The 60,948-nt window shown below is 47.6% G+C and overlaps 2 protein-coding genes across 2 annotated transcripts; one reads left to right on the forward strand and one right to left on the reverse strand.

Moving 5' to 3' along the window:
* Window positions 1–31,569: 31,569 nt before the first annotated feature.
* LOC119934760 (tryptase-like) lies at window positions 31,570–40,453 on the reverse strand. Its single transcript, XM_038754303.1, has 10 exons — window positions 40,448–40,453; window positions 38,833–38,971; window positions 36,750–36,776; window positions 36,139–36,200; window positions 35,990–36,030; window positions 35,605–35,702; window positions 34,818–34,980; window positions 34,353–34,624; window positions 33,311–33,462; window positions 31,570–31,725 (listed from the first exon to the last, which is right to left on the reverse strand). Exons 1-10 carry the CDS (start codon window positions 40,451–40,453, stop codon window positions 31,570–31,572), a joined length of 1,116 nt encoding a protein of 371 aa, XP_038610231.1.
* Window positions 40,454–45,326: 4,873 nt separating this feature from the next.
* Window positions 45,327–52,691, forward strand: LOC119934433 (tryptase beta-2-like). Its single transcript, XM_038753928.1, has 5 exons — window positions 45,327–45,420; window positions 45,641–45,803; window positions 47,127–47,395; window positions 48,786–48,940; window positions 52,199–52,691. Exons 1-5 carry the CDS (start codon window positions 45,357–45,359, stop codon window positions 52,358–52,360), a joined length of 813 nt encoding a protein of 270 aa, XP_038609856.1. The 5' UTR covers window positions 45,327–45,356; the 3' UTR covers window positions 52,361–52,691.
* The last annotated feature ends 8,257 nt before the right edge of the window (window positions 52,692–60,948 follow it).

A 60,948-nucleotide genomic window follows, 5' to 3' on the forward strand; every position in this document is an offset into this window, starting at 1 on the left:
GAAGAGGACAGGGTTTGGGTGGGAAATCATGCACAGGCTCACTCACACAGACCCACACATGCTCAGACTCCCCCCAGTTTACCGATCTTCCTCCGCACACACACATGCACAGATTCACAACCACACAGACCCACACCTGCAGACATGCACAGACCTACACCCATACAACCCCTCCACCCAACCACTGCACAGACTCACACCCTCACAAGACCCCTCCTACACCCATGCACAAACCCACTCGTGCACAGATTCACACACACACAGACTCACTTCCTCACAAATCCCTCTTATACACATGCCCAGACACAGGCATCCCCAATATCCACCCCCAATACACAGGCACAGACCCATTCATGCACAGACTCACACCCACACAGATGTGCACACACACACAAACGTTCGCGCTCAGTTCTACACATACACAGGCCCACACAGGCGCGCGCGCGCGCGCACACACACACACACACACACACACACACACACACACACACACAGAGTGTGCAGGGAGGAAGCCACCCTGACAAGTGTTATGATGGTTCTGTTATAGCAATCAACAAAAGTAACTGCAGGATGTTTCCTTCAGGCTAGGGGCCGGGGTTGTGCTGTCAAACACGACCAAGTACAAAGAGGTTGTTCAGGTTGCAAACGGATCATAAAGGCCTAAAATAAATGATCCCACATTCTTTCCGGAAACTTCCGATCCCCACCCCACCCCCCATCGCAGCTCCTATTTCCCTCAGCACTTTCCAGACAGATGAAGGAGAAAAGGAAGGCCTGTCTCAGCTCTGCCCGCCTAAAGGTGGGGGTCTGTCTAGTGGCCAGAGACTGGTCAGGGATCCAGGCCATCTGGGCCCGATTCTGGTCCAGCCACTCACCCTGAAGCATCTTGAACACATCTGGCTGCTCCAACAGCCTCAAAGGAAATGCTTGTTTCAGCCCCAACAATCCAAACACTGGCTTCCTCTGGGAAATAACTGCTGGGGAGACAAACTTGACATTTTTCCTGGCAATCAAATGTTTTGTCTGGGAAGATGGTGAGTGGTGGGCGAGGGCATGGGGAAGATAGTGAGGGTGGGCGAGGGCATGGGGAAGAGGGGTCCTGAATGAGGTGCTCTCCCCTCGGAACTGGGGGAGCCCCCTGGAGCCCCTGGCTGGCGGAAGCTCTTGGAGAAATTTGGTGAAGAGGAGGTCACGGGTATTGGCTTTGCAAAGATTTGGGGACACCTGGTGGAATTCAGACAGTCCTGGGTCAGGAAAGGGACTTCCAGAGGTCATCTGCTCCAGACCCCAACCAAGTGAATGATCACCCCCTCCAGAGACAATAGAGTCCAGTTAAGCACTGGGACAGAGATACAAGATCATCAAGTTGGACACAGTCTATATTCTCCATGGGGCTCACAGACTTAATCCCCATTTTGATATGCGGTAACTGAGGCACAGAGAAGCAAAGTGACTTGCCCAAAGTCACCCAGCAGACTAATCCCGGCAGAGCCAGGATTAGAACCCAGGTCCTCTCCCTACCACACCCATGCTCTTTCCACTAAGCCGGGCTGCTTCTCTATTTCAACAGGGATAGAGTCTCCACCACATCCCTCCGTAACCTGGTCAAACACTTCATCCCCCTAATGGTCAAAAATGTATTTTTCTCATCCCAAAGGCCTCTCTGTGGCAGTTTGATTACACTTCCTCTCCTTCACAGATCTCTGAAAACATGGAGACCTGAAGATAACATTAAGGACACTGAGCTATCAAAGATAAAGTTAAATTCTCCTACCCTCTCTGTAAAATGAGGATTAAGACTGTGAGCCCCACATGGGACAACCTGATTACCTTGCATTTGCCGTGGAGCTTAGAACAGTGCTTGGCACATAGTAAGCTATTAACATAGTAAGCTATTATGCGTGGCTCAATGGAAAGAGCCCGGGCTTGGGAGTCAGAGGTCATGGGTTCAAATCCCCGCTCTGCCAATTGTCAGCTGTGTGACCTTGGGCAAGTCACTTAACTTCTCTGGGCCTCAGTTACCTCATCTGTAAAATGAGGATTAAGACTGTGAGCCCCTCGTGGGACAACCTGATCACCTTGTATCTACCCCAGTGCTTAGAACAGTGTTTTACACATGGTAAGCATTTAACAAATGCCATTAAAAAAACAAATACCATAATTATTTATTATTTCTGATGACTTCAACCCTTCCTTATAATTAGTTATTTATTAGGTATTTATTAAACACATGCTCTGGGTCGATCACTGTGCTAAGTACTGGGGTAGATGTAAGATGATAATAATAACGATAACCTTTGTTAAGCGCTCACTCTGTACCAACCACTGTACTAAGCACTGAGGTAAATACGAGGTAATCAGGTTCTTCATGGGGCTCACAGTCTTGAGTAGAAGGAAGCACAGGTACTAAATCCCCATTTTGCAGATGAGGGAACTGAGGTACAGAGAAGTGAATTGACTTGCCCAAGGTCACTTGGCAGGTAAATGGTCGAGCAGGGAATAGAGTTCAAGTCCTCCAACTCCCAGGCCCTGGGTGTCAGATAATCCTTTCAGGAAGCCCCTTTCCCCTAGGGAGTTCACACTCTAAGAAGTAGGGTGTGCTCTGAACACAATTAGCACTTCCTAAATACTAGTGCTACTATCATCTTCTATCCTTACGGCAATCTTAGCTATTTCCCTGGTTCTTCTCTAGACTGTAAGCTCCTTGAGAGCAGGGATCCTGTCTGCTTACTCATTCATTCAATCAATCGTATTTATTGAGCACCTACTGTGTGCAGAGCACTGTACTAAGCACTTGGAAAGTATAATTTAGCAGCAAATAGAGACAATCCCTGCCCTCGATTGGCTCACAGTCTAGTAGGGGGGAGACAGGCATCAAAACAAGTAAACAGGGCATCAGTAGCATCAATATAAATGAATAGAATTCTAGATATATACACATCATTAATATAAATAAATATAATTATAAATATGAATACATTCATTCATTCAATCGTATTTACTGAGCACTTACTGTGTGCAGAGCACTGTACTAAGTGCTTAGAAAGTACAAGTCGGTGACATATAGAGACGGTCCCTACCCAACAATGGGCTCACAGTCTAGAAGTGGGAGACAGACAACAAAACAAAACATGTGGACAGGTGTCAAGTCATCAGAATAAATAGAATTAAAGCTAAATGCACATCATTAACAAAAGAAATAGAATAGTATCTTTTGCACTCTTCCAAGCACTTACAACAATACCCTGCACAGAATAAGCATTAGTAATAATAATATCAATAATGACATGTATTCATTCATTCATTCATTCAATCGTATTTATTGAGCACTTACTGTGTGCAGAGCGCTACACTAAGAGCCCTTGGGAGAATTCAATACAACAATAAACAGACACATTGAACACTGACTATGTACTAAGAGATATACAAGATTATCAATCAGTCAAGCAATGGTACTTATTGAGCGCTAACTGTGTGCAGAGCACTGTACTATGCATTCAGGAGAGAACAATACAGCAGAGTTAGTAGACGTGTTCTCTGTCCACATTGAGACTGCAGTCTAGAGGGAGAGACAGAAATTAATAGAAGTAAATAATGTGTGGATATGTACACAAAAACTGGGGAGGTTGAGGGTGGGGTGAATGCTAGATAATAATAATAATAATAATAATAATAATGGTATTTGTTAAGCGCTTACTATGTACCAAGCACTGTTCTAAGCGCTGGGGTAGATACAAAGTAATCAGGTTGTCCCTTGTGGAGTTCACAGTCATAATCCCCATTTTACAGATGAAGTAACTGAGGCATAGAGGAGTTAAATGGCTTGCCCAAGGTCACACAGCAGACAAGTGGCGGAGCTGGGAGTAGAACCCACATCCTCTGTCTCCCGAGCCCTTGTTTTTTCCACTAAGCCACGATGTCTTCTCCTAAGGGCATGGATCTAGGCCCAAAGACAACACAGAAGGGATGGCAAGTGGGGGAAAAGAGGGCTTAATCAGGGAAGGCCTCTTGGAGGAGTTGGCCTTGTGAGGTCAGACACGCGCTCTGTCCTTCACGGGACACACAATCTCTTTCATTTCCATTTTGCAGAATGAAGAACTGAGGACCAGAGAGGCGACCCAAAATCCCCCAGCAGACCAGCAGCAGAAGTGGGATTAGAAGCCGGTCTGCTGCCTTACAGTCCATCTCTCTGAGCATTGGTGAGAAAACAGGAACCCATTTGGAGCAGTGTCAATGACTCTCCTTGACGAGCATTTTCATAAACATGGGAGCACCGGGAAAGGAAGATCGGGGCAGCCCCGCTGCTTGTGCCAACTCTTGATTAAACTTATTTTCACCTCCTCGTCTGCACCAGGGATGAGTTTGGTTAATTAAACGTGCCAGTCAGCTTATTATACATTCAATTAAAAAAAAACCCATCTCAATGGCTGATTTTATGCAGATTGCATACTGCAACAGTGACAGACTACTAAATCCGTGCTATAACGGTGCATACGTTTTTACTGGAAATGAAAAGGAGAATAAAGCCCGGCTTGAAAATCCCGTTAAGTGTGACATTTGTTAATTGGACGTTCTCTTCTTTGTGTTTCTCAAACTCTAATTAAAGATTCTATCCTATTAGTCATCAGACCTGAGCCACAGAAGATAGGAATTCTGGAGCAGGAGAGGGAACGACAAAGGAAATTAGACAAGTAACTGGGGATATGAGGGGGTGAATTACGGAAAGGCCTCAGGATCAGATTCGGTGGTTTCCAAGCAAGGAGGATCTTAGACTGTAAAGGAGAGGAAACTTGGATCTCACATCAGAGGTCTAATATCAACATTATCTCTTGGATGCTAACTGTGTACAGAGCACTGGACAGAACACCAACTGAAAGGAGAGCATTTACCACCTGCCACAGAACCACACTGAGTTCTTGGGGAATAAATAAAAATAAAAGACATAACCGCCGCTCAAAGGTGAAGCAGTGTGGCCTAGTGGAAAGACTGGTTCTAATCCTGGTTCTGCCACATGTCTTCTGTGTGACCTTGGGCAATGGATTTAACTTCTCTGTAAAGTGACTTAGAATGTGGGCCCTATGCGGGACAGGGACTGTGTCCAACCTGATTGGCTTGTATCTACCCCAGTGCTTAGTACAGCGCTTGGCACAAAGTATGCACTTAACATGTTTTGTTTTGTTGTCTGACTCCCCCTTCTAGACTGTGAGCCTGTTGTTTCATAGGGACCGTCTCTGCATGTTGCCAACTTGTACTTCCCAAGCACTTAGTACAGTGCTGTGCACACAGTAAGTGCTCAATAAATATGATTGAATGAATCAATCAATCAAAAAATTTTAAAAAGGAATTCACAGTCCGGTTGGACGTGAAGTACATTAAAATGAATACAAATAGATAATAGATGCAAGTAAATAAATGAATAACAAATGAATGAATAACCATGTGAGTGCAGAGATGGCTGATGGGAAGACATGATGGGGCGGGGTGGGGGGGGGGTTGAATCCTGGAATTGGGAACCGGAAAACCAGGAGGGCAGAGGATGTGACAAAACAAAGACTTAGATAATAATAATAATAATAATAATAATGCATTTATTAAGTGCTTACTATGTGCAAAGCACAGTTCTAAGTGCTGTGGAGGTTACAGAGTGATCAGGTTGTCCCACCAGGGGCTCACAGTCTTAATCCCCATTTTACAGATGAGGTAACTGGGGCACAGAGAAGTTGAGTGACTTGCCCAATGTCACACAGCTGACAACTGGCAGAGCTGGGATTTGAACCCATGACCTCTGACTCCAAAGCCCATGCTCTTTCCACTGAACCACGCTGCTTGCAGCATCCCAGCTGAAAACTGGAAGAGAACAGCTGAGAATTGGCAGGCATGGGCCACTGCAACAGCAAGAAAAGCAGCTGTTTTCTAGCAAAGACTTCATAAGAAACATGGGACAACAGGCAAGAGAGAAAGCACTGCACTGCAAATTTTAAATATAATGACACAACCAAGAACAGCCTTTTTTGTGTGCACAATGTAGCCTTTTCAGCCAAACGCTCGCTCCGTGAACTTCACTGTCTGTCATGGCTTCTTCCAATAGGAAAGACAGGTATCAATCAATCAATAATAATAATGGCATTTATTAAGCACTTACTATGTGCAAAGCACCGTTCTAAGCACTGGGGATGTTACACGGTGATCAGGTTGTCCCAAGGGGGGCTCACAGTCTTTATCCCCATTTTACAGATGAGGTCACTGAGGTACAGAGAAGTTAAATGACCTGCCCAAAGTCACACAGCTAACAACTGGTGGAGCTGGGATTTGAACCCATGACCTGTGACTCCAAAGCCCGTGCTCTTTTCACAGAGCCACGCTGCTTCTCGATCAATTATTGAGTGTTGACTATGTGCTTGGGTGAGCACAATGCAACAGAATTAGCAGAAATGTCCCCTGCCCACAAAGAGCTTAATATATATATATGAAAACCAACTAGATGCCAACTTCCTGTGGGCAGGGAGCATATCATTTCTTTCTTTGGGTCTTCCCAAATACCTGAAACAGTGCACTGCATCAAGCGAATGCTACTACTACTACTACTGCTACTATGATTAGATTGAAAGCTCCTTGAGGATAGTGATCGAATCTACTAACTCTATTGTAATTGGTGCTTGTTAAGTTTTCACTCTGTGCTAAGCACTGGGGAGGATACAATACAAGCATCCCCCCTCCTAGCTCCACAGCACATATATACATACCTGCAATTTATTTATTTATATTAATGTCTGTCTCCCCATCTAGACTGTAAGCTCACTGTGGGACGGGAATGTGGCTTCTATTGTTGTACTGTACTCTCCCATGCATTTAGTACAGTGCTCTGCACATAGTAAGCATTCAATAAATATTCATTCATTCAATCGTATTTATTGAGCACTTACAGTGTGCAGAGCACTGTACTGAGCATTTGGGAAGTACATTTCAGCAACAAATAGAAACAATCCATGCCCACTATGGGCTCACAGTCTAAAAGATAATTGAATGAATGAATGAATGGGACACAGTGCCTGCCCCACATGGGGAGGGAGAATGGAAATCAAATCCCCATTTTACAGATGAGGATTGTCCCTTCAATTTGGATCCCAAAGCAGCAATAGACCTCCATCACTGTGGTCTCTCCCGGGGTCACGAGGTTGGGCACACCAAGCACCTCCTATTCCACTTATTTTACTTGTACATGTTATTTATCTATTTATTTTATTTTGTTAATATGTTTTTTCTGTCATCTGTCTCCCCCTTCTAGACTGTGAGCCCGCTGTTGGGTAGGGACCGTCTCTATATGTTGCCAACTTGTACTTCCCAAGTGCTTAGTACAGTGCTCTGCACACAGTAAGCGCTCAATAAATGCGATTGAATGAATGAATGAATGAATGAATGAATGAATGGGCTTTGTGTGGTGAAAATCAGGGCATCAAGGCACCAACCCAGGTTTGCATGAAGAACATAGAGAAGGGGATGGAAATGAGATGCTGTCTGTCTTCCCCTCGCTGAGGGCAGGAAATATGTCTATTTATCTTTGTATAATATTCTCCCAAGTGCTTAGTACAGTGCTCTGCATACAGCACGCACTCAATAAATATAATTGACTCCCAAGATCATGGCTCCCAAAATGCTGATCATATTTAGGGCTTGATGGGAGCAGGCTCCAGCCTGAAGTATAGTTTGAGGACTTTTTTTAGGGCCTTTTATAAGTACTTACACAGTCCCTGTCCCACAGGGGCTCAAAGACTGATTCCCCATTTTACAGATGAGGTAACTGAGGCACAGAGAAGTTATTCTGAGCATGCTGAAGTCCAGATGGGACTGCCCAGCTATTTAAAATGACTATGATTCCCCAGGTCTAACCTATCTTGTTTCTACCCCAGGGCTTAGTATAATGCCTGGCACAAAGAAAGCACATTAAAGTATCACAATGGTTATTATTATAGTCACCCCCTGTTGGCATCCCCTGGGACAGTGTCTGGCACAGAGTAAACACCTAACAAATTTCACAATTATTATTAGCTATTATAATTACAGTCGCCTCTTCTAACGTTCCCTGGCACTGCCCAACCTGAGGCATGGAGGGAGTTTGTCAGCGAGAACCCAATCCCCAAACTGTATCCCTCAGTAGAGTTACAGTGGGGTGCAACTTTGGGGACCTGGGGTTCTGATGCCCTCCTGTGCCTGAAGCTAAGTTACTTCATCGCTCGGTGATAATAAGAATGACAGGATATGTAAAGTGCTTTAGACTGTGAGCCCGTTGTTGGGTATGGGCCGTCTCTATATGTTGCCAACTTGTACTTCCCAAGCACTTAGTACAGTGCTCTGCAAACAGTAAGCGCTCAATAAATACTATTGAATGATTGAATGAATGTACCAAATGCAGGGGAAGAAACAAGATAATCGGGTCAGACACAGTCCCTGTTCCACGCAAGCTCACAGCCTAAGTGGGAGGGAGAGCAGGCATTGGCTTCCCATTATATAGATGAGGAAACTGAGGTACAGAGAAGTGACTTGACCAAAGTCACAGAGTAGGCCAGTGGTGGAGATGGGATCAGAACCCAGGACCCAAGAGAAGCAGTGTAGCCTGGTGGATAGAGAACATGACTCTGGAAGGCAGAGGCACCTGCTCTGCCACTTCTCTGCTGATTGACCTTGGGCACATAATAATAATAATAATAATAATAATGGCATTTGTTAAGCACTTACTATGTGCAAAGCACTGTACTAAGCGCTGGAGAGGATATAAGGTGGTCAGGTTGTACCACATGGGGCTCACAATCTTAATCCCCATTTTACAGATGAGGTAACTGAGGCTCAGAGAAGTTAAGTGACTTGCCCAAGGTTACACAGCAGACATGTGGCGGAGCCAGGATTCGAACCCATGAACTCTGACTCCAAAGCCCGGGCTCTTTCCACTGAGCTTCACTTCTCTGTACCTCAGTTCCCTCATCTGTAAAATGAGGATTAAGACTGTGAGCTCCATGTGGGATAGGGACTATGTTCAACACGATTAACTTGTATCTACCCCAAGTGCTTTGAACAGTGCCTGACATATAGCAAGTGCTTAACAAATACTAGTATTATTATTATTGTTTTTATTATTACTAATGTTGTCCCATAGCCTGAGGTCTTGGAAACAAGAGCATTAGAGGGCTTCATTGCAGAAACAGAGACCCCCATCCCCCAGTCCACATCTTGCCAACTGTTCCAGCTATTTCTGCAATGTCCCCACTTCTGGCTCCTGACCTTATCTGCAGATTCTCGAGAGAGAAATGCGGAAAGGGCACCCTGAACGGCAATTCAGCACCTGACTCATCTTCCCCGTCGGGCCGCATGTGCTGGGCAGTTGGTTAGCCTCTGGCCGAGAGTAGACAACCGGGAGACCCGCTCAGGAAGCAGGAGGATGGGTCGGAGTCCGACCCGCTTGGCACCCTTCCAGCCGGAGCCTTGGGTGCTTCTCCCGTCGGTTCCGTATCTAGGAGCTGGATGAATGAGCACTGTGTCTGAGGGTTGCTAAGTCAATATCTGAGTGGTACACAAAGCCGACCCCCTCAGTCCACGGCTTTTCCCGGCCTGTTTTCCCGCAGAGCCCAGCTGGTGGGGCCTGCTTATTTAACTCGCTTAACCCAGCAGATCCCCCGGTCCCCCCAGTCCCGGATTCATTAATCTTGCAGCCGTGACACCCGCCGGGGGCGGGGAAGAGAGATTGCCCGGAATTTCAATGGCTTCCACCGGCCAGACGCATTCCATCCAGCCTGGCAACCGTAGCCAGCCCTCACGGGATCGTAGCCAGATGCCCTGGCTCGCCCCAGGGAATGGGGATGAGGAGAGGAGAGAACCGGGCAGGACAGGGTTGAGTGTCTAAGTGAAGTCAGGGCACTGAAGCATTGGCTACTGAGCTTCCCCGATCAATTGATCAATGGTAATTATTGATCACTGACTATAATAATAATTAATAATTATGGTATTTTTTAAGCGCTAACTATATGCCAGACACTGTTCTAAGCCCTGGAGTAGATACAAGCTAATCAGGTAGGATCAGTCTCCATCCCATATTAGGGCTCACAGTCTTAATCTCCATTTCGCAGGCGAGGGAACTAAGGCACAGCGAAGTTAAGTGACTCGCCCAAGGTCACACAGCAGACAAGTGGTGGAGCTGGGTTTAGAACCCATGATCTTCTGACTCCCAGGCCTGTGCTCTAACCTCTAGGCCATGCTGCTTCTCCTACTATGTGCAGAGCACTGTGCTAAACCCTTGGGAGAGTACCATATGGTTTGTAGACATGATCCCTCCCCAAAAGAAGGTTACAGTCTAGAGAGGGGCAGATATTAAAATAAATTACAGAGAAGGGGAACGACTGAGTATGTACAATAAGTGCTGTGGGGTTTGAAGTGGGGGTAGTATTCAGTGGTTAGGGAATGGGACTAAGTGCATGGGTGAGGCAGTAGAGGGAAAATAGAAAGGAGTTGGGGGGGAATAATAGTTTAGTCTTGGAAGACTTCCTGGCGGACACATGATTTCAGTATGACTTTGAAGATCGGAAGGGTGTTGGACCGTTGGATACTTAGGGAGCTGGAACACATTCTCTTTGGTGGAGAGGAGTGGGCAGGGCAATCCCCCTCCCCTCCCCTCTTAATGGCTGTTGTTGTTAGCGATACTTGTTAAGCACTTACTATGTGCTAAGCACTGTACAGAGCCCTGGAGTAGGTACAAGATACAAGATCAGATTTAGTACCTGTCCCCTATCGGGCGATCTGGGGCGGGGGTGTCTCACAGTCTAAGGGAGAGGGAGAATAGGCATTATATCCCCATTTCACCGATTATTCATTCAATCATATTTACTGAGCACTTACTGTGTGCAGAGCACTGTACTAAGTGCTTGGAAAGTACAGTTTGGCAACAGAGACAGTCCCTCCCCAACAATGGACTTGGCCAAGGTCAAACAGCAAATAATGGGAAGACCTGGGATTCGAACCCAGGTTTCCTGATTACTGTTGCTTTTCGTCGGGCCATGCTGTTTCTCTATTATATTCTATAACAGAATATTATCTATTCATTATCGCTATATTATCTTCTATGGCCAAGCCAACCATTAAGTTAACTCATACACAACTGCTCCCTTCACCCTCAAACCTTTGCTTATACTAATCCCTCACTTAAGTTGCACTTTTTCCACTGCTTCATCAAACTAGGTCTCTCCCCTCCTTCAAAACTAAAAACCACCTTCTCCTGAAAACCTTCCCAGATGTACCCAAAAGAATCCAGTCACACCAATCACAACATGGCCTAACATGAAGAGCCCAGAACTGGGAGTCAGGTGACTTGGAGTCCAAAGTCAGTTCCACCACTCTTTTGCTGTGCGGCCTCACCTAACTCTTCTGAGCTCAGTTTCCTCATCTGTAAAATGGGAATTAAATACTTATTTTCTCTCTTAAATTCTGAGCCTCAAGTGGGACATGGACTGTGTCTGATCTGATTGCCTTGCATCGACCCCAGTGCTTGGGAGAGAAGAAGCGCTTAGCAACTATTCCAGTTACTAGGGTAAACCCACTCAGCTCTCCAGTTTACCTCTTTAAGGGACAGATATCTGTGCATCTTGATAAGTGTCCTCTTTACACCTCTGTGTTTGTCAGATTCACCCCCTTCAGGACATTTGGTTCTTCCCTTACTGTCCCTGCCACGGGCACCTAATCTGATGCCCAACTTGGGTCTGGACCCCCAACAAAGCTGCGAGGACTGGGGGGAAAGGGTCACCCCATCTGGCCCAGAAACTCCATCTCCTGCCTCACTGAGCCTCTCTGGGGCCCAGCCAGCCCTGCAGTGCTGACACCAAAGGGCCTGGAAATCCTCAGAAGACTAACAAAGCATGCCTTGTGGGCTCCGTGTACCTCAAAGCACAGCATGGCTGAATGGAGAGAGCATGGGACTTGGAATCAGGAGACTTGACTTCTAATCCTGCCTCTGTGTGACTTAGGGAAAGCAATTTAGCTTCTCTGCGCCTCAGTTTCCTCATCCAGAAAATGGGGCTTCAATACCTGTTCTCCCTTCTATTTAGACTGTGATTCCAGTCTCTGATCTAATTAATTTTTACTACAGTGCTTGAAACATAGTAAGCGCTTAAATTATAATCATTAGTATTATTTCACAAATGGGAAGCTGTTGGCTAAAAGGAACAGTGTCAGAAGACTTGGGGTCCTGTCTCACTTTCCTCCCTCCCCCAGCCGGCCAGCCCTTCAGCTGCTTCGCAGCCCCCTTGCTCTCTCAAGCAAAGGGGGGAGCAAGGCTCCACCCACGAACTCTCAGAAGCTTAAGTGGCCGGTTGCTCCCATCTATCTCGCCGGCTCCCCCCAGCCCAACATCTCCGAGAAAAGCAAATTAAAAATATACCATCAAGGCCTTAATTGAACCCAAATTAACATTTCAGAATAAGAAAAGCAAACCATTTAATTAACGAGGAAAATCACCATAATCGGGACTAATTCACCGTTACCGTGTCTAACAGCTACAAGGCACCGAGCCCCCCCCAGAGCGGCTGGGATCCCGCTCTGTGCACTTGAGAAACGCCTCCCCACAAACCCTCTCCCTTGGCCATCAATCGCGGCAAACGGGGATCCCTCTCTAAAGTCTGCAGGCCCTTCACCATCAACAGGGCCGCCTGGGGTCACCAATTGGCTTCACCATTTCCCCTGTGATTCCCGAAACCCGTGAGCTCACAAAAGTTTGCAGGATTTGCTGTTAGTCTTTATATCCCATGGGAAGCAGCATAGCCTAGAACATGGGCCTAAGAGTCAGAAGGACCTGGTTTCTAATCCTGGCTCTGTCACTCATCTGCCGTGCGACCTTGGGGAAGTCACTTAACCTCTCTGGGCCTCAATTACCTCATCTGTAAAATGGGGATTAAGACTGTGAGCCCCACGTGGGACGGGGACTGAGTCCAACCAGGTTAACTTGTATCTATCCCAGCATTTAGGACAGCGCCTGGCATATGAGTGATTAACAAATGCTATTTTTTAATAAAGCAGAGAAAATGCAGCTTAAAATGTTTTGTCCCCGTTTCTGACTCTCTCAGTTCCTCTTTCTCCCCTCCTCCCCTGGTTTAACAATCCCTTCTCCCCCTCTGGACTGTAAACTCAATGTGGGCAGGGAATATGTCTGTTATATTATTATAGTGTACTCTCCCAAGCACTTAGTACAGTGCTCTGCATCCAGTAAGTGCTCAATAAATATGACCGACGGACTACAATTGACTGACTGGATACCTGAAGAAGACGGACCCCTGTTTCCCGCTGAGTTCCAGGAAATAGTCACCAACAAAACCAAGACAAAGTATAGGCTAGTAGTAGGCAGAGAAACAGAGATACCTAATTCCGCTTAGTGGCTTCAGCCACTGAAGGAAACTCCCAGGAAAGGAAGAGAGGAAGGAGCTGGTTCTTTAGAAGTCAGGGACCAAACAGGGAAGGTTGGGCAAACTGAGGCCTGGGTGGGGTTGGGGTGCAATCTGCAGGAGAGGGAGAGGTCTCATAAGCCAATGGAGACTTGAATTCCATTGCTGTGAGGCAGGGGAAGAGGGGCAGGGCCAGCATCTGAATTGGGGGGTCTCCAGTTAGGGGTCAGGAGCAAACCACAGGGAATGAAATCTAGACTGTACAAGGGCCATCTAGAAGTTGGAAATTCTTTGACGCCCAGTACCACCCATCCGGGGGATCCTGTTGCATTAGAAACAGGTTGTGCCTGGCAGGAGACCACATCCCATAAGTGCGAAAATGTGGTCAAGGACGGATGGCCAGTGAGAAGTGCCTAGACGTTCCAGGCCTGGCTCCATGGTTCACTCTCATCCGCATTCTAATCCTCCATTTGTCTGCCTTGTGACCTTGAGAAAGTCACTTAACTTCTCTGTGCCTCAGTTACCTCGTCTGTAAAATGGGGATTAACACTGTGAGCCTCCTGTGGGACAAGGACTGTGTCCAACCTGATTACCTTGCATCTACCCCAGGGCTTAGAACAGAGCTTGGCACATAGTAAGCGCTTAACATCCATTCAATCGTATTTATTGAGCACTTACTGTGTGTAGAGCACTGTACTAAGCGCGTGGGAAGTACAAGTTGGCAACATAGAGAGATGGTCCCTACCCAACAGCGGACTCACAGTCTAGAAGGGGGGTTAACACATACCATTATTATTATAGAGAAGCAGCGTGGCTCGGTGGAAAGAGCCCGGGCTCGGGAGTCAGAGGTCATGAGTTCTAATCCCGGCTCCGCCAATCATCAGCTGTGTGTCTTTGGGCAAGTCACTTCACTTCTCTGGGCCTCAGTTCCCTCATCTGGAAAATGGGGATGAAGCAGCGTGGCTCAGTGGAGAAGAGCACGGGCTTTGGAGTCAGAGGGCATGGGTTCAAACCCCAGCTCCGCCAATTGTCAGCTGTGTGACTTTGGGCAAGTCACTTAACTTCTCTGTGCCTCAGTTGCCTCATCTGTAAAATGGGGGTTGAGACTGTGAGCCCCCCATGGGACAACCTGATCACATTGTAACCTCCCCAGCGTTTAGAACAGTGCTTTGCACATAGTAAGAGCTTAATAAATGCCATCATTATTATTATTATTAAGACGGTGAGCCCCACGTGGGACAACCTGATCACCTTGTGTCTCCCCCAGCGCTTAAAACAGTGCTTCGCACATAGTAAGCGCTTAGCAAATGCCATCATTATTATTATTATCATCATTATTATTTGCCCTTGGCTCCCCGAAGGCTGCCAGGCTCATTGCGCCGCACAAGGAAGACATAGCATGCCACACTGCCACCTGGTGGCCGCCGCTAGCAACTGCTCCTTCGGTCATCCGGCCTCCCCCAAGGAGCAAGCAGGCCGGCTTTTTGTCCATTCAGTCATTCAGTCATTCATTCAATCGTATTTATTCATCATCATCATCATCAATCGTATTTATTGAGCGCTTACTGTGTGCAGAGCACTGTACTAAGCGCTTGGAAAGTACAAGTCGGCAACAAATAGAGACGATCCCTACCCAACAACGGACTCACAGTCTAGAAGCACAGCAGGTGGAGAACAGCCCGGGCTTTGGAGTCAGAGGTCATGGGTTCAAATCCCGACTCCGCCAAATGTCAGCTGTGTGACTTTGGGCAAGTCACTTAACTTCTCTGGGCCTCAGTTCCCTCATCTGTAAAATGGGGATGAAGACTGTGAGCCCCCTGTGGGACAACCTGATCACCTTGTAACCTCCCCAGCGCTTAGAACAATGCTTTGCATATAGTAAGCGCTTAATAAATGCCATCATTAGAAGGGGGGGGAGACAGACAGCATTCATTCATTCAATCGTATTTATTGAGCGCTTACTGTGTGCAGAGCACTGGACTAAGCGCTTGGGAAATACAAGTTGGCAACATCTAGAGACGGTCCCTACCCAACAGCGGGTTCACAGTCTACAGACAGGCATCAATGGCATCAATATAAATAAATAGAATTACAGATATATACACATCATTAATAAAATAAATAGAATAATAAATATAAATATGCACAAATGTTGTAGGATGAGGAGGGGGGTAGAGCAGAAGGAGGGAGTAGGGGTGATGGGGAGGGAAGGAGGAGCAGAGGAAAAGGGCTGCTCAGTCTGGGAAGGCCTCCTGGAGGAGGTGAGCTTTCAGTAGGGCTTTGAAGGGGGAAGTGTGCTAGGTTAGTGGATGTGAGGAGGGAGGGCATTCCAGGCCAGAGGTAGGAAGTGGGCCAGGGGTTGGCGGAGGGACAGGTAAGAACGAGGCCCAGTGAGGAGGTTAGCACCAGAGGAGCAGAGTGTGCGGGCTGGGATGGAGAAGGAAAGAAGGGAGTGAGGTAAGAGGAGGCAAGGTGATGGAGAGCTTTGAAGTCAATAGTGAGTCCACACCTGTGGATTCAGCTCCTGGGAGTTCGGCTCCTGGGCAGCCTGCCGTGGAGACAGAAAAGCATACCTCAAAGAGCTTGCGAAGCAGCGTGACTCAATGGAAAGAGCCGGGGCTTGGGAGTCAGAGGTCATGTGTTCTAATCCTGGCTCCACTACTTCTCTGCGGTGTGACTTGGGACACGTCACTTAACTTCTCTGTGTCTCAGTTAACTCATCTTTAAAATGGGGATTAAGACTGTGAGCCTCACGGGGGACAACCTGCTTACCTTGTACCTACCCCGGCACTTACAACAGTTCTTGGCACATAGAAAGCGCTTAATGAATACCATAATTGTTATTATTATTATTATTTGGAGGGAGCCAGGGGTGGGGTGGAGGCAAAGGGACCCCGAGGACAGTGATTTTCCCAGCAGTCACCAGGGTATAGAAAGAAAAAGTGATAACATTGGAAGGCCAGTCTAGTGGGGATTCTATGGGAGAGGGCCCTGGCCAGTACTCTCCATTGATAGGATTAAATTAAAGCCAGTAAAATTTCAAGTAGACCTAAGGAAGAATTTACAGGCGTACAACACATTAATGATGTACAAATCATTAACACATTAATGATGTAATAACAATAATAATAATTTACAATGGGCCAAGCGCTGTTCTAAGCACTGGGGTAAATACAAAATAATCCCTGGCCCACATGGGGCTCAAAGGCTAAGGGGGAAGGAGAACAGGTATTGAATCCTCATTTCACAGATGAAGAAACTGGGGCAATGGTGTCCTGATCAAAGCAACAGATTCAGCACAGGGTCCTATCTATCTCCATTGCAATACTTATCTTCATGGTTAAACATTAACTTTCCCTGTAGTAAGTGTAATTGTGGTATTTGTTAAGCACTTACTATGTGCCAGGCACTGTTCTAAGTGCTGAAGTAGATACAAAGTAATGGGGTTGGACATAGTCCCTGTCCCACGGAGGGCTCACAGTCTTAATCCCCATTTTAGAGATGAGAGAACTGAGGCAGCCAATTAGAGACATCTCCATCCAAACTACTCTGAACATAATGATAATAACTGTAATAAGAATAACCTCAATAATAATACTTGTTAAGCACTTACTGTGTGCAAAGCACTACACTAGCCACTGGGGTAAATACAATATCATCAGGTTGGTCACAGTTCCTCTCCCACATGAAACTCGCATTCCAAGAAGGAGGGTGTAAGTGCAGAGTGTAGAGAAGCAGTGTGTCCAGTAGATAAAGCAAGGTCCTGGGAGTCAGAAGGACCTGGGTTCTAGTTCTGACTCTTCCACTTTGCTTTGCAACCTTGGGCAAGTCACATTCATTCATTCATTCAATCGTATTTATTGAGCACTTACTGTGTGCAGAGCACTGTACTTAGCACTTAGGAAGTACAAGTTGGCAACATATAGAGACGGTTCCTACCCAACAACGGGCTCACAACCCCTTGGCCCCAGTTACAACTTCTGTAACATAGTGAAGCGCTTAACAAATATCGTAAAAAATAAATGATGGAACGGTAGCATTGACGATTGTGAAGCAGCGTGGCTCAGTGGAAAGCACCCAGGCTTGGGAGTCAGAGGTCAGGGATTCAAATTGCGCTCCGCCAATTGTCAGCTGTGTGAATTTGGGCAAGTCACTTAACTTCTCTGTGCCTCAGTGACCTCATCTGTAAAATGGGGATTAAGACCGTAAGCCCCACGTGGTACAACCTGATTACCTTGTATCTGCCCCAGCGCTTAGAACAGTGCTTGGCACATAGTAAGTGCTTAACAAATACCACTATTACTATTATTATTATTTATTATTATTCCTTAATAAATAAATGGATGGACTTGAGAAATTCCCATTCTCCACCAGGTGGCAACAAAATTCTTCTCTGCCCAGAGAGCTGAATGTGCTACCAATATGATTTCCTATCCTTGCCCTCGGGAGTCACTTTAGGTCCTGTGATTTGCTTCTTTTCCTTTCATTCATTCAGTTGCATTTCTTGAGCGCTTCCTATGTGCACAGAACTGTACTAAGCACTTGGAAGGATACAATGTAACAATAAACAGACATATTCCCTGACTTCAAGGCAGAGAAGCAGCGTGGCTCAGTGAAAAGAGCCCGGGATTTGGAGTCAGAGGTCCGCCAATTGCCTGCTGTGTGACCTTGGGCAAGTCACTTAACTTCTCTGTGCCTCCATTCCTTCATCTGTAAAATGGGGGTTAAGACTATAAGCCCCCTGTGGGATAACCTGATCACCTTGTAACCTCCCCAGCGCTTAGAACAGTACTTTGCACATAGTAAGCGCTTAATAAATGCCATTATTATTATTATTATCTGTTCTCCCCCTTACTTAGGCTGTGAGCCCCTTGTGGGACCTAATTATCCTGTATCTACCCCAGTGCTTAGTTCCGTGCTTGGTACATAATAAGCACTTAACAAATACCACAATTATGATTAACATCAAAGTTATGCTCTCCTTAATGCAACTATGCTGGATGAGATGTAAGGAGAATGAGCACTTAGTACAGCGCTTAGTAAGCTCTTAGTACAGTGCTCTGCACACAGTAAGTGCTCAATAAATACGATTGAGTGAATGAATGAGAATGAGCAACAGCAGGAGACCCAAAAAGGTGGGTATGGAGAGCTGAGATTGGGAAATCAAAAGCCAAGAGACAGAGGTATAATTTTAAGGACACAGTAAAACAAAGACCCAGGCAAAGCCGCATCCTAGCTGAAATCTGGGAGTCGATTGGGAAGGATAGGCCAAAGTGGTGCACTGCTATTAGGAAAGGAGTCATTCTTTCTCAGTAAAAACTTTTTAAGTAATGAGACACAAGAAAACGAAATAAAAAACAGCACCAGGCACTGAAAACGTTAAACCTAGCAACACAAGGGACAACTATTTTGTACGCAGAGCGTAGCAAGTACTTTGGATCTAGCATTGGCCTTTTCAGCCACATATGTGTTTATAAATGAACTTTCCAACAGTGGTGTCTTTTTTGAACACAAAGGACAACTACCATATTTACTTGCAAAACTGCTCCACTTTTTAAGCATAATTTTTACAACACAAAAAGAGGCAAAGGGCTCTTACATAGGAAATCAAGATTAAGAGGAGCTGGAAAAAAAAGAGAAGAGATAAAAGGAGGAGAAGGAATAGAAAGGAAGAACAGCTTTTACTTCTACTGTCCTCTCCCTCTGTGCAATAAGCATTCAGTAGATTATAGTAACTCCCTTCTTCTCTATTTAGTTCATACATGGTTTTAAAAAAGAAGTCTTCTTGGCTGAAGCCTGTACCCTGGTCTTCCCAGCCCTACCTTCTTTTCTCCTCTAGGATGTGAAGCTACCATTGCTTAAAAAATACTTTAATTCCCTCTTCAACAATTGGAGGTGAAAATTATGTGGTGGAGGCAATTATGTGAGTAAATATGATAATAGTAGTAACAGTATTATTTTTAAGCACTAACTATGGGAAAAGCACTGTACTAATTGCTGGGAAAAATGCACTGATGAGATGAGAAGCAGCATGACCTATTAGAAAGAAAACAATCCTGGGAATCAGAGAACCTGGTTCTAATCCTGGCCTGCTTTTTGCCTGCTGTGTGACCTTGGGCAAATCTCTTAACCTCTCTGTGCCTCTGTTTCCTCATGTGTAAAATAGCAGTTCAATAACTGTTCTCCCTCTCACTTCGACTGAGCTCTGTTTAGGACAAGGACTCTGTCCAATTGTATTGTCTTGTAAGTACCCCGGTGCTTAGTATAGTGCTTACTGCAAAGTAAGCACCTAATAAATGCAATTATCATAATGTAGGCACAGTTCCTAACCCCCTAGGGTTTCACAATTAAAGAATAAGGGGACAGAGGATTGGCAAGAGGCATTTAAGGGAAGAGGAAACAGAAATGCTACAATAATAACTGATGTTCGTTAAGCACTTATGTGAGAAACTTTGAACTGTGCTGGATTAGATACGATACAATCAGTCAATCAATCAATGGTATTTATTGAGCACTTACTGTGCACAGAGCTCTGTACTAAGCACTTGGGAGAGAGAAATACAATAGAGTTGAAAGAAATGATCCCTGCCCTCAAGGATCTTAGAATCTAGAGGAAGGATGTCAGAATGGGCACTGCCCGAAAGGAAGCAGGCCCTTTCCCACATGGGGCTCACAGTCTAAGAGGGAGAGAGAGAATAGGGGAATTATCCCCATTTTATAGGTGAGGTAACTAAGGCCCAGAGAAGCGAAATGACTTGCCCAAAGTTACACAGTGGGCAAGTGGCAAAATCAGGATTAGAACTCAGCTCCTTTGGCTCTCAGACTTGAGGTGTTTTCACTAAGCCATGAGGACTTATAGTATTTGTTAAGTGCTTACTATGTGCCAAGAACTGCTCTAAGCACCGGAGTAGATACAAACTAATTAAAATGGACACAGTCCATGAGCCACATGGGGCTAGCAGTCTTAATCCCCATTTTACAGGTGAGGTAATTGAAGCCCAGTGAAGTTAAGTGACTTACCCAAGGTCACACAGCAGACAAGTTTGGAGCTGGGATTAGAAGCAGGTCCTTCTGAGTTCCAGGCCCGTGCTGTATCTACTAGGCCACACTGCTTCTTCCTTACTACTATATTACATTGATTTGGGGTTTTCTGTGAGAATGGAATATGGCAATGAACACCAGATTCACCTCATCTGTGCCACTTTAATATTCACTCCCAGAAATCTTTCTGTCCTGGAAAGCTGGCCTTAAACCTATGAACCCAGCAGGGAACCTCTAAGGGGTGCTGTTTGGGAAAGCACAGAGTAGAAAAGCATAGCCAGCTAACTTTTGTAGATCCTCAGCCAGTTGAAGACCCCAGTAAAAAGCAGAATCTGGAGAGGAGAAGAATTTTAAGGGTTTGTGTGGCCAAGAGCCAGACTTTGGACTTGCACCAAAGTTTAATATATTTGAAGTCTTGCCGTGCTCCAGTAGCTAATTCAGAGTAGTTAAGCTTTTTTTTCCAATAAGCTATGTTTCCATTAGGAAACATGGAAACAGTCCCATAGACTAAAAGCTCCTTAGGGACCATCTCTACGTGTTGCTAATTTGTACTTCCCAAGCACTTAGTACAGTGCTCTGCACACAGTAAGCACTCAATAAATATGACTGAATGAATGTCTACCAAATCTGTTATTTTGTAATCAACCCATCTTCAAAGTCTTACTGAAGGCACATCTCCTGCAAAAAGCCTTCCCTGCCTGAGCCCTCAATTCCTCATCTCCCACTCCCTTCAGTATTGCCTTTGCTCTTGGATTTGCTTCCTTTATTCACCCCTCCCTCGGTCCCATGGCACTTATGTACATATCCATAATTTATTTATTCATATTAACATCTGTCTCCCCCTCCAACCTGTAAGCTCAAGTTGGGCAACTCTGTTATATCATTATATTGTACTCTACTAAGCTCTAGGTACCGTGCTCTCCACATAGTCAGGGCTTGATAACTATCACTGACTGACTGATGGAGGATTCAGAGAAGAGGTTGAGAACAGGGGGTAGCACGATTCTCTCTCTTCGACCCTTTCCTGCACACTTCTGGAATCATGGATCTTCATGAGAGACACTGTAAGGATGTTTGCCACACTGATGTGATCTACAGTGGCTGCTAGTTAACCTAGGCATCAAGCAAAAACTCCTCACTCTTGGCTTCAAGGCTCTCCATCACCTCACCCCCTCCTACCTCACCTCCCTTCTCTCCTTCTCCAGCCCAGCCCGGACCCTCCACTCCTCTGCCGCTAACCTCCTCACTGTACTGCATTCTCACCTGTCCCACCGTCGACCCCCGGCCCACGTCCTCCCCCTGGCCTGGAATGTCCTCCCTCTGAACATCCGCCAAGCTAGCTCTCTTCCTCCCTTCAAAGCCCTACTGAAAGCTCACCTCCCCCAAGAGGCCTTCCCAAACTGAGCCCCCTTTTTCCTCTCCTCCTCCCCATCCCCCCAGCCCTACCTCCTTCCCCTCCCCATAGCACCTGAATATATGTTTGTACAGATTTATTACTCTATTTATTTTACTTGTACATATTTACTATTCTATTTATTTTGTTAATGATGTGCATCTATCTTTATTTCTATTTATTCTGATGACTTGACACCTGTTCACATGTCTTGTTTTGTTGTTTGTCTCCCCCTTCTAGACTGTGAGCCCGTTGTTGGGTAGGGACCATCTCTATATGTTGCAAACTTGTACTTCCCAAGCACTTAGTAGAGTGCTCTGCACACAGTAAATGCTCAGTAAATACAATTGAATGAATGAATCTACAGACTGTCCAATACAGAACTCCTCATCTTCCCACCCAAATCCTGTCCTCCCTCGACTTTCCTATTACTGTAGACAGCACCATCACCCACCCTGTCTCACAAGCCCTTAACCTCGGCATTATCCTTGACTTATCTCTCTCATTCAAAAATAATCATGATGATTGTGGCATTTGTTAAGTGCTTACTATGTGTCAGGCACTGTACTAAGCGCTAGGGTGGATACAATCAAATTAGGTTCACTACATTCCCTGTCCCACGTGAGGCTCACAGTCTCAATCTCCATTTTACAGATGAGGTAACTGAGACACAGAGAAGCGAAGTGACTTGCTCAAGGTCACATAGCAGAAAAGTGGTGGAGCTGGGATTAGAACCCATGACCTGACCCCCAGGCCCATGCTCAATCCACTGGGCCATGCTGCTTTCACATTCCATCTGTCAAGAAATCCTGTGGGTTCTAACTTCACAGCATCTCTAGAATCCACCTTTTCCTCTCCAAAGTGCCGTCATGCTGATTCAACCATTTATTTCCTGTTTTGTCTACTATATCAGTCTCCTCCCTGACCTCCCTGTCTCCTGTCTATTCCCTTTCCACTTCCAACTTCATTCAGCTGCCCAGATCATTGTTTATAAAAAAAGTTCAGTCCATGTCTCCCCACTCCTCAAAAACCTCCAGTGGTTGCCTAACCACCCTCCACATCAAACAAAAACTCCTTACAATTGATTTTAAGGCACTCAATCGGCTGTCTCCTATTGTACCTTGCTGATCTACTATAGTCCAGACCACAAACTCAACTCTTCTAACATCAACCTACTCTCTGTACCTTGATCACTTCTATCCCACTAACAAGACTTTGCCCACATCCTCCCTTAAACCTGGAATTCCCTCCCTCTTAATATCTGATAGACCACCATTCTCCCTGCCCTCAAAACTCTCCTGAAAATCACGTTTTTGCCAAGAGGACTTCCCTGATTAAGCCCTCATTTTCCATTCTCTTTTTCCTCTGCATCACCTATGTACTTGGCTGTGTACTCCTTAAGCATTTTGATACTCCCTCTGGCCCCACAGTACATTTGTAAATATCCTTATATTCTATTTCCCATACCAATGACTTATTTAAAAGTCTGTCTCCCCCTGTAGACTGTAAGTTCCCTGTGGGTAGTAATTTTGTCCTCCAACTCCATTGCATTATACTTTCCCAAACACCTAGTACAGTGTTCTGCATACAGTAAGTGCTCAATAAATACCAGTGATTGATTATTTAACTGAAAAGTTTTAGGACTACTGGCAAGAGGTTACATATATGTGGAAAGGTGTGTGTGTGTGCATGTGCACATGTGTGTGTGTGTAGATGAAGAAGCAAGGCCTGGACACTATAGCTAAGACACTTGGAACTTCCCCAGATGATCTGAATCCTGGGAAAAAAACCAAGATGTTTTATTTCCGAGCAGTCTTGTTGCCTGAGTTGGAGAACAAAGATCAGTTATTTGGGTTGAACTTGGATGGGGTGATATCATTTTCATATCTGCCCAACTATATGGCAAGATTAAATGTTTGTTCACTTCCTTTGCTTATCTCACAACTTTCAGCTCAAATAGATTTTTTTTTTAGCCTATCGGGAACCGCTAGATGGGCTGTTATTAGTCAGCAAAAAAAAAAAAAGAACTCGTGAACTAATTCAGAGATTGATTTGCCCGATATAGTTGTGAAAGATTTCAACGTTGATCTGGGATTTCTTTATGATCTTACCTTCTCACACACTGGGATTGTTCCTGTGCCTATCAGCGGGCGGGTGTGTTGTGTGTCTGTGTGCATGTGTAGGGGTGTGTGTGTGTGTGTGTGTGTGTGTGTGTGTGTGTGTGTGTGTGTGTGTGTGTGCATGTGTTTGTAAAAGGAGGATAAATGGAGGGGGGAAAAGGAAGGAGGATAGGAGGTCTAAGGAGAACTCAGTCCTGCTCAAGGTGCAGAGGAAGGAGGGAGGGGACAGAAAGGCGCTGGGGCCGGTGGGCAGGGACCCTCGCTAATCTTGATTTTCTCTCTCTAGATTGCATCTCCCAACCGTCTCTCCATCCCCACTTGCTCTGAAGCAACAGGAAACCAGGAGGGGCCGAGGACCAGACTGGGGAATGAGGGGGCTGGGGCTGGGCAGCAAGGTGCTGGATTCTTGAAGGGCAAGGCAGGGCTGGGGGCCATGGAGATCAGGAAACCTGGGTCCTGGGGGTGAAGTGGGGTTGGAGAGAGACAGATTTGAGGGAGGAAAAATGGTAAGATGTAAAGTCTGGGAGGCGACTGCTCAGGGCTGGGATGGGTGTCTGGGTTCTCTGAACTGAGCTCTCATGGAAAGTGACCAGATGTCCCAACTGAGGAGAGATAATCAGGAAACTTGAGCCACCATCTGCATTGGGACCAGTGGGGTCCATTGAGGAAGGACTGACTGGGTGGGCTGAGGCTGTAGCTGAGGCAGAAGCCCAGACATAATAATAATAATAATGGCATTTATTAAGCACCTACTATGTGTCAAGCACTGTTCTTAGTGCTGGCGTATATACAGTTTTCATCCCCATTTTACAGATGAGGTAACTGAGGCCCTGAGAAGTGAAGTGACTTGCCCAAGGTCACCCTGCTGACAAGTGGTAGAGCTGGGATTAGAATCTAGGTCCTTCTGATTCCCAGGCCTGTGCTTGGTCCATTAGGCCAGGCTGCTTCCCTTCTTCCAAGCTAAAGACAGCAGCAGCAGCAGTCCATAGTGGTAGGGATGGACAGCAGGAGTAGCAGCAGCAGGGGAAGCTCTAGCTGGGGACCACCCCCATCCCCTGCCCCTGCCTTGGCCTCCAGGGAGCAGCCTGAGTTGTGGCCAAAATGACCTCAGAAATTAAGACCGCCATCAGCGTCGTCGGTATTTCCAAAACACCTGATGGCTGCAGACTATGGGATTGGGGCCTGGGGAAGATTCAGTAGGAATAAAAGCCAGGGTCCTTGCCCCTGAGGGGGCTTACTGTCTATCTGGGGAGACAAGCAGACAAATATGCCAGTGCCAAACCTGCACTAGTGGTGAAAGTAAGAGTCCAGATACCAATGACAAAATCACTAGTAGATGATGGCTTGAATAAAATTGGGAGGCAGAGAGAAAAGGGAAAGGAGGCAGAGGGAGTGGAGAGAAAGAGAAAGTCCCATCGCTAATGAGCCCCTATAGATCCCACCTTCATCCTTTTGAGTAAAGCCATGGAATCCCAATGATATGACCTTCTTGCCCTTTTAAGGACATAAAGTCTCTTCGTTATGTGAAGGGAACATGTCAGCTAATTCTGTTGAATTGTACTCTTCCCAGCACTTAATTCAGTGCTCAGCACATAGTATGCGCCCAATATATACCACTGATTGATTGATTGATTTGCGTGGAATCCCAAGGCCCCCAGTTGCAGGGACTCTGTCTCTTCCCCATGGGTGACCAGACCCACTGAAAAAGCCAGGTGGCAGAGTCTCCATTCAAAAGACCCCCAGAGCTCTTAGGATCACAAAGCAGCTCTAACTCCCCCTGGGCTCTCTGTAGGTCTCACTATGGTATTTATTAATAATAATAATTGTGGTATTTGTTAAGTGCCATGTACTCTATTAAGGGCTAGGGTGGAGAAAATTGGGTTGAACACCACCTCTGTCCCACATGGGGCTCACAGTCTCAATCCCCATTCTTCAGATGAGTTTACTATTGTATTTATTTTGTTAATGATGTGCATATAGCTTTCATTCTATTTGTTCTGATGATTCTGACACCTGTCTACATGTTTTGTTTTGTTGTCTGTCTCTCCCTTCTAGACTGTGAGCCCATTGTTGGGTAGGGACCATCTCTATATGTTGCTGACTTGTAATAATAATAATAATAATAGTGGCATTTGTTAAGCACTTACTATGTGCAAAGCACTGTTCTAAATGCTGAGGGGGGTACAAGGTGATCAGGTTGTCCCACGTGGGGTTCACAGTCTTAATGCCCATTTTACAGATGAGGTAACTGAGGCTTAGAGAAGAGAAGTTAAGTGACTTGCCCAAGACCACACAGCAGACATGTGGCAGAGCTGGGACTTGAACCCATGACCTCCGACTCCCAAGCCCTTGCTCTTTCCACTGAGCCACGCTTGCTCCTCTTCTTCTGCTTGTACTTCCCAAGTGCTTAATACAGTGTTATTCTAGACTGTGAGCCTGCTGTTGGGTAGGGACCGTCTCCATGTGTTGCCGACTTGTACTTCCCAAGTGCTTAGTACAGTGCTCTGCACACAGTAAGCGCTCAATAAATACGATTAATTGGTTGATTGTTCTGCACACAGTAAGTGCTCAATAAATACAATTGAATGAACAAATTAATAAATGAGGTAACTGGGGCACAGAGAATAATGTTAATAGTAGTAACTGTGACATTTGTTAAGCACTTACTGTGCGCCAGGCACTTTACTAAGCACTGGTGTGGATATAAGCAAATCAGGTTGAACACAGTCCCTGTCCCAAGTGGGGCTCACCATCTCAATCCCCAGTTTACATATGAGGTAACTGAGGCACAGAGAAGTGAAGTGACTTGTCCAAGGTCACGCATCAGATAAGTGGAGGAGCCGGGATTAAAACCCATGACCTTCTGACCCCCAGGCCTGTGCTGTATCCAGTACGCCATGCTGCTGGGCTGTTTTCAGCTGGCCAGAGCCCCAAATGCTGTTCCTGGCTCAGAGAAATGGAGCCAGAACTCAATGACCTGTGGGGTAGAGCCCAAAACTGAGACATGGACACAAACAAGAGAGGTTGAACTTTGTGTAAACAGGGTTAGGGTGGTTGATGACTCCTGTGGTAGACTGTCCACTCCTGGTGGGCGGGTAACATATCTCTTGGTCATTCAGACCTAGATCTGTGTGCTCTACAATGGTTTGGCATACTTTGTGCTGCTACCCGTTAATCGGGTGAAATCCTTCACGATGATCTGATAAACAAGTAGTTTCTAGCGGCTACTGATTGATTGTCTTCATAGTTTAAATCACTAGGTCACCTGATCTTCTGACCAGAAGGAAGAGCTGAGGAAGAGGGAGGATTTCCTACAATTGAATGAATAAAGGTCCTTAGGAGGAAGGGACCCAGGACAAACTAGGGATCATGGAACGAGGAAGGGGCTGTGCGTGCCAGGAGTGGACTATCTATGGCGGGGCACATGCAAGCAAGGCTTCCTCCAAAACTGAAGTGGCTTAGTCCCAGCTTTCTTTGTTTTTTCTTTTTTTTATAGTATTTGTTAAGCACTTATTCTGTGCCAGACACTGTACTACTACTACTACTAATAATGATGATGGCATTTATTAAGGGCTTACTATGGGCAAAGCACCGTTCTAAGAGCTGGAGAGGATACAAGGTGATCAGGTTGTCCCATGGGGGGCTCACAGTCTTAACGCCCATTTTACAGATGAGGGAACTGAGGCACAGAGAAGCTAAGTGACTTGCCCAAAGTCACACAGCTGACAATTGGCGGAACCAGAATTTGAACCCATGACCTCTGACTCCAAAGCCCATGCTCTTTCCACTGAGCCACGCTGCTTCTCCTAATAATGATGGTATTTGTTAAGTGCTTACTATGTGCAAAGCACTGTTCTAAGCGCTTGGGCGGTTACAAGGTGATCAGGTTGTCCCACGGGGGGCTCACATTTTTAATCCCTATTTTACAGACGAGGTAACTGGGACACAGAGAAGTGAAGTGACTTGCCCAAAGTCACACAGCTGACAAGTGGCAGAACTGGGATTTCAACCCATGACCTCTGACTCCAAAGCCCATGCTCTTTCCACTGAGCCATGAAGGGAATGGGAGAAGTGGGGCACTGGCACTAGGGTATATACAAGTATATCTGACTAGTCACAGTCCCTGTCCCACATGGGGCTCTGTCTTCATCCCCATTTTGCAGATGAGGTAACTGAGCCACGGAGAAGTTAAGTGATTTGAACAAGATCACACAGCAGACCACTGGTGGAGTCAGGATAAGAACTCAAGTCCTTCGGACTCCCAAGCCTGTGTTCTATCCACTAGGCTGTGCTGCTTTCCCTCTGTATCCCCTAGCCCCCTGGGACTGCCATGCTTCCAGGGAATGGAGTGCAGAAAGAAGGGCTGTATGGGTGAAGGGGTCACACATATGCAGCATGGCCTAGTGGTTAGAAAGTGGGCCTGGGAGTCAGAAGGACCTGGGTTCTAATCCTGGCTCTGCCACTTTTCTGCTGTGTGACCTCGCCCCCTCCTACTTCACCTCCCTTCTCTCCTTCTACAGCCCAGCCCACACCCTCCACTGCTCTGCCGCTAATCTCCTCACCGTGCCTCGATCTCACCTGTGCCGCCATCGACCCCTGGCCCACGTCCTCCCCCGGGCCTGGAATGCCCTCTCTCTGCCCATCCGCCAAGCTAGCTCTCTTCCTCCCTTCAAGGTCTTACTGAGAGCTCATCTTCTCCAGGAGGCCTTCCCAAACTGAGCCCCTTCCTTCCTCTCCCCCTCGTCCCCTTCTCCATCCCCCCCACCTTACCTCCTTCCCTTCCCCACAGCACCTGTATATATGTATATATGTTTGAACATATTTATTACTCTATTTATTCATTTATTTATTTTACTTGTAACTATCTATTCTATTTATTTTATTTTGTTAGTATGTTTGGTTTTGTTCTCTGTCTCCCGCTTCTAGACTGTGAGCCCACTGTTGGGTAGGGACTGTCTCTATATGTTACCAGCTTGTACTTCCCAAGAGCTTAGTATAGTGCTCTGCACACAGTAAGCGCTCAATAAATACGATTGATTGATTGATTGATTGATCTTGGTCAAGTTACTGCACTTCCCTGTGCCTGTTACCTCATCTGTAAAGTGGGGACTGTAAAAAGACTGTGAGCCCCATGCAGAGCAGGGACTGTGTTTAACCTGATTAACTTGTATCTATCCAGGACTTAGTACAGTGCCTGGCACATAGTGCTTTGCACATAGTAAGCACCTAACAAATGCCATCATTACTATTATTAGTAGTAGTAAGCCCTTAAAGACCATGAGAGAGAGAGAGAGAGAGAGAGAGAGAGAGAGAGAGAGAGAGAGAGAGAGAGAGAGAGAGAGAGAGAGAGAGAGAGAGAGAGACTGCTCCAGCAGGGGCAGAAGGGACCAAGGTCCATCTACACATGCATCAGCCCTGGCCTCCAACTGGCAGTGGAAGCGGGGAAAGCAGGAAAGTACCGGCAGCTCCCTGCCAGACCCCATACCCTCTGGCTGAGGCCCCAGGACAGGCGAGGGAGATGGAACCGGAAGTTTCAACTTCGCTTTCTTTGTATTTAAAAAATGGACAAAAAAACAAATCCCCCAAGGGTAGGGATGGCCCTCCGGACCAAGAAGCACTGCAGCCACTGCCCAGCCCAGCAAGACTACACCCAGGGCGTCCTTCATGGCCTCAAAGTTGTGGACCTGGGCAAGAGCCAAGCCAGCGCCAAATTGCATCGTGTGACTGGCAGAGGGAGGAGAAGGCTGCGGGGCCATGATGGGTCACAATTCAAACCCTCCTATTAGGGACTAGTAGAACTGATAGCATGTACAGACAAATTAGTCAACCAACCAAATGCCTCTTTGGTGAATCATACCACCACTGAACTGATCGGTTACATAAAATAAGTTGCAGGACGGGAACTGACTGAGTAAAAAGAAATGGACATATGTTCTGTGGCAGGAAGGTGGAGAGTGAATACCAAAGTGTTTACAGGGTTTGAGGAAACTCAAGGGCATAGGTGTCTCGATAGGGAAGGAAATACAGTGGAGAGATAAGAGATTAGTCCAGGTAAGCCTCCTGGAGGTGGGGGGATTTAGTGGGGCTTTGAAGATGCAGAGAGCAGTGGTCTGTTCAATGTGAAGGGAGAGGGGATAGAGTCTGTTGTGAGACGATAACTGGGTCTGAATTGATTATCTTCTCTTTACCCCAGAGTTTAGCACAGTGTTTAGAATGTAATACAAGCTTAGTAAGTACTATAGTGTTGAGAATGGAGCCTGATTTCAGCAGCTTCCGCGAGGCTTCTTCTCCAATGGCTACCAATCAACCCATGCATCAGGCAAAAACTCCTCACTCTCGGCTTCAAGGCTCTCCATCACCTCGCCCCCCTCCTACCTCACCTCCCTTCTCTCCTTCTACAGCCCAGCCCGCACCCTCCGCTCCTCTGCCACTAGCCTCCTCACTGTGCCTTGTTCTCACCTGTCCCACCGTCGACCCCTGGCCCACGTCCTCCCCCTGGCCTGGAATGCCCTCCCTCCTCACTTCCGCCAAGCTAGCTCTCTTCCTCCCTTCAAAGCCCTACTGAGAGCTCACCTCCTCCAGGAGGCCTTCCCAGACTGGGCCCCCTCCTTCCTCTCCCCCACCTCCCCATTCCCCCGCCTTACCTCCTTCCCCTCCCCTACCTCCCCATCCCCCTGCCTTACCTCCTTCGCCTCCCCACAGCACCTGCATATATGTATATATGTTTGTACATATTTATTACTCTATTTTGCTTGTACATATCTATTCTATTTATTTTATTTTGTTAATATGTTTTGTTTTGTTGTCTGTCTCCCCCTTCTAGACTGTGAGCCCACTGTTGGGTAGGGACCGTCTCTATATGTTGCCAACTTGGACTTCCCAAGTGCTTAGTACAGTGCTCTGCACACAGTAAGTGCTCAATAAATACGATTGAATGAATGAATTAATGAATGAAGGTGTCATGCCAAAGCCCCTTCCACCCAAGACCCCGAGCCCAGCCCCTCTTCCCAGACCAGTAATACAAAGCACTACATTTTGGACTCCTTTTGCAGGCAGTTTAATGAATTGTTGACAGTGCAAGGTGACCCCAGCCCCATAGCTCTGCCCCATTTCCCCACTCCCACTGCTCCCCACTCATCCACCCCCGGAGAGGATCTGACCCTCTCAAGGACCCAGGCTTTTCCTCCTGCAGATCTCTCTCTTCTCTGGGGACCCAGGTGACCTGGCAGAAGCACATTATTGGATCAACCAGAGTACCTGTCCGGCTCACTGGTGTCACGGGTTTCTCTCCCCCTGGGTAGCCTGGGTTAGGGGTCCCAGTGGAACAGAGAGAGATGATTTTCAGAGCTTGTTTTTCTGGGGTGGAGAAGAAACCCCAGAGAGAAGGCTCAGCCCAAGGAAAAAGTGGAACTTAAGAAGGGACGAGGGAAGCGAATGGGTGGGGGTGGGGGGAATGATGAGGCTGGGAGGGAGATTTCCTCAGAAGCGTTTGGATCTCTGGAGCAGGAGGAGGGAACAGGTTGGGGTCCTGAGATCCTCAGGAGATGTGGCAGCAACTAGTGAAAAAGAAATGGCAGGGACCCAGGCAGAGAGCTTGCAAATATCAACACATTTTCCGACGGATCCAGTCTACGTAGTGAGACACATTAACATAAATTCCTGGGAAATGTGGTCGAGCACAGCCTTCTCCCCAGCTCACCACCCCGATCAGTATCCAGGCACCATTACTTTTGTAGACCAGTGGCCCCCCGGAGTCACTCTGTGGAAGAGATAGGGGAGCATCCATGAGAAGCAGCATGGCTGAGTGGAAAGAGCCCAGGCTTTCGAGTCAGAGGTCATGGGTTCAAACCTCGGCTCCGCCAATTGTCAGCTGTGTGACTTTGGGCAAGTCACTTAACTTCTCTGGGCCTCAGTTCCCTCATCTGTAAAATGGGGATTAAGACTGTGAGCCCCGTGGGACAATCTGATCACCGTGTAACCTCCCCAGCGCTTAGAACAGTGCTTTGCACAAAGTAAGCGCCTAATAAATGCCATTATTTTTTTTCTAGACTGTGAGCCCGCTGTTGGGTAGGGACCGTCTCTATATGTTGCCAACTTGTACTTCCCAAGCGCTTAGTACAGTGCTCTGCACACAGTAAGCAGTCAATAAAGACGATTGAATGAATGAATGAATTTGGGTTGCCTGCCCTCTTGCCCCAACCTGTCAGAGGAAAGGAGCGAGAGAGGAAGAGAGCTGCTCCCTGAAAAGAATATTAACCCGGGGCTGGGGACAGTTCCAAACAAGCAGGTGGGCTGGAGGAAGGGACCAGCTTGCTTCTATCTTGGATCTGTGAATTTTGGACATTTGCTATTTGCCCCATCCCCAACCTCACAGCACTTATGAATATATCTTTAAATTATTTATTATAAATTGTTTATTCAAATAAATGTGTCTCCCCTTCTAGACTGTAAGCTCATGTTTTGTTGTCTGTCTCCCCCTTCTAGACTGTGAGCTCGTTGTTGTGTAGGGACCGTCTCTATAAGTTGCTGACTTGTACTTCCCAAGCGCTTAGCACAGTGCTCTGCACACAGTAAGCACTCAATAAATACGATTGAATGAATGAATGGGCAGGGAACATGTCATTCTCTTGTATTGTACTCTTCTTGTATTGTACTCTTAGAACAGTGCTCTGAACATAGTAAGTGCTCAATAAATACCATTGATTGATTAATTACTGGCTGCTCAAGGACTACGAATGAGGTTTAGCCATTCTCTTTCTTTCAACAAGAGAGATTTCCAGTGGAGACCAGGAAAGAGTTTACGCTTATATTCTGGCCAGATCTCCATGTGAGTAAAACCTGCCACCTTCATTGAGTAAGTCCAACTCTGGAATGTGCTGTACCCAGTGTCCTCCTCTCCCATCTCAGGAGGCTAAGCAAGTGCTCTCTGTGGGATTCAATTGACCTAATTCTCTTATGACACACAAATAAACCAGCCTTGCAGGCATTCAGATAATCTACCAGCCTGCAGGAGTATCACTGGCTTGTATATACCCAGCCTCACCATAAAGACCAGAGCGGAGCCCAACCCCAAACTGAAGACCTGCAGTGTGTACAGGAAAACTCTTTCACTCTTCTCCTCAACCTTCCTCTCTCTCTGGAAAAACAAGGCAGAACTGGGAGCAGGATTCGTTCCCTCTAGGGGCTGGGCTGGCTTCAAACTCTACCCCTTGCTAACAACATCCCCACAACCCCGTAGACCTGGCTTGGACAGCTGAGAAAGAAAGGACAAGTTGTCCTAGGGTTGTCCAACCCACCCTGGGCCCAGCAGCCAGGTCTCTCCCTGCAAGTCTAGAGTAACTTACCTGACAAGAATCCTTCATTCCTTCATCATAGCCAGCACAGATCATGTCATCCAGGATAAATTTGTTTATCTGGTGGTAGTTCCACTTGCATTTTTTAGTGTTATATATGGGAATCTTCACTCCCTTCAGTGGAAATGGGGCAGGCAGTGGCACTGTGAAGAGAAGGGGGCACGGACAATTGGTAGCTGGTTCTGGGATAGGAAGAGGTCCTGATGTAAGGAGCAGGGGAAACACAGTACCCCAAAACCAGGCATCTCCTCCCAGTGAAGGGACCTGGTGCTGAGGTAAGATGGAGGCTGGTCTGGAGATCTGAAGGGATGGAGAAGAGGCAGAGATAGGAAGAGTGGACCTAGATTCGGTCTTTTTCTGTCCCTGAGACTGAGCGCTAGAGACAGACTCTCAGTCTCAGGCTGACCAAGAGTGCTAATACCTCAGCCTAATCCTGAAAAGCGACTGACTCTGAGGGAATCAGTTAGTAAACCCCCTTCCTCCTCCTGGCTCAGACGAGAAGGCTGGACAGGGGTAGGGAAGGCCCCGGGACCATCCCCATCCAGGAATAAAGGTGAATCCCTCTCCATGCTTCACAGGAAGTAGGTCTGCCCACTTGAGACCTGAGGTAACCAGTGCTGACTGAAACACACTCTCATTGCCCCACTCTCAACATCCTTCTACACTGTGAGGTCGTTTGAAGCAGGGACTTTGTCTGCTTATTATTGCATTATATTTGCCCAAGTGCTTAGTACAGTGCTCTGCACACAGTGAGCACTCAATAAATACAATTGAATGAATGAATTAATATGACAGCAGCCAGGAAGCAGAGCATAGCAAAGGCAGGGATGTTTGAAATCATCAGATGTTAGCAGGACCGGGCTCTACCCCCTCCACTGACTGTCCAGAGATATTTGTACTTCCCAAGTGCTTAGTACAGTACTCTGCACACAGTAAGCACTCAATAAATACGATTGGATTAATTCATGAAAGACCTCTGGGCTGATACACTTTACCAGTGAGGCAATGATGCCCATGCCCAGACTATCCTCACCCGATTCTCCAATGTCCCCCCAGCCAGTCACCCAGCAGGGAGTCCCCGCCCGGAGCTGCAGCCTGGAGGAGGGGAGTTGGATGGTTCTGATCTTGTCGGAGAGTTTCACTGGGTGGCCAAGTTCCACCAGCGCAATGTCACCCCCTAACATGACGTTCCCCAAGTAGTTTTCATGGATGATGATGCGTTTCACTGGAATCAGCGTAGAAGGGTCTTCTGTGTAGAGTCTCAGCTCCCCTGGCTGGATGTGATAGTTCATGACAACCCGGGAGCTGCAGGGAGTGGGAAGAGGCAGTGAGAGTCACTCAGACACAAGAGAATCTGGGGAGGAGTGTCCCAGCCGAGTGTGACAGTTCCACAGTCCCTCCAGATGGCCAGCCCACCTCTCTCCCGGACCCCAAATGGACTCCCATACGTGATCCCACCACTCCCGGTCCCAGAGCTGAAGGGTGTGGGGGGACTCACTTATCGAAGCAGTGTGCAGCAGTCAGCACCCAGCTTGGGTCGATAAGAGATCCGCCACATTGGTGACTCCCAGAAAGCCTCAGGCTCACCTGCCAGGGCCACTGGGCAGGCTTGGCCACTTGACCACCCACGATGCCCACCAAGTCCCTGGATGAGTCATTTCCTGGATGGAGACAGAAAGGGGTTCCCAGATCGAGTCGAACCCTCTCCCATGACCTGCCTCAGGCCTGGAATCCCTCCTCCCCCTTCGTATTCGATAGATGATCACTCTCCCCCTCTTGAAACCTTGTTAAAATTACATAACCTCCAAGAGACCTTCCCCACCTAAGTCCTTGTCTACCCTACTCCCTTTTCCTTTTGCATCACCCTTGCACTTGGATTCTTACCCTTGATTCACCCCATCCTCAGTCCCACAGCACTTATGTACATATCCACAATTTATTTTAATGCCTGTGCCCCTCTTTAGACGCTAAGCTCCTTGTGGGCAGGGAACATTTCTACTGACTCTGTTTTACTGTACTCTCCCAACCACTTAGTACAGTGCTCTGCACACAGTAAGCATCCAATAGGTACCACTGGTTGACTGATCAAGTGGTTTCCAGACCAGGAGTACTTCCCCCCTCAAGCCAACCCAGCCTTCCCAGTGGGGCTTCTCCCAGCCCACTGGCTCCTGAACTAGGTTGGACAGTTCTCAGCTCACAGGTGACCCCCAGCCCCTTGCCAGAGTTTCAGAGTCCAGGAGATGAAAACATTAGTGATGTCGAGTCTTCTCAACATGGGAACTCACCCTGGTCCCTGGAGATGGAACTCCCCGGGAGGAGAAGTGATAGGATCAGCAGTGGCAGCATCGTCTGGGGCCAGACAAGGAGCAAGACAAGGAGGCAACTGGAGGAAAGAGAGAGAAGAAGAGGCTGTGGGAGGCAGGTTCTCAGTAGAGATGGATCTAGCTGGGGGTGAGGAGAGTCACTGAATTGGGCCAGGAGGAAGGGCTGCAGAACACCCGGGTTTAAGGAGCAAAGTGGAGGACAGGGGACTGATGGCTGGATGACAGAAGGACCGGTTCTGGTAGGGGAAGGAATAGCTGGGATGGAGGCTGGAGGCCTGAGTTCCGGAGGGAACAGGGGAGAACAGGGCTGCCTATGTGCCTGGTGGGAGGGCCACTGGACTCTTACCGTGTTTCTCTGGTGTCTGTGGCTCCTGCCATCTCTCCGCCTCATATTTATCCCCACAGGGCAGGCCATCACAACAGTAACCACACAGGATGCGGAGATGTGATGTGGTCGTTAATGTGGGACCTTGAAATAGATTCCTGGGGACCCACAGGGTACATGGAGGCCTGGAGAGAGTCCTGATAAGCCTGGCCTATAGCACGGCTGCTGGGATCTGAAAGAGGATTGGAAGTAGAAACTGGGTTCATCTACACTACACCAATTCAATTCCTCTCTTCTATCTTCCCTGAGTCCTATTCTCCACACAGAATTGTCATGCCACTAGCATTAACTGCACCGAAAGCCGGGGCAGAGACATCAAGGAACAGATTTGGGGAGAACTGAAAGGGGAGAGAAATGGACAAAAAAAAAAAAACCAGAGACACTGAGTCTGAATCCTCCAAAAGAGAGAATGGGGATGGAGATGGAGAAATGAGAGAGAACTAATCCAAATAACAAGGCGGGTGGGGGGTGGGGGGAGAAGAGAGAAAAGGCACAATAATACAAAGGGGAGAGACATATAGAGATACTGTGGCACAAGCAGAGGCTTAGAGAGAATCAGATACGAGTGAGAGACAAAAGAACAGAAAGACAGAGGCTAGGATTCACAAAAGAAAAATGGATAGTTATACCCAAAGAATGATTCTGAGTCAAACAAAAATAGTATGGTAGTCCTCTGAGTTTCCTTGAGAACACACCTGTGTTGCACCAAGGATTCTCCTACCTGAACCATCAAGAGAAGCGGAGTGGCCTAATGGAAAGAGCATAAGCCTGGGGGTCAGAGGACCTGGGTTCTAGTTCTGGCTCTGCAACGGGTCTGCTGTGTGACCTTGGGCAAGTCAATTCACATCTCTGTGCCACAGTTACTCCATCTGTAAAATGGGAATTAAATACTATTCCCTCATAGTTATATGGTGATCCCATATGGGACTGGGACTGTGGCCAACCTGGATGACGTGCACCTACCCCAGTGTTTAGAACAGTACTTGGCACATAGTAAGTGCTTAACAAGCACTAGAATTATTATCAATTATCAAGATTTGCTGTTACTGCAGATTCCCTCAGTCATCCACACCCAAAACCCCTATTACCCTAACAGAATGCTGCTGCCATCCCGTGATTTAAAGTCATAACCTTCCAAAAGGTGTGGGGAGATTTGGGGGTTCCCCCCTCCGGCTCTGTTCAAAACGAGGGTCAGTAGCTGGTTCTGCTACCCCCAACTAACCCTGTCCTTGGTACCAGAAAAGTTCTTCCAATGGTGCCAACTGGCCTGACTCCTTATAAACAGCAGCATTGGCTACCCTTGACCTTGCCAAGCATGTCAGGTTTTGACTTCTGCAGTGGAAGATTCAGCTGTCTCCTAACACAGACCCCAGGTGTCCAGAGCACTAGATTATCTATTTGTGAGCATGGAAGAGGAGGGTGGTGTTCTCAAAATGGTATGGAGGAGTGGTCAATAGGGCATTCATAGACCCTGCCATATCACCCAGAGACATTTGCCACTGGGGTGGGGAATCCTCTTTTGTCTTACCCATTGTCTGGGCCCTTCTATTGAAACCTCAAAATCAGGCTGCTGCCTCACACCAGCACTAAGCACAACAAATTCTGCGAAGGGGGTGGTAACCGGGACCTGTCATGATTTTCTCCCTCTAACCCACCCCAGTACCCTTCTAGACATGCCTAGAGACCCATGGGGATTGACACAGACTGTGTCCGATTTGGTAGTATTGTAACAGCTCCAGTACTTAGTACAGTGCTTGACACATAGTAAGCGCTTAGCAAATGCCGCTTGAAACTAGGGTCTGTTGACCAGGGTGCGGTGGTCCTCAGATGGGAATAATAATAATAATATTGGTATTTGTTAAGCACTTACTATGTGCCAGGCACTGTACTAAGCACTGGGGTGTACACAAGCAAACTAGGTTGGAATAAGTCCCTGTCCCACATGGGGCTAACAGTCTTAATGCCCATTTGACAGATGAGGTAACAGACACAGAGGAATGCAGTGCCCCAGGTCACACAGTAGACAAGCAGCTGAGCCAGAATTAGAATCCAAGTCCTTCTGATTCCCAGGTCTGTGCTCTATCCACTAAGCCATGCTGTTGTTTGAGGCCTATTGGAATGGAGTAATACATTTTTAATGAGGAGAAGTGTTTATGGGTTTATTAAGAAGCACAGCCTGTACACTCATTCTGAGAGCTCTGGAGCCAACTCAGATATGAATCCAGGACAAAATCAAGATTCGTCCCCCCAGCTCAGCCTCAGTATCTCTGTAAGCTGTGGGACAAAGATTAAATGTTTGGTCTGAACTAAGGATGAGAGGTTTCCACATCTGGCCGGGTGGGACATATGATAAGGTATTTGTTCCCTGGTGTTTATCTAACAACTTCCACATAAACGTACGGACTTGGTTTTTGTGCTTATCTAGAGTCCACTAGATCTGGCTCTTTTCAACCAGTAAAAGCGGGCGTTAAATTGGTGAAAGATTACCGAGCCGATTAGGATCTCACTGTAGGCCCTGATCACTGCGACTGGGAAGCCTAGACTTCTTGCAGGGTGGGATTATAAACGTGCCTGTCAGGTGACAGGGAGAGTGTGGGGAGGTGGGGTGAGGGGGAGAGGAGAAAGGATGGAAAGAGCAATGTAAGGAGGATAGGAAGTCAAAGGGGGAAATCAGTCCCGCTCAAGGTGCAAAGGAAGGATGGAAGGGACAGGATGCCTGGGACTCTCTCTTATCATGATTTTCACTCTCAAGATTGCATCTCCCAGCCTCCTCCATCCCAGCTGGCTCTTATGCAACAGGAAACCTGGTGGGATCCAGGGGCCAAGGACCAGATTGGGGAATGAGGAGGCAAAGGTCCAGGGGCTGGGAACTGGGGAGCAGGATGCTGGATTCTTAAATGGCAAGGCAAGGCTGGAGGCCATGGAGGCCAGGAAACCTGGTTCCTGGGGGTAGTGTAAGATTGGAGAGAGAGATGTTTGAGGGAAGAAAAATGGCGGGCTGTAGAGTCTGGGAGAAGACTGTCAGGGTCTGAAGTGCGTGTGTCTGGGTTCTCTGAACTGAGCTCTAGTAGAAAGCGACCAGATGTTCCAACTGAAGCAAGATAGTCTGGAAACTTGAGCCACCACGTGCATTGGGACCAGCAAGGTCCATTAAAGAAGGACATGCTGGGTGGGCAGAGGCTATAGCTGAGGCGAGAAGCCCGTAAAATGAGGACAGCAGCAGCAGCAGTCCATAGTGGTCATGGTGGGCAGCAAGCATCATCAGGGAAACCACCACCATTCCCCTGTCCCCTTGACCTACAGGGAGCAGCCTGGGTTGTGCCCATAACTTTAGAAATCATGAAAGCCACCAAAACTGCCCTCATTGCAGGTAGTGAATCTCACCTTGAGGGATGTCTTTACACACACACACACACACACACACACACACACACACACACACACGAATAGTTAGCACCCTGGGCTGCTGTGTCTGCCTTGGACCAGGGTTTGCTATTAGCTTATCTGTAAAATGGGTATTAAGACTGATCCTTATGATGGACAGGGACTGTGTCCAACCTGATTATCTGGCATCTACCCTAGTATTTAGTATAGAGGCTGGTGTGCTCATTCATTCATTCAATTGTATTTATTGAACGTTTACTGTGTGCAGAGCACTGTACTAAGTGCTTGGGAAGTACAAATCAGCATATAGTAAATGCTTAACAAATACCATTAAAAAAAGGAGAAATTTTAACTGGGCTCAGTACTTTTGTGCATATCTTTAAATTATTTATTTATATTATTGTCTTTCTCCCCCCTCTAGACTGAAAGCTTATTGTGGGCAGGGACTGTAACTGCCAAATTTGTTGCAACTGTACTCTCCCATGCATCTAGTACAGTACTCTGCACACAGTACATGTTCAATAAATACCATCGATGATAATGATGCATGGTGTATTGAAAGTCATGGATTCTAATCCCAGCTCAGCAACTTGTCTGCTGTATGTCCTTGGGCAAGTCAGTTTAATTCTCTGTGCCTCAATTACCTCATCTGGTAAATGGGGATTGAGACTGTGCACTCCACTTGGGACAGGGACTGTCCAACCGGATCTTTGGAATGAGAGAGACAAGATGAGGATAAGGCCAAGCCTGTGGGCTGGAAACACAGGGAGGGATAGTGGTTTTACAGTAATGGGAAAGACAGGGGAAGGATGGGAAACAGTTCTGTTTTAAACATTAAGTTTGAGGTGCTTGTGGGACATCCAAGTAGAAGTGTCCTGAAGGCAGGAGGAAATGTGAGAATGTTGAGAAGAAGGGAGGTTAAGGCTGGAGAGACAGATTTGGGAACTGTCCGCATAAAACAAAGAGAGTTCCTGAGCAGTCTGTATGACCCACACAGAACTACTAACACTGAGGCCCTGCTTGCTGTTAGCTCACCGGCATCGAGACGGTTTGTCTTTAGCATGCTGGGACCCAAGTAGTTTCTGGGTGGATTCAGACAGTTGCCCCCTCACAGGGAGGCAGAACAAAGGATTGAGACACACAGTCAAACATGTGTTAAAGCAGTAGTCCATTGGGAGATTCCTGTGGAGGAGACATCAGCCTGGAAGACAGCAGTCTGAGCTGAGGTTGCTCTCCTTGAACAGAGGTTTGGGGAAGACTGGGATTCACAGGGGCGGTATGACAATAATGGTGGGCCCTGAACAGAGCAAACACAGAAGCCCAGCAGTGGAGCATTCTTATATGCACTTGATGCTTTAGATTACCCTTCACACATTAAACTTTTAGCCCACACCTGCAGGCACACGTAAGCTCTCCAACAGTTATAAAAGTCCACATCTAATGTAGCATTTGAAGTCTAAAGCATCCTGAGTTTACCACAGGTTGGCTTGTTCCTCTGACATGGTTGATACATTTTTTATGGTATTTATTAAGTGCTTACTATATGCCAAGAACTGTACAAGGCACAATTTGCCTGATGGAACTTTTCTAGCATCTTGTCCCATAACCACAATAAAGCAACTATTCTGGAATTTCCCTGAACAGGTTAGGGGTCAGTTTGACCAGATAGGATTATGTCAGCTATCATATATAACACACATTTGAGGCATCATATCAGTCTAAAACATCCTGGTTTTATGTCTGAACCCAGTAATTTGGTCCAGCCTGCTAGAAAAAATACTTTGACTCTGGGAACCTGGTGAGCATCTTCTTGTCATAAGGATCAAAAAGATAGCATCTTTCAACATTCAGGTTACCATTCATTCCTCTTTTTTGCCCTCATTCACCCCTAAAGTGTCTTATAAGTTCTCCAGGAGAAGTGAGAGGAGCAGAAGCAGCAGCAGCAGTGACAAAATCATCTGGGATAGGAACAAGCAGGACAAGAAAATAAAATAATTAGAGGAAAGTGAGAAAGTCCTCACAAGCCAGTCCTCACAGATGAGAGATGAAAGTCATCATAGAGCTAATGGTTCCATCCTCTTCCCTGTGGGGCATACAGCTCCTCCCCATGAGGCTCTGGCCTAAGGAGAGACCCTAGACCAATCATTTCCAGGAGTGGAGATCTGGGATGTGAAATCCTGGTGCCTGACCTCAGGACTCATCAGGGGTCAACATGGAATCCCTTGGCTTCCACACCTCTGCAGGAATTTTTCCCTGTTAGACCCTGAGGTGACTGAGGAAAATCACTGCTCCCATCCCATGACTTAAATTTTCCACCCTCCAAAACACCTTGAGAATAAGGCAGGGTTCCACTCTCCAGTCCTGCTCAAATCTGAGGCTGATAGCTGTGCTCAGAGGCTATTTCCCTCCTGATAAAGAGAGATTCTGATGAGGAAATGAGATCCCTGCATACAAGTCACCCACTTTTCCCTCTTCATATTATTAGAGGGAATATCATTAATGTCAGAAGGTAATTTCAATACTAAAGAAAAATATCTTAGATATCAATTAGTAATCTACAAGTAGATAAGATTGCATCTGTCCAAATCAAAAGAGCATAAAATGAAATCCAGTCTCCAAACATAAATCGCTCCCGGTTTGGTATTCTCCCCATGCCAAGCATCCAGATTCTAAGTAAGAGAGAATTTCACAGTCATTGGTTTCATATTTGAATGTGGACAACTCTCTTTAAATATAAATGTACGTATCTAGACAGAGAGGAGGGAGAGAGAGAGAGAGAGAGAAAATGTCATTTGTTGGTGATTAGTCGTGATCAAGACCAAACTGAGCTGAGAGGCAGGAGTTTCATGGAAAAGGGAATCTACAGAGCATTGTAGAGGGAGGGGCAAAGTCTAGAGGTGTTAGGTAGAAAAAGCAATCAAATGTGGTGATAGACTGCCAAAGGGGACAAAGCAGAGGCTTCACATAAGCCCCAAGGATCTGGGTAAGGGACTGGGCTTGATGATGCTTCCAATGGCAATAAGCGTGGTACAGGAGCAGAGCTTCAGGTTCCTGTGCTCAGCTCACGGCTCTACCCACACCCACTTCCACATCATTCCCAGAATCCAAGCACCCAAACTCTCTCTCCGGAACATATGTCTCATTCCTCAGGCTCAGCTCACCCCAGCCCCTGGTACGGATCTCAAGTGCTTAGATCAGTACTCTGCATGCAGTAAAGGCTCATTGAATACCACTGATTCCAGAACCCAGAGCTCTGCCCTGAGCCCTCCTCCAGCCCCCACTCCCCTACCAGAATCCAGTCATCCTATGCCCAGGCCTTGGACCTTCCAGGCTTGTTGCAATTTCCTACCCTCTTCTCTGGGTCTCATCTTTATTTGGTCCTCCCTGCCTGTTCCTCCTGATTCTGCTTTGAGAAGCAACATGCCCTAGCAGAAAGAACATGGGCCTGGATTCCAATTCCAGCTTCACTACTTGCCTGCGCATGACCTTGGACAAGTCATCTAATCCTAGCTCTGCCACTTGTCTGCTGTGTGACCTTGGGCACATCACTTGACTTCTTTATGCCTCAGTTACCTCATATGCAAAAGGGAGATTGAGACTGTGAGATCCACATGGGAAAGGGACTGTGTCCAACCCGATATGCTTGTATCCACCCCAACACTTACTACAGTGCCTGGTACATAGTAAGTACTTAAATACCACAATTATTATTATTACTATTATTACTTCTCTGTGCCTCAGCTTTGTCATCTGTAAAATAGGGATTAAATACCTGTTCTTCCTCTCCCTTAGATTGTGAGCACCTTGTGAGGCAGGGACTGTGTCTGCTCTGATTATCTGGTACTCCAGTGTTAAAAACAGCCCTTGACACATAGTAAACGTATAACAAATACCACTAGCATTATTAATTTAATTAGCATTCTGCAAACTCTTCTGGGAACTTCCTGGGGGAGATGGCTCTTTCCACCCTGGCCCTTGGCCGTCCTTGCCTCCCTCTCTGGGCAAATAGTCCCCTCTTGTGGGCCTTTATAGGATTGTCTGCAGCCTTTCAACAGCAGAAATTATCAACAGAGGAAATTATGAGCTTCTTCAGGGCCCTAGATACCTCAGCTTTTCCAGGCCTCCCTCCAACCCCCACCAAGGTTTGATGCTCCCATTCCTTGTTTCTCTAGAATAACACCCCAGATGACAAGGGAAACATCTGGGATCTGAGGAGCCAGCCCTGATCCCTGAGATGTGTTGTTGGAGCTCAGGGAACTTGTACATTCCCTGCCTCACTGTGATACCAAACTCTCCAAAGTTTGGGAGTTAGACACATATTAAAAACTTGTTCCCCACTGATTATGAGTGGGGGACTTGTTTTTACTTATAGGAAGTATTACCAGTAATATTAGTTGAGCAGCAGAGATCAACCAAATCCAGGAACAATCGCTTTTCCCTTGTGCTGGAACTCATTTTGGGAGGTATCCTTTCACTGGAAAGGCACTACACTTTTCCTTTGGCCCAGCCATCCAAACCTTTCTCAGGGTCACACCTGGAGAGTTTACAGTACTCTACCAGTTTTGACTATGGGAGGGAGAGTCAAGGAGAGGCATACCCATTCCATTCCATTTGCTACAAGTCAAAACTCACCTGTTCTGGGCAGCAGCGGCATAGGAAAGAGTTGAGACTGGAGACTCAGGCTTACTGTGTGAAAGAAGGCAATGGTAAACCACTTCCATATTTTTACCAAGAAAACTCTATGGATGCACTACCAGAATAATCGCAGATGGAGGCAGGGCATGTGTCCATGGCGCCACTATGACTCAACAGCAAAGGACAAGACATGACATCCAAAGGTCTTCCTGGGGAGTTCCTCCTGCTGAACCCCACTTGCTGGGGAACTCCAATTATCCACTCCCACTCCCAACTCACGCTGCCTCTGCATCCTGTTCCTTCAGATGCAATGATCCCATCTGCTGCTTCAGCGACTGATTGATCCTAAGAAGCAGACTCTTTTCGGGGTGGCTAAAAGCATCATTTTCTCCCAACTAGTCTCTTCCTCCTCCTTTCCCAAATCATCCCCTACAATTGGTTGTGGATCAGGTGATATAAGATGACAAGGTGAATATGTAGCACCTGTAACAACAGCTTTCCTTTGGAAGGGGGTCCTGCTCTCTCTATCACTAGGGGTGGATTTTGCTAACTTGACTTCACAGACACCATGCCAGCTCTGGAGTGCGTTGTTTGAACATGCTGGGGAGGAATACAACTGCCATCTACATCATCATTCCTACCAGGAATATAAGGGATCCTGCCCTCAGCCTCTTTCTCATTTTCCTCTAATTATTTTATTTTCTTGCCTTGTTTATTCCTAACCCAGATGATTTTGTTGATGATGATGATGCTTCTGCTCCTCTCACTTCTCCTGGGGAGCTCATAGACACTTTGGGGGTGAATGAGGGCAAAAGAGAGGGATCTTACTAAGATCGTGTAAATGCCCAGCCCTCAACTTCCCCATTCCCAGTGTCCTCCCAGGAGTCTAACCCTCAAACCTCCAAGAGCCTATGTCTTACCAGAGGTCCAAACAGCCGTTTTTATTTTTCTCTGCGTGATTATCTCTCTGGAAACAAGGGTGAACACTTCCTCATATCTTCATATCCTGTGTGTGGCTTCCACTTGCTGTCTTGCCCTGTGAGAATAAAAGAAGAGCAACAAGAGGGCAGAATGCAGAGAGCAGTCACCATAGCAGTTCTACTCCCCTCCTCTCCAACAATAGTTCCCAATCCCCACCCCCAAAGAACCCAGGCATTCTTTCCTGCAGTCCCTTTCAGCCCCCAGTCCCTGTTGCATTGTACTCTCCAAAACGCTTAGTACTGTGCTCTGCACACAGCAAGCACTCAGTAAGTACCATTGATTGATTCCTTCACTTGCCTCCCGATCCTGCCAGTTCCAGCACCTGACGATGCCATCCCTGCTGCTATTCCTGCCACTTCTTCTCCTAGGGACGACGGTCGCCGGGAGCTGGGGTGAGTTCTGATATCTCCGGCCTCATGACACTCTGGCTGTATCTGGCCTTTGGGAAGGCAGTTTAGCTGAGAACTGTCCAGCTAAATTCCAGGGCCAGTGGGCTGGGGAGGGGGCAAAGAGGGAGGGCCATGGTGGGCTGAAGGAAGAACCAAGAAGCTTGGAAGAAAGAGCCTGGGTTTGGGACACCTGGAGCCTGTAACCTGTTCTGTGTCTCCCCAGGGAGAGGTTCATTCAGGAATTTGGTGGGCATCATGGGGGGTCATGATGCCAAGGAAGCTAAATGGCCATGGCAGGTGAGCTTGAGAATTCATGGAACGCACATCTGTGGTGGCTCCCTCATCCGCCAGCGCTGGGTGCTGACAGCCGCCCACTGCTTTGAAGAGTGAGTACCACAATCTCAGCTAAAGGTCCGGATCAGAGCTTCCGATTTTTCATTTGAGTGGGTGGGCAAACCTGGGATGGAGCTCTGAGGGAATGGAGTGGCCAAGGGGCCTTGGGATCAGGAGTGTGGAAAAATCTGGGGTGGGGGGCAGGGAAGGGGGAAGAATGCAAGGACATGGACTGTGAGGGTATTGTGATCAAGACAGTGGGAAAACCCAGGTGGAGCTGTGAGGGAGTCTGTCTGCAGAGGACATTGTGACCAGAGGTATGGGAAAACCCGGGATGGGACTATAAGGGTCCATTTTGTCCTAGATGTGGCTTGGGAGGAACATGGCTTCAGGTAACAAAACTCCCATGGGGGTTCAGAAGGCTCCAGCTTCTTTCCTCTGTTGCCTTAGGTGGAATAGGACAGGGCCTAAAGAGGTCAGAGCTAGAGGGAATCATTCAAGCAGTCACATTTATTGAACCCCTACAAAGAAACCAGCAGAGAGAGGATTAGTGAATGAAAGGGAAATGGGGGAAAGGACAAAGAGGAGAGCAGGGAAGCAGGGGATGAGGGGAAAGGAGGAGAACAGAAACAGGACAGGGAGAGGCTTCTTCCTGCCAACACCGGTCATGACCACAACCAAGCAAGAGTCACTCTGGCCCAACCCAGGGTGAACCAACTGAGCTGGGGGATTCTTGCTGCTGGCACAGGGCACGGGGCCCATACCCCATCCCTGCAAGTGGCAAACAGGCTTCGTGATGGGTTTGGGCAGAGTTACCACAACAACAACCAAGGCTGGATAATCGTCTAACCCCTATGGCCCCTTTGGACTGCCCAGTCAGGCTTGAGGAGAGATGGGGGCAAGAAGTGGAGCCGACATATTTCAGTCACTCAGTCAATCATAATTATTGAGTGTTTACTAAGTGCAGAGCACTGTACTAAGCGCTTGGGAGAGCACAATATAACAATATAACAGACACATTCCTTGTCCACAATGATCTTACAGTCTAGAGGGGTATATCAGTTCCATGACCGACACTCCTCTGAATCCAAAGCTGGAGCAGATTGGCATCGCTGCCCAGCTTGACCTAAATGTCATGGCTCCAACCTCAACAGTGCCTAGCCTATGGGAGCCCTATGGAGTTGGCGCTCCTGAATGGGATGCCATTGAGAAAGTCTCTTATTTGAGATAGCACCTGGGTGAAGGGAAGGGTCTGGCCAGCTGCAGGATGGACCAATTATCAGCAGGGGCTTTGGGATGGTCACACTCTGCTGAGAAACTCCTCCCCAAAATGCTGATTTTCATCACACACGATCTCTCCGCCTTTCTCCCAATAGTTCCAAGGACCCAGAGCTCTTTCAGATTCAGGCAGGGGAGCTGAGACTCTACACAGCCCCTCCTTCTGAGCTGATTAAAGTGAAAAAAATCATCATCCCTAACGACTACCAAACGATCATGAACGGTGGTGACATTGCACTGGTGCAACTGGAAAAAAGAGTGAATCGCTCCAACCTCATCCAGACCATCAACCTCCCCCCAGCCGGGCTGCAGGTCCAGCCAAATGCCTCCTGCTGGGTGACAGGCTGGGGGAACGTCGGGCCGAATGGTGAGGACTGGCTATATCCAAGTATTTCAGTCTCAGGGGGAAGGCCTAGAATGACAGTCCCATGCCTTATAATCCATTCATAAATATCACTGCCTAAATTGATGTCCCCACCGTGGGCTCATACTATCATCCTGGCCCAGGCTCCTCTCTCCCTCTAGGTGTTGCCATCTTCTGCTCCCAGTTGACAGGGTTTGACAGGGCACAGGGTTAGGGAACCAACAAACTGCACTGTATGGGTGAAGCAAGCAGACACTGTAGCAGTGGGGAGAGGTTCACTTTAAGACCCCCTAAAGGGGTGACTCATTTTACCCTTGTTACAATGGGCGAAACTTCTGCATAGAGCTGGGTGAGGGAAGGAGCCCAGGGAGCTAGATTGCAGTTTCCCCCAGGGCCAGATGCATTTCAGGATTAGCCTCCGCTGCTGAGATCCATGGTCGCCCTAAACTTTGCCTCTCCCGATGTCTTGGGCCCTCGTAGAATCTCTGTCCCTGTTCTCTATCTAAAGCCCTCCAACTGTCCATGTCCACATCCTTAACCTTCCTACAGGTCAGCCTCTGCGCAACCTCTGACAGACACTCTCTGCTTCAGGGAGAAACACCTAGTGTCCGGATCCCCAGTCATCGATCGTATTTATTGAGCACTTACTGTGTGCAGAGCACTGTATTAAGCGCTTGGGAAGTACAAGTTGGCAACATATAGAGACAGTCCCTACCCAACAGTGGGCTACATATATACAAGGTGATCAGGTTGTCCCTCATGGGGCTCCCAGTCTTAATCCCCATTTTCCAGATGAGGGAACTGAGGCCCAGAGAAGTGAAGTGACTTGCCCAGAGTCACCCAGCTGACAGGTGGCAGAGCTGGAATTCGCACCCACGACCTCTGACTCCCAAGCCCGGGCTCTTTCCACTGGGCCATGTTGCCTCTCCCCATTTTCCAGATGAGGCCCAGAGAAGTTCAGTGACCTGCCCAGAGTCACCCAGCTGACAAGCGGTGGAGTGGGGATTTGAGCCCACGACCTCCAACCCCCAAGCCCGGGCTCTTCCCTCCCATTCCGTCCAGCGTTCAGCTGCAGGGAAAAGAAGCAGGGGCCTCCTCTCCCTGTGGCTCAGTGGGAAGAGCATGCGCTTGGGAGTCAAAGGTCAAGGGTTCAAATCCCGGCTCCACCACTTGTCAGCTGGGTGACTTTGGCCAAGTCACTTCACTTCAGCGTGGCTCAGTGGAAAGAGCACGGGCTTGGGAGTCAAAGGTCAAGGGTTCAAATCCCGGCTCCGCCACTTGTCAGCTGGGTGACTTTGGCCAATGTCACCCCTCTTTCCCCACCTCAGAATGCTGTGCCTCCAGCCCACCCCAAGCCAACTGCAACTATTTCTATGTCCTTCTCTGTCCATAGAAGCACTGCAAGCTCCCTACCCACTGAAGGAGCTGAAGATTACCTTAAGTGACTTTGAGAAGTGCACAATTAACTACAAATACGTGGGGCTTGAAATCCTAAATAACGAGATGATCTGTGCCGGCTCTGAGGAGGGAATGAAGGATTCTTGTAGTGTAAGTAACTCTTCCCCTGAACAGAGATCCTGGTTTTCCCAGTGTTTAGTATAGTGCTCTGTGCACAGTGAGCACTTAATGAATATTATCACTATTATTATTACTACTACTACTACCACAGCTAGATTAATCCATGAGTCGCTTCACTGGTCTCCCTGCTTCCAGCCTCTCCCTACTCCTATCTATATTATACTGCATGGATCACCTTCAAACTTTGCTCTGCCCACATAATTCCTCTCTAGAAAATCCTTCTCTGGCTTCCTGTGTCTCTCTACAAAAAACAAAAACCCCTCATAATGAGCTTAGAGTCTCGTCACCAATTTACCCAACCTTACCAGTCTACTCTCTTTCTCTAGACCCCAGCTTTCACTCTTCATTCTTCCACACGTGCTTTCTAACTGTACCTCCTTCTTGACTCTCTCACTTCCATCCTCTCTGTTACTCTTTTCCCCCCATCTTAAAATTCCCTCCCTCCCTAAGTCAAACAGTTCACTGAGCTTTCCAAATTATTAGGCCCCAAAATCCTATCTCTTCCAACAAGCCTCCTCCAGTTAATTCTACTCCTACTACTATTACTACTAAAAAAACTACTGCCACTGCTACTACAAAAAAACCTCACAGAACGCTTTGAGATCTTCACTCCTGGATGTTGAGTAGAGGGAGCAGACCCTTCCAGCAGAGTTTTTTTATTTTCTCATTGTTGTTGTTTTAATGGTATTTGTTAAGCACTTTACTATGTGTCAAACATTGCTCTGGAAATTGGGATAGGTGCAAGTTAATTAGTTTGGACACAGTTCCTGTTCCTCAGGAGGCCCACAACCTAAGGAGGAGGGAGAACAAGTAGTTAGTTCCCATTTTACAGTTGAGGTACAAGGAAGTTAAGTGAGTTGCCAAAGATCAAATAATAAGCAATTGGTAGAGCCAGGATTAGAACCCAGATCCTCTGACACCCAGGCCTATGATCTTTCCACTAGACCATACTACTTCTTCAGCAGTTGCTTTGAAGGGTTGCTTTAATTCACTTCCTTTCAGGACTATATTTTCCATCCCCCTAATTCCACAGTCCCAGGCCCTTGGCCGTAAATAAGGTATTCAGAAAACAAGGCAATTGGACTTGTTAGTGAGGTGGAGAAGCCTAGTTCAATCAATCAATCAATCAATCAATCGTATTTAATGAGCGCCTACTGTGTGCAGAGCACTGTACTAAGCACTTGGGAAGTACAAGTTGGCAACATATAGAGACAGTCCCTACCCAACAGTGGGCTCACAGTCTAGAAGGGGGAGACAGAGAACAAAACGAAACATATTAACAAAATAAAATAAATAGAATAGATATGTACAAATAAAATAAATAAATAGAGTAATAAATATGTACAAACATATATACATATATACAGGTGCTGTGGGGAAAGGAAGGAGGTAAGACAGGGAGGATGGAGATGGGGATGAGGGGGAGAGGAAGGAAGGGGCTCAGTCTGGTAAGGCCTCCTGGAGGAGGTGAGCTCTCAGTAGGGCCTTAAAGGGAGGAAGAGAGCTAGCTTGGCGGATGGGCAGAGGGAGGGCATTCCAGGCCCGGGGGATGAGGTGGGCCAGGGGTCGACAGCGGGACAGGTGAGAACGAGGCACGGTGAGGAGATTAGCGGCAGAGGAGCAGAGGGCGCGGGCTGGGCTGGAGAAGAAGAGAAGGGAGGTGAGGTAGGAGGGGGCAAGGTGATGGACAGCCTTGAAGCCGAGGGTGAGGAGTTTCTGCCTGATATGCAGATTGATTGGTAGCCACTGGAGATTTTTGAGGAGGGGAGTAACATACCCAGAGCATCCGGGCAGCAGCATGAAGTATGGATTGAAGTGGGGAGAGACACAAGGATGGGAGATCAGAGAGAAGGCTGATGCAGTAGTCCAGACAGGATAGGATGAGAGCTTGAATGAGCAGGGTAGCGGTTTGTATGGAGAGGAAAGGGCAGATCTTGGCAATGTTGCAGAGCCGAGACCGGCAGGTTTGGGTGACTGCTTGGATGTGAGGGGTGAATGAGAGAGCAGAGTCAAGGATGACACCAAGTTTGCGGGCTTGTGAGACGGGAAGGATGGTAGTGCCGTCAACAGTGATGGGAAAGTCAGGGAGAGGGCAGGGTTTGGGAGGGAAGACAAGGAGTTCAGTCTTGGACATGTTGAGATTTAGGTGGCCGGCAGACAACCAGATGGAGATGTCCTGAAAGCAGGAGGAGATGCGAGCCTGGAGGGAGGGGGAGAGAGCAGGGGCAGAGATGTAGATCTGGGTGTCATCAGCGTAGAGATGATAGTTGAAGCCGTAGGAGTGACTGAGGTCACCAAGGGAGTGAGTGTAGATCGAGAACAGAAGGGGACCAAGAACTGAACCTTGGGCAACCCCCACAGTAAGGGGATGGGAGGGGGAGGAGGAGCCTGCAAAAGAGACTGAGAATGAACGACCGGAGAGATAAGAGGAAAACCAGGAGAGGACGGAGTCTGTGAAGCCAAGGTCGGATAGCGTGTTGAGGAGAAGGGGGTGGTCCACAGTGTCGAAGGCAGCTGAGAGGTCGAGGAGGATTACGATAGAATATGAGCCGTTGGATTTGGCAAGCAGTAGGTCATTGGTGACCTTTGAGAGGGCAGTTTCCGTGAAATGTAGGGGATGGAAGCCAGACTGGAGAGGGTCAAGGAGAGAGTTGGTGTTGAGGAATTCGAGGCAGCGCATGTAGACAACTCGTTCAAGGAGTTTGGAAAGGAATGGTAGGAGGGATATGGGGTGATAACTAGAAGGTGAGGTGGGGTCAAGAGAGGGTTTTTTTAGGTTGGGAGAGACATGGGCATGTTTGAAGACAGAGGGGAAGGATCCAGTGGAGAGTAAGTGGTTGAAGATGGAAGTTAAGGAGGGGAGAAGGGATGGAGCGAGAGATTTCATGAGATGAGAGGGAATGGGGTCAGAAGCACAGGTGGCCGGAGTAGCACTTGAGAGGAGGGAGGAGAGTTATCCAAAGGGTTGGTCAGGTTAGTAAACATTTCTGGTATTTTTTCTGAAACTCTGACAGGCTGGTTTATTTCCATTCCACAGAGGAATTAGGATATTTAGATCCCACATGAAGATCTAGTTGTCTAACTGCTTGCATGGAGGTGGATGACATCATATAGAACAGACCTCGTCTGCTGGAGGGGTGGGGCAGATATCACCCAAAAAGGATCCTGTCCAGAACGTTGAGGTAAACTCTGACCTGTCTCCTTTCTTGTGGTCCTTTCTCTCCACAGGGTGACTCCGGGGGCCCCTTCGTCTGCAAAATAGGCAGAAACTGGACCCAGATCGGGGTGGTGAGCTGGGGATTGATTTGTGGTGTGTCCAGTTTCCCAGGAATTTATACTAATGTATCCCATTACCAAGAATGGATAAAGCAGAACATCCGGGGAAACTGAAGAGGTTTCCTCTATCTGGCTCTGTACCAGCACATCCTCACCGCTCTGCTGCTTCGATGTTTCCTGAGGACCGCAAGACCCTACCTGTCTCTTCCTCCGGTTGCTGTGTGACCTTCCCCCAGCCTCCAGACCCTTCCTCCTCCAACCTCAGCTCCTTATGCTGCCCAGACCTGGGCCTTTCTTTTCCTCCCAACCCCTCCTTTACAATTCCTCTTCACTGAGCCCTTCCCTCCCTCCCACGAAGCCTCTTCAGGGTGGCCTCTTCTGGTGTTACACAAGCAGATCTCATAGGCTGCCAGAGTCAGTGCAAACTCCTGGAGGGCTCCTGGAGTTTCTTCTAACCATTTTGTATATGCTCCTCAGTGCTTAGTGTAGTGCTCTGCATATAGTAGGTGCTCAATAAATGCTGTTGATGATGAAGATGGTGAGTGAAGGTGGTTTGTATCTACGGCTGGCTGTGAGGGGAGGGAAGCAGCCAGAGGTCACAGGTGCCAGGAAACTGGGGAACAGATGCATGTTCTGCTGTGGGATCTGTCATGTGACCCCTCTGGGTGTTTGTGAAGTAAACGTACTGGTTCACCTCGACCTGATAGGCTGAAGCTGATATCACCGGGAATTGGACCAGGACCCTCTGCCAAGCACTGTTCTAAGTATCTTGTATCCCTCCCAGCGCTTAGTACCATGCCTAACATATAATAATGTTCTAAGTATCTTGCATCCCCCCCAGCGCTTAGTACCATGCCTAACATATAATAAGTGCTTAGCAAATACAATAATAATAATAATAATTACTATCACTATTAAGTGCTGGGGTAGATACAAGCTAATCAGGTTGGACACAGTCCTTGCCACACGTCTTAATCGCCAGGGACACCTGGCTTGTCCCTTCCTCTTCAGCTCCCAAATTCCCTCTGCTTCTGGGTGGCCTGCTCTCTCTGCCTCGGTCTCTTCTATCTCACTCTCACCACTCCCTCTCCTTCCCTGAGTAGCTCATCCCCCCTCCATCTCTTCTCTCGTAAACCCTTCCCTAGCTGCTTTGAACCGATGCATGTGGATTGTCCCTGAGCTAAACAGATGGCAGGTCTCAGGTACAGAACACGGGAAGTTGGGACATTGCCAACTCTGGCCCCTATTTGGGAAAGGAGGGAAGCAACCAGGATCCACAGGGGTGAAGAGACCTGGGGTCCGGTATTTGTTCCGAATCGGTCAAATGCATGACCTCTGGCAGAGCACTCAACCTCTCTGGATTGCCCTTCTGCCTCATCTCTAGGAAGAACCAACCTGAGTGGTTTCCATGGGGCCGACCCCAGCCAACCCAGGGAGAAAAAGGCCAATCCTAAGGGTAGCAGTGTGGGTACAAATGGGCAGAGCCGGGAAGAAGCAGCCAGAACCCTGATTTGATCAACAGCTATTTTTGCCAGGACACCTGGATCCCCAGAGGAGGCAGAAGTTTGCAAGGGGTTTGCAGCTTTTTTGAGGGGGTGAGAGGAAAGCTCTGAGGCTCTCCAGAAGAGTGGAGGAAGAGTGGGGAACAATGGGGGTTGGGGAAGAGGAAGGGGCTCATGGAGCAGAGCAGACTCTGTAAACATGTTCCCTGCTCCTAGTGAGCTGGCAGTCCAGAGGATGGGTGTAAGCCTTCACCAAGAGGCCTTTCCTGACGAACCCCCCAACTCCCCACTCTATTTACCCTTCCTCTGCATCACCTGTACACTTGGCTCTGCAGCTCTGGGCTGTTGACAATTTATTAAACCCTCTGCAAACAGAGACAGGACCATGGTGCTGGGTGTTCCTGGGCTTAAAACTAGGTGCTGGCTAGCAGAGGGGCAGGGGCTGTTACAAAGTGTTAACATTTAGTCCTGAGGGTCCTCTTGAGGCGAAGCTCCAATTCCAGGGTTCAGGACTCCGCCCACAGTGTCCAATGAAGGGATCCTAATCATGGGAGACTCTTTCTCAGGCCTTCTAATGATAATAAAGGGGTTTTTTAGCACTTACTGTGTGCAAGGTACTGTACTAAGTGATGGGGTAGATACAAGATAATCGGGTTGGACCCAGTCTTTTTCCCACATAGGGCTCATGGTCTCAATCTCCATTTTACAGATGAGGAAACAGACACAGAGAAGTGAAGTGGTTTGCCCAAGGTCACACAGCGGGTGGCAGAGCCGGAATTAGAACCCAGGTCCTCCTGATTTCCAGGCCTGTTATCTCTCCACTAGGCCCAGATGCTTCTCATATCTCTCTTCCCTCCTCTCTCTAGCTCCTGGAGGATCCAACCTGAGTTTTCCTTCCCAATACTCTAACCCTAAACCGAACCCTAACCCCATCTGGGCTGGAAGTTCCCAAATCCCATCACGGTAGGTACACCAATCATACTCCCAGTCTACCAGACTCATCCCTCTGCCATCAGCACGGCCTCCTCCCCTGGACTTGGCTCCAACCTCCCTGTGGGCCATGGCTTCGCTTTCTCCCCAGGACAACCCTCCAGCCCATTACCCATTGCCACCCCGGACTGTCAACAGTGCAGGGTGACCCCAGCCCCACCAGCCCCTCCCTCTTCCCCAACATAGAAGCAGCGTGGCTCAGTGGAAAGAGCACGGACTTTGGAATCAGAGGTCATGGGTTCAAATCCCAGCTCCGCCACATCAGCTGTGTGACTTCAGGCAAGTCACTTAACTTCTCTGTGCCAGTTACCTCATCTGTAAAATGGGGATTAAGACTGTGAGCCCGCCCTGGGACAACCTTATCACCTTGTAACCTCCCCAGCGCTTAGAACAGTGCTTTGCACATAGTAAGTGCTTAATAAATGCCATCATTATTATTGTTATTATTATTATCGGATCCTCTGGGATTACTCGCAAGTCTCATCTGCCAGGTCCTCTCCCCTTTCCTCTCCCCTACTCCTCAAATCCTCTTAACCCAGATCCCACAGCTCCCCAAGAATGGTTCCACATCAGCAGGACAGAGTTTAATTCTACTCATAAGAGCCTTACATGCTAAGTGCCAAGGTGAGGTTCGGTAATACTCCATCTGTCCACCGGGAGGCAGCAAGGCACTTTTTTCCCTGACTCCCTATACCCAGTTTTTTCAATCAATCAATCAATCAATCAATCAATCAATCGTATTTATTGAGCGCTTACTGTGTGCAGAGCACTGTACTAAGCGCTTGGGAAGTACAAGTTGGCAACATATAGAGACAGTCCCTACCCAACAGTGGGCTCACAGTCTAAGAGGGGGAGACGGAGAACAAAACCAAACATACTAACAAAATGAAATAAATAGAATAGATAGGTACAGGTAAAATAAATAAATAAATAAATAGAGTAATAAATATGTACAAACATATATACATATATACAGGTGCTGTGGGGAAGGGAAGGAGGTAAGATGGGGGGATGGAGAGGGGGATGAGGGGGAGAGGAAGGAAGGGGCTCAGCCTGGGAAGGCCTCCTGGAGGAGGTGAGCTCTCAGTAGGGCCTTGAAGGGAGGAGGAGAGCTAGCCTGGCAGATGGGCAGAAGGAGGGCATTCCAGGCCCGGGGGATGACGTGGGCCGGGGGTCGATGGTGGGACAGGTGAGAACGAGGTACTGTGAGGAGAGTAGCGCCAGAGGAGCGGAGGGTGTGGGGTGGGCTGGAGAAGGACAGAAGGGAGGTGAGGTAGGAGGGGGCGAGGGGATGGACAGCCTTGAATCCCAGGGTGAGGAGTTTCTGCTTGATGCACAGATTGATTGGTAGCTACTGGAGATTTTTGAGGAGGGGAGTAACATGCCCAGAGCATTTCTGGACAAAGACGATCCGGGCAGCAGCATGAAGTATGGATTGAAGTGGGGAGAGACACAAGGATGGGTGATCAGAAAGAAGGCTGATGCAGTAGTCCAGACGGGATAGGATGAGAGCTTGAACGAGCAGGGTAGCGGTATGGATGGAGAGGAAAGTGCGGATCTTGGCAATGTTGCGGAGCTGAGACCGGCAGGTTTTGGTGACGGCTTGGATGTGAGGGGTGAATGAGAGAGCGGAGTCAAGCGGAGTGATCAGGAGATCACTTCCTGATGCTCCTCCCTGAGGGCCATTTACGTACCTAGCTGAGCCAACAAGAGAAAATAAATGGGGAGGATGTAGGGGACCAGGTTCTTGGTACAGAGAACGCTCAACCATCTTGAGGTGAGGGAGGCAAGTCATATGCCTGGGACATTCTTACTACATATTCAGTCACCAAATTCTGTCAGTTCTACCTTCATAACATCTTCAGAATCTGCCCCTTCCTCACCTTCCCAACTGGTCCAAGCACTTATTATATCCCACCTTTACTACTGCATCAGCCTCCTCGCTTACCTTCCTGCTTCCAGCCTCTCTCGTCTCTAGTCCACACGTCACTCTGCCTCCCTAGATCATTTTCCTAAAACATCATTCTACACATGCCTCTCCACTCCTCAAAAACCTCCAATGAGAGTCTGGGAGTGATGTGGCCGTTCTCCCTAGTGATGCCAGCACTGAGGCATTGCTCGTGGCATCTGAATCCCAGTATTCAAAGAAAATGGTGGGAAGAGAGAATGAGGAGGAAGAGTGGGGGTTTCCCAAGACCAGAAGAGCAAAGATAACCCAGGTCAAGTGTCGCTGCTGACTGGAGCTGCTGGAAGAGGCAATTTGAGGAGACTCAGTATGAGCAAACAGTGTCAGGGGAAAAGTTGGGCCTCTGGTATCCAAATCTCAGCAGCTGCCGAGGTCAGGCACCACTGAAAAAAATGGGCCTTTGCTACCATCTGGTGCTGCGAGGGAAAGCCACTACATTACGTCCCACGTTCTCCCTGCAGTGAAAGCCCAAGTCAAATCTCTTCCTTGAGGGGATGGAGAAATCCCAGGGCTATCTCTACGATCCCCAGCCCTCCAGTGATCACAGAGACCTTCCAAAAGGCATAGTGGACTTTCTGAATCACTCCTAAGAGAACCAAGTAGGATCAAACAACTTGAAAAGCAGCGTGGCCTAGTGGAAGAGCACAGGCCTGGGAGTTAGAGGACCCGGGTTCTAATCCCAGCTCTCCCACTTGTCTACTGTGTGACCTTGTGGGCTGGGGTGGATACAAGCAAATCAGGTTGGACACAGTCCCTATCCCATGTGGGGCACATGGTCTCAATCCCCATTTTACAGATGAGGGAACTGAAGCACAGAGAAGCAAAGTGACTTGCCCAGGGTCACAGCAGATAAGTGGCGGATTCTAATCTCTGCTCCGCCACTTGTCTGCTGGGTGACCTTGGGCAAGTCATTTCACTTCTCTGGGCCTCAGTTACCTCATATGTAAAAAAGGGATTGAAACTAGGCTCCCCATGTGGGACAAGAACTGTGTCCAACACAATTTGCTTGTATCCAACCCAGTGCTTAGTACAGTGCCTGGCACACAGTAAGTGCCTAATGAATAACACAGTTATTATTCATTCATTCATTCAATCATATTTATTGAGCGCTCACTGTGTGCAGAGCACTATACTAAGCACTTGGGAAGTACAAGTTGACAACATATAGAGACAGCCCCTACCCAACAACGGGCTCTGAGACACAGCATGTCGTAGTGGATAGAGCATGGGTCTGAGTCAGGAAGTCATGGGTTCTAATCCTGACTCCACCATTTGTCTGCTGTGTGACCCTGGGCAATTCACATCACATCACTTCTCTGGACCTCAGTTCCCTCATCTATAAAATGGAGTTTTTGACTGTGAGCCCCATGTGGGACAGGGACTGCCCAACCCTCTTTGCTTGTATCCACCCCAGCACTTAGTACAGTGCCTGGCACATAGTAGGTGCTTAAATACCATAACTATCATTATTATTAATCCATAAAATGGGGGTCACATCCTACTCAAGTCAATGGCAAGTCACTTCACTTCTCTGGGCCTCAGTTACCTCATCTGTAAAATGGGGATTAAAACTGTGAACCCCCCGTGGGACAACCTGATCACCTTGTAACCTCCCCAGTGCTTAGAACAGTGCTTTGCATATAGTAAGTGCTTAACAAATACCATCATTATTATTATTATTTTTACTCACTCCTACTCACTTACATGAGCCCCAAGTGGCAGAGGGAATGTGTCCAACCTGATTAACTTGCATCTACTCCAGTGCTTAGAACAGTGAAAGCTTAAAAGTACCATAAGATTTTTTATTATCAAATACTCAGAGAGGCTGACATTGCTGGGTGATTTGCCAGTCTAACAGGCACAAGTTGGTTGGGGGGAGAACATCACTGACAACAGGGAAGACTGACAGGGAGATTGAGTACTAGGAGTCCAAAATAAGATAACAAGCCCTGTGATAAGGCAAATATAGCAACCCACAGAGCATATGTGCATATGTGTGTGTGTGTGTGTGTGTGTGTGTGTCGCTCTCTGAAGGAGAAGCAGCATGGCTCAGTGGAAAGAGCACAGGTTTTGGAGTCAGAGGTCATGGGTTAAAATCCTGGCTCCACCACTTGTCAGCTGTGTGACTTTGGGCAAGTCACTTAACTTCTCTCGGCCTCAGTTACCTCATCTGTAAAATGGGGATTAAGACTGTGAGTCCCCTGTGGGACAACCTGATCACCTTGTAACCTCCCGAGAGCTTAGAACAGTGCTTTGCACATAGTAAGTGCTTAATAAATGCCATTATTATTATTATTATTAATAAGGTGAAATGCACTATCTGCAAATTCCCCCATTAACCAAAAATGCCTGGCCACTGGGTATAAGCCTCTCCACCTGCTGTCTCCTCCCTCCTTTCTGTTTCTTTCAGAGAAGCAGCGTGTCTCAGTGGAAAGAGCCTGGGCTTGGGAGTAAGACATCAGGGGTTCGAATCTCGCTCTGCCACTTGCCAGCTGTGTGACCTTGGGCAAGTCACAACTTCTCTGTGCCTCAGTGACCTCATCTGTCAAATGGGGATGAAGACAATGAGCCCCACGTGGGACAACCTGATTACCTTGTATTTACCCCAGTGCTTAGAACAGTGCCTAGCACATAGTAAGTGCTGAACAAATACCAACATTATTATTATTATTTTGCTCCCTTTGATTTGCTCCACCCCAGCCTAGGCTCCTGCTTGACCAAGTTGGCCACCTACCAGTGCTTTGCCATAGACCAACTCCTCACATGACTCTTCCCTCCAGTCCTCCAAACCAGGCCCCTTCCCATTGTCCAAACCTCCTAAATCCATCACACTTACTTGAGCACTTACTGTGTGCAGAGCACATTATTAAGCTTTTGGGAGAGTACAACAAAGTTAGTAGACTCTGTGCCTACAATGAGCCAGCCTATAGTGCCTATTAAAAAGATTCTTCCTCTAGCAGCCATTCCCTAAGTTGATAAAACCAAAGATGATGAGGATGATTTTGGTGGCCACCATAATTTTTGAGGTCATTTTGGACACAATCCAGGCTGCTTCCAGGAGGTCAAGGGAACAGGGCAGTGAAGGATAATCTCAGGGTATTTGAATGTGAATAATGAAGAATCTTTAGATGACAGCAAACTTTGGTGGTTCAAATTGTAAAAATTTATGACTTGGAACAGCCCAGGTATGCTCTCTGAGGAACACTAGTTGAAGGAACCTCAGGCAATTGACACACTATTTCTCATTGACTTTAGCTCTGTCTTTAGCTATATCTACCCATTTTTCTTTTGTGTCTTCTAGTCTCTGTCTTTCTCTCTCTTTCTCGCTTAAATCTCTGCTCATGCCATTATGTCTGTGTCCCTTTCCCCTTAAGTTTTCATGCCTCTTTTTTGTTCTGACCCTCTCTTTTTGTGATTTAGCCTTGTTCTCTCTCAGTTCTCCATAACTATCTTTATCTGGGGGACTCTGACTCACTTTCTCTGTTTTTTTGTCTCTGTGTTTCTCCCCCTCCCTGTTCTCCCTGAATCTGTTGCATGATGTCTCTGCCCTTGGCTTTCAAGGCAGATAATACTAATGATTTTCATTTTCCATGGCATTTTACAGATGAAGTAACTGAAGCACAGAGAAGTGAAGTGATTTGCCCAAGATCATACAGCAGACAAGTGGCAGACCCAGGATTCATTCCCAGGTCCTAAGCCTGTGTTTTATCCACTAGGCCATGGGACTTCTCTGCTTCTAATTGTGGTAGAGATTGGTTTTAGAGAAGTGAAGTGTGCAGACTGGTTTGTAGTAGGAAATCAGGGAGGTAAGGTAGTGGGGACAAGGTGATTAAGTGCTTTAAAGCCAATACAAAGGAGTTTCTGCTTGATGCAAAGGTGGACAGGAAATCACTGGAGGTTCCTGAGGAGTGGGGAAACATGGATTGAATGTTTTTTGTAGAAAAATGCTCAGGGCAGCAGACTGAAGTATGGACTGGAGTGGGGAGAGACAGGAGACAGGTAGGTTAGCAAGGAGGCAGAAGCAGTAATCAAAACAGGTTAAGATCTGGACCCTGAACTCCATTTCCTTCAAAGCCCAAATAGTCCACTAGGCCCCCTGCCAGACCAGGTATTCCAGCGGGAACACTGCACCTAACTTCAGGCTCTGTGTTCAGACTGCCCAGTGTCTCTAGATAACCTCCTTAATCCCCCATCTCCCCCTGCACCCTCTCCCCAGTCAGACCACACTTTCCCCCACTTCCTTC

This window comes from Tachyglossus aculeatus, chromosome 11 (genome assembly GCF_015852505.1).
Source record: "Tachyglossus aculeatus isolate mTacAcu1 chromosome 11, mTacAcu1.pri, whole genome shotgun sequence".
NCBI lineage: Eukaryota > Metazoa > Chordata > Mammalia > Monotremata > Tachyglossidae > Tachyglossus > Tachyglossus aculeatus.

Bases quoted from the DNA above. Each gene is read 5' to 3' on its own strand.
- LOC119934760 (XM_038754303.1), bottom strand. The intron at 36,201-36,749 runs GTAGGAGAATCC...ATCCTCTTTCAG, and splicing joins CGCTTCTCTTGATGGTTCAG to ATCCCAGCAGCCGTGCTATA. The intron at 31,726-33,310 runs GTAAGTTACTCT...TCTCTTCCACAG, and splicing joins GAATGAAGGATTCTTGTCAG to AGTGACTCCGGGGGGCCACT.
- LOC119934433 (XM_038753928.1), top strand. From the start codon at position 45,357: ATGCCATCCCTGCTGCTATTCCTGCCACTTCTTCTCCTAGGGACGACG. The intron at 45,421-45,640 runs GTGAGTTCTGAT...GTGTCTCCCCAG, and splicing joins GACGGTCGCCGGGAGCTGGG to GGAGAGGTTCATTCAGGAAT. The intron at 45,804-47,126 runs GTGAGTACCACA...TTCTCCCAATAG, and splicing joins GCCGCCCACTGCTTTGAAGA to TTCCAAGGACCCAGAGCTCT.